This window comes from Lonchura striata, chromosome Z, assembly GCF_050655825.1.
Source record: "Lonchura striata isolate lonStrDom1 chromosome Z, ASM5065582v1, whole genome shotgun sequence".
In the NCBI taxonomy this organism is placed as follows: Eukaryota; Metazoa; Chordata; class Aves; order Passeriformes; family Estrildidae; genus Lonchura; species Lonchura striata.
The window spans coordinates 9579983-9652071 of record NC_140740.1 but is presented as its reverse complement, the minus strand read 5'-3'; the positions used below and the strand labels follow the sequence as shown (position 1 = coordinate 9652071).

The 72089-nt window shown below is 36.4% G+C and overlaps 1 long non-coding RNA gene across 1 annotated transcript; it reads right to left on the bottom strand.

Annotated features, from left to right (window-relative positions):
- Window positions 1–44665: 44665 nt before the first annotated feature.
- On the bottom strand, window positions 44666–49114 carry LOC146763614 (uncharacterized). The gene is made up of 4 exons (XR_014951662.1): window positions 48808–49114; window positions 48552–48722; window positions 46719–46830; window positions 44666–46464 (listed from the first exon to the last, which is right to left on the bottom strand). It is a non-coding gene; the product is annotated as an uncharacterized LOC146763614 (long non-coding RNA).
- Window positions 49115–72089: the final 22975 nt, after the last annotated feature.

Sequence of the window (72089 nt, the reverse complement as noted above, 5' to 3'; positions counted from 1 at the left end):
TTATTTGTTCCCTCTTTCTTTGCTGAACTAGGTGACCCTATTATTATAATGAAATAGGAAATAAAAACAAAATGCAATGTTTTCATTCTTCCCCAGTAAAAAACATACTATGAGAAAAAATTACTACATCAGACATTTTGTTCCCCTTTTACTTTCTTCACCTTCAGTGGTAGTTCAATCCCAACTGATATTCTCACTGACTTTTTAAGAAGTGGGGGAAAAAAATCTAGAATGTAACACTTCTATTAAGATATTTGCATAACATAATTCCACCTCCTAAAAAGTAAAGAATTCAAAAACAAAGACACAGCAGAATTCTATTTCAAAAGAGAAAAAAGGTCAATTGTTTTTACAAAGGTATATTAGTAGATTATTATCTACATGGATCAGTAGGTTGTTATATGATGACCATTTTGTTAATCATTTAAAAGAAAAAAAAGAGTGGTGGTCTGGTTTTCAGCAGGCATTTGCCCAATTAGCATTTAGTTCTCATTAAGAAGCAAATCAGAGGAACATATATGGCAGGGAAGCACTGGTCAGCTGTTTTCCTTTGTGACAGAATGGCTCTGTATAAAAATAATGACATCTCTCTCACAGTCCAGAATTTCAAATATATATGGTGTCCTCTGGGACAAAAGCATAAAAATACTGTCCAGAAGCAAAAGAGCGATTTGAAGAGATTGCAAGAGATCTCTTGATCTCTCCATCTCTTGCAAGACATCTCTTGCAATCTCTTGAAACAATTTGTTTGGGTTGTGTACCTGCTGCTATGGAGCACAATAATCGAGGACACACTGTGAGCACCAAAGTTTAGAGACCAGAATTTGTTAACCTCTTCTGAATATTAGTTTTTTCAGAAAAGCCAGGGAAACCTGGCTTTCCTGGAACAGGAGGAATAGGAGGTCTGGGACAAAGTATAGGCAGAGATTCAAGGTAATTTATGATTTTTTTTTATCACCTTGCTTCCCATAAAAAATTTGCAGGAGAGTTGGTACAGGTCTCCATGTGCTTAAAAGGTAATTCAAAATTTTAATTAAAAATTTTAATTTTCTGGTGCAAATTCAAGTAACTATTAAATAAACAAAATATTTAATAAATATCTTCAGCTGACTTCTTCCTAGACTCCTAGATTCCATGAAAAGTATGTATTCTTACATAAATATAATATCTTATTCCTCTCTTTTCTTAAAAGATGCTTTATATGACATTTTATGTACTTACCAGAAGAAGTTCAGGTAGATATTTAGACTTGTTTTCTTACATTGCCTGGAAAATATAGACTGTGCCTTATGGACTTGCCTGTGGAATACTTCTTGCTCTGATATGCTGGTAAGACATGGCTGTAAAATTGAAATAATTATCCCAAAACCTACAGTAGAAAACAAAATTTTTTATAGCATTTTGAGATGATAATATTCAAGTTTATTAATTAGTGTGAACAGCGGTCATATAGTTAAGATTTTTCACCTACTGTTATTTATAAGACATTTAACTTACAATCTTACCCTTGCTGAGTCAATGGGAGTTTCTTTATTTGTTTCATTAAAGGCAAATTTCTACTGGAATTACTACTGTAATCTCTATTACTTTGTATTTGCTGGTGGTGCTCACAGGGGTCCCTGAAAGGGGAAAAGTATAGCCTGAGCACACTGTAACACACCATTACTTCTGTATTTGCAACTTTTGCATTTGTAGTGATAACTCCTACTTATTACATGATTCCTTTTTTGAACTAAAGCCACAATTCTCTAAGCATAATTGTGCCCCACTCACTCAGCTGAAATCTAGTAGTTGTAAATGGGATATACAAGAAGAGAAACAAAGATACCAGATTTCTAAGACAGCTTAACTCACTCACTATTACAGTGATCAAATTCTAAAGAAACTTATTCTATAAGAATCCATGTCCTATTCTTTATGATTCAATAATGTGGCTGTTGCACTATATGGACAGACAAAAGTGAGTCTCAGTTCCCACTGTAAAGGTTATTTTGTTTCAGAATAAACACTACAGCTTCTTGATATGGAGGAATTCATAGACTATTTTTCTCTTCTATTGGATTAATTTAAGATTTGAGATGTCAGAGTATATATTTAAGAGCAAAAAGCAATAATTTTTAACAACTGGTAGGAAAGCAATTTGTCAGTGAAGAAAAAAGTGTTGCAAGCATACATTAATCAAGCATAGTTTGGCCAATAAATCATCAGCAGATATAAATGGTTTTTGAAAAGTTTCATACTAAATTTAAACTAAGTTGTAAATTGATACCACAAGCAAGAACAGTTCTAATATAAACTCTAAATTAATCAGCAAAAGAATAACAACTTCAGGGACAGCAAACAGGAGCAGAAATTTCGTTTGATCATAATGTTTCGCTGAAAAGCTTTTCACTACAAAGTGAAACTGTGTCTGGAAATAAAAAAAGGATATGATTTGGCTCATTTATCACAGCAAAAGTAAAAGTAGCTGGATCTCAGCTCAATGTTCACTGCAAGATTCCAATTTTTGGAACAAAAATGTATTTAAATAGAAGAGTCAAACCTAATCAAGTTTTATGGTTTTAACCCAGGGAAAAAAATTGACCCTAAAATTCTACAGCAATTTTACAATCTATTTAATTTTATTTTAATGGTTAACTCTAAAGATTATTGAAACTCACGAAATACACTGAAGAAAACATTTCAGACAAGATCTATAAATGTTTGAACTGTATTTGTGCCTGCTATGGTTTCAGTTTCTGTTTATTGAACATTTACATTTTTAAAGTTTTCCTAAAAAGAGGTTACAATTTTGAGTTCAGTTCAAGGAAGTAAAGTTCTCCCATGATATTCCTATTTTGGTTTTTGACTGCAAGTCGATAGTTGCTTTTTGGCCAAGACTGAAAGAACACAGCCAAAACCCTTTCAGAGAGAGAAAAGATACACTAAGTATTAAAATGGAAGGAAAGCCAAAACCATTAGTTGGTCACAAAGAACAAGTTCCTCAGGAGACTGGTATGCAAGCAATGCCCTGTAGGGGTAAGAAAACAAACCACAAGCTCGTTTTAAATGGTTTCAGGTTTTAGCCATGCAACAAGAACAACAACAACAACAACAAAAAAAAAAAAAAAAAAAAAAAAGTTTTAAGACTTCCAAAAATATTGAGAAAGAAAAAGCGTGTGATTTTGACTCTGTTTAATGACCAAAACCCACAGAAATTCATTATTCAACTTTTTTTTTTTTCTTATGAAATTAAGCCTTTTTACTGGGAAAAAAAAGTTTATATTTTTGTAAAAATGATCCAGTTTGCAACATTTTAAATAAGCTTTTGCTTTGATATTTCCTAGAGAAGACTGACTGTAAATACCACTTTAATATTTTCCCTATTTTTTGTGTGTTCTTCATATTGCCTCACTCACATACAGCATTTTGCTTTTTAGCTAACTTCTTCCTGGTCAGCACATAGAAACCAAACTCCCAAGTGGAGTTCAAAATGTCAAGAAAATCAGCAAAAGCAGAATTTCTCCTCTTACTTGCAAGTTACATTTTCCTACAGGTTTGTTTCCTTGCTTATCCTTTCAAAAACAAAATAGCATCTTCATGCAAAGCATCTGGCCTTGAAATATTTTATTGCAATCAGAATTAAAACTGGTATTGCCATAAATTATTACATTTTTAAGTGATTAAGTAAAAAAAAAAAAAAACCTATTGGTTGTTGTTTTTCAGATCACAAAACAGTAGTAAGTAGGCAGTATTAAAAATATACAATTAAATTTTATTAACAAGTACGATTTACTTAATCTTTGACCAGAGTGATATTTTCAATTGTATAAAGCCTGAAGATTTAAATACACCAATTATAATCTCTATTTTGACACTGAAGTCAGAAAGGTAAAATGGCAAAGCAAAGATGAGAACAGAAGCCAAACATCCTTAGTCATTGTCACTTTGCTATCACTTAATGCCAACATTGTCACTTTTACAAGACCCTTTGAAACTACATCACAAGTTCTGAATTAACTTGAATTTTACTAGTTTTTAAAAAGTATTCAAGGCTAAATCCCTTCAGCTCTGAAGAGTCAAAATAATATGTGTTATTAGCTTTGCTTATTCTAGAAACAGTGAAGGATCCCAGCAATCCTATGGATGTTATTGTACACCCTGTTCTGAAAATCCTGTCATTGTGGAAGAAGTGTTTGACCTGGTTGGATTCAGTTTAAAGGGAGTCTCCTCCCATGCTCCAACACCTCACCATCATTTATACCAACACGGAGTGGCAGCAAACTGGTTCTACGTCCTCACACAACAAATGGATTTTTAGGTCATATTAAACAGCAGGTGTTTTCTGAAAAGAAACCCAGCTCTCTGAACAAAAACATCTGTGCTTTTCCAGACACCGTGAAGAAAGACAGAGAGGCAGCACCATTCAACCAGAGAAAAAACCCTCATTGCAGGGCATGCTCGTGCCTCAGATCTAGTGTTTTCTTCCTGAAGCTGTCACCAGATAAGGTCACCATGGAAAGGATTAGAAGACAGGAGAACAATTAATAGGACAAACAGTAAAAGAAGAAGTGGGAAGAAAATGTGTTTTATTCCGCATGCTAATGACTGAAAAAAACCTCTTAATGACTTCATGCCCTTAACAGAGACAATCAAAATTCCAGTGTCCATAAATTAACTCATTCACAAAATTATCTTTATCTAACATAAATATTTTAATTCACTTAAGACTCTAATTCCCTTCCTGACTTAAAACTTGCAAGTGAATCTGTACCAATGTCTTGTGATCCTCTTAACAAATATGTTTGGGCTGCTTCTATTCAGTTATTTTTTATTTATTTATTTCTCTTCTCTTCTATTCTTTTTTAGTTATTTGGTGATATACTCTTGGATTTCATTCTTACAAATGTAGAAGTATACACTTTTTTCCTCCTATGAAAAATTTCAGATTTAATCCAAGAAATTTTATCAAAAATTTGATTTATATTGCTTATAAATTCACCCTAGTATTTTTGTTTTCTCACATCTCCGAAGTAAACTTGTTTCAGCATGCATAGCATGGGGAAGACTTCTGTAGCCTGAGACAATTAAAACACAGGATTTTGGTGCATATAGCTCCTTTGATGCAGAGCCATTTTGATTTATGTATTGATTTTTTAATATTAGTCTCTGATATAGTAGCAACAGTGACAGTGGAATTAAACTTTGTGACTGGAAAATGGTTCCCTGCTTTGAAAATTAATGTCTAATCTTCACCTAAGCATTTTTTTATATTACTTCACTTACAGTGCCTCAAAATTTAAGTTGCTGTTGGAGACTATTATCTGTTCACTGATCAATTCCACTTGCATCACTCCTCATTTGTGTCAAATAGAATTGACATCAGCCAAACAGTTAGCTGGAGTTAACTGTTAACAGTTAACTGTCTTTTATTGTTATTTACTGCTCATTGTTTCTTTAAATAGCTATAAATAGGTAACTATGTTAGTTACAAAAGTGCTGCCAATGTTTCTTGACTGGATCATGCAATAAGATTTCATCCTCCTTTATGATCTAGTTTGGGAGGAACAAAACTAAATTAAAAAAAATAAAAGGGAAATTACTAATGAAGAAATATCTATCAAAAAGGTGACAAGCAACCTTTGTGAAAAGCAAGATGAAAACATTTCAAATAAAATTATCACAGAAAAAATAATCTGCTCTAATATCTGTTCTAATATTTCTTGTGAAAATTATTTCTTTGGTTGGGATTATTTCTTTTTACCATGTTGCATTCCACTGTGAGGAGCTGCAAGGAGTTCTTTTAAAAATAGATGGTCTGGAATGAAATTAAGTCAACAGAGACAAACATTGCATCTGAGAACCATTTACTGGTAAATAAAAAAAAAAAAAAAAAAAAAGGAAATAAAAAACCAAAAAGCAGTTACCCTGTGAAAGACGGCTAGAAAACACAGAGCAGGAGGAGGGGAAATAGAAAAGGAATGAGGAGCGCCTGAGAGAGACAGAGGGAGCGGGGATAGAGAGAGAGGGGAGGCAGAGAAAAAGCAGGCGTTACCTGCGGCGGGGAGCATCGGCAGCAGCGGCTGCACCGGAGCGGCGGGGCTGGACAGAGGCAGCTCAGGCAGCGACACGGATACAGGGATACAGGGATACAGGGATACAGGGATACAGAGATACAGGGATACAGGGATACAGGGATATAGGGATACAGGGATACAGGGATACAGGGATACAGAGATACAGGGATACAGGGATACCGGAATACAGGGATACACAGATACAGGGATACAGGGATACAGGGATACAGGGATACAGGGATACAGGGATACAGGGATACAGAGATACAGGGATACAGGGATACAGGGATACAGGGGCAGGACAGGTGCAAGTGTGAGCAGCAGCCAGTGAGGGCAGGAGAGCCAAAAAACAGGTTGGTGCCAGGGAAAAAGGGACAAAAAATGGACCAGGGCTAGACCAAAGGAGTGACTGAGCCACAGCACCCACAGTAGTGAGGAGTTTCAGCAGCCTGGACCCAAAAAGCACAAGATTCAAAAGGTGTGGAGCTTGTCCTGCAGTTCTTTTTATGACCCCCGGCTCCTCCCAGAGTTCACCTGCTGACAGGAGACCATTGGGCCAGTCCAACCTTCCACTGCAGTCCATTCGTGGAGACTTTTTGCCATCTGATTGGAGAATGTCTCTGCAGGGTACAGTTCCTCCTGCTGACTGCCTGTCCCATGGGAGGTGTTACCAGGCAAAGTCCCCCAAGAGACAAGGCTTCTTCTAGTTCCCTCCTGAAAGCAGCACATCTGCACCCCTCCTGCACATGCCTCTGACAAACAGCGTGGAGACAAATCAAAACTAAATTGGCTTCTCACAAACCCATTAACTATTTTTCACAGAATTAATAACTTTGTGTATGTTGTGAGTCAGTGTGCATTAAAAATTGTGAGTTTTTAAGCCAGTATAAGTTCGTGTCAGCAGTGTTTCTAATAAGCTCAAGAGGAGCTCAGCCCAGGTGCTGTTCATCAAGACTGAGGTCAAAACAAGCATTTCTCAGATTGGAGTGCAACCCAAGGAGGGCAGATACACAGGATGTGCACCACCACAATATAACTCCAAACAAAAAAGAACATAGCTTCAAGAATAGCTACAGAAACTCAGGACTTAATTTGTCTGTTATGTGCTTTACGGTGCCAGAAACTATTAATGTCAACTTAATATCTGAAATTATGATGACATTCCCTCAATCCAAGCCCAGAAATACACTATCCAACATAATTTTGTGTTATAGGCGGGTTCCATAACTGTACAAATTGAACATTTTTTTCTCTGTGTATAGTTAGAGGAATTACTGGATATTATTTGATTATTTCTGTGTATGACTTCAATTTTCTCATGCATTCAGTGTCTGTACATTGTTGAGTTCTGAGGATATGAATTGGAGAGCCACCAGTTAATTTGTTCTTTGTCTATACATTATTACTTTATGTAAGGGTTAAAAAGCTTATGCTGTGAGGAGTAACTGAGAACTCTCTGTCCAATTCTGAGAAAAGAAAGTTGAGGGGTGTCCTCATTGCTTTCTGCATCTTAAGAAGTTGAGGGGGAGGTGCTGAACCCTTTTCCCTAAGATCTAGTGATATGTAGGAGGAATGGCTCAGAACTGCATCAGGAGAGGTGAAGTCTTACATTAGGAAGCATTTCTTCATATGAGAGGGTTTATGGATCTAAAACAGTACCTAAACTTTCAAAGAAGCATGCCTGCTCAGTTGTTGCCTGACTCTAGTGACAGATCAGTGTTACACAGTGGTGGTCCCTGTCTTTTAAGGAGTCCTTCCCTGAACAGAAGTATGAGTTTATTCAGTGCAGAGCAGTTGAGAGAATGTGCTCTGCACCCACATCTAGTCAACAGCCAGAGCAGTTAGACATTTATTCTCAGCAGGCTCCACAGAACAGTTCATTTTAACCCAAATCTTTGCCAGCAAACTGCAGAACATTCACTAGTTGCCACATCTGTGTTTAAAAATGGGGAAAAAACCAAACAAATGAACAAACAAACAAAACCACCAACAAACCAACTTATCTTGTACTTTTTATACCTTTTCCTCAGATGGAGAACTAGTTATTAAGCTAGTGAATCTGTGTTGCCATCTGGTTCAAAGAAGAAGTAAAGGTTTATTTTAAGCACCATAGCCCAAGCTATATATTCTCCAATCTGAGTGGTAAGACAGGAACACAGTCTATGAATAAAACTTCTTCTCTGTGGTCCTTGATTGGATGTGATCTATGAGTTGCATTATTCTTTGCAGTGTATCTTTTACAATCCCTTCCAGAGATGTTACAAGCCTAGAGAATTGTAAAACTACTGGGAGTTTGGATAATATTTGTAAAGAAGGAAGAGATATAAATTTTTATTTAACATGAACTTTTAACATTTAGAGCAGATCTGATCCAGCAAGGAAAAGATTTGTTAATCCCTATGGTAATCATAATACTTAATTTATAAGAACATAAAGGTCTCTAAACATGACACAGAAACACTTTAAATTCTCAATTATGTATTGTGGTAATACAACTCTCAGAATTTTTTGGCTGCTTGTTAAAAATCCCTGAGGATGCAAAATAATGATATCTGCTGTCCAGGTGCCCTCAGCCTCAGATGTATTGCAGATACATCTTTTCTGCTTGGATATTATTGCCTGACTACCCCCGATCTTCCTAGCAAGCACTTTCATGCTTGCTAGGAAGCACTTGTTGCATGAAACTTTCATGCAACAAGGCAGCTATTAGTTCTCCTTCACATGTATCCTAAACTTGTATTTTAAACCAAAGTCTGTCAACAGAAGCTATGCATGCTGGTTCCAAAAGCAGAGCAATGCTGGACTAAGAAAATAAGGATGACATAGAGATTTATTCCACTTGCAGCTTTTCCAACTATCTGAAACCAGTCAGAATAATTTTAAATCAATAATGATTTGTGAAAGAGTTTAACATTGCCCCCAAACAAGGCAACACTTACTACAGTAGTATATAAATCTTGTTTAATTTTATCAGACAAGAGGCAGTTCATTAGAAAGAATTAAAATTGCAAATTCTATTCAAATATACCTTGGAAAGATACCAAAGATATAATAATTTTTTTCTCTCTGGCTTTTCATGCAGCTTTTTCACAGTTTCAATATTTTCTTCTCATTAGAACAGAAAATGTTCATATAAGTTTTTGGGTAAAATTTTGTTGCAAGTATAGGCTAAATTCTCAGAATAAAACTTACAATTACATTCTTTTAAAGTAATACCGATGTGAATCATGACAAAGATACAGAATTAATGAATTTATGAATAAGTGTCAAAAAAACTAGTTCAACTCTGGTGGTGCTTTTGTAAGATTCAGTTGAGCAGTTTTCATATTACACATTATGTTCAAAGTTGACCTAAACAGTATTTTGCAAGTCTGTGCTACCTTCTTTCACCCTAAAACAAAAGTATTTGACATATTACTGGATTTCTTCCCACTTATTTTCCCTTTTGGCTTATTTTTAGAAAGGAATAATTTTTATTGGTTTACTAGATAGGTGAACTAGACAGTGCAGTAGTTTTTGTCAATCTTTACTGAAATTATTGGAGAATTACCACTAAATTGGAGAAAGGACTTAGCTCTCAATAAATTAGGCCAAGCTGCACCAAAATTTTAATTATTTATGCCACAAAATGGAATCCAAATAGAGGAGTTTATAATGCTTCAGAACAGTATTAAAAACACCTAAACTAATATTCCCTTGAAACCCCACCATATGGGCTGTAATCACAGCTGACTCCTGAGTCCAGAATTTAGGCCTAGAAGTCAGAAAATTCTTTGGAAGATATAATGATGACAGAGATCTTATTGATGCTGCCCATTTTTTGTTGAATGCTATGAAGAAAACAGGAAATTAAAACCTAGCTTTGAGTCATTCCTTTGGCAGGAAGGAATTAGACCTGTGTTTCTCAGTGTACTGTAATATCTGAAATATTGCTAGTAACTTTAGAGAAGAACATATCGTACTGCTGTTGTTAGGATTGTGCAAAAGCCAATACAAAATTCCTTCTTCGATGTTCACTAATTCTTGGGGTTACATCTATTTCAAAGATCAGAGTGATGCAGATAGAACTACATAGTCAGATCAGCACACACTGTGAGTTAAAATTGCTCATCCCTTTTTGTAGGTAAAAACCCCTTTCCTTTGTTGTATACTTTTGTTCTTAATATTACAATTGGCATGTGTGTCTTATTCCATTGTTTTCTACTTTTAAATAAATTGCTATTTCAACACACAGTCTCCCCTTTTTTGTCCCTTCTGTACCAGAAGGGGTAGGGGAAGAGGAGTATTTTATTTGGAATTTAATTTCCTGTTGTTGTTAAAACGAGGACACTGCATCATATTCTGGTTATGCATCCAGAACTGTCCTGCTTAAAGAGGAGTGGAGAGTCAGGCCTGATACTGTCTCTTAAAAGAGAGACCTGAATGCCTTATTGAGATTAAATACTTTATATTAAGTTTCTTCCATTTCAATTAGGCTACTGTACACTCTGCTGCTTTGAAAACAGGTGAAATAGAGATTTTTGGAGTTGACTTAACAAAATTAATTAAGCATTTAAACTTTAGCTTGCAAAATTATTTAAGAAAACTCTGCCGTGGTACAAAGGCATAGGAAAATGCAAATTTCTGAAGATTCTCTCATAAAGAACAATACCAAGGGATGCAAAAAAACCCAGATAAAGGGGCTCCTCTGTCTCCAAGCCTATCAAGACTGACAGACTGTAGTCAGATAAGCACCAAAGGATGGAAAGCACAGGCACAAAGGAGAAAAGTTCAGAAGTTCAATCACGAGGAAGACCACAATCATCAGCCTTAAGACACCTGAGAGACCTCCACAGGACCACCAGGGCAAACCACACATGCCCAGAAGGTCATGGACCTATTTAGCATGAGAGGCGAGGACCGGCGCGGCCAGGGGTTGAATATGCATGGAAAAATTGTGCAATGTATTACATATGGAACACCTTTGTGAATTAAAGGTGTGGGTCAGACCAAGGCTCGGAGCACAAGTTTTTGGAGAACTATCTCACTTGTGCTGAGCACTGGCAATACATACCCACTTCATAACTACATCAGGTTGTGGAATCTATTTATTCCTCATATCGCTTCACAGGATGTTGGTTATATTAATTTTTCTTTTTTTAAATAAAGATACATGGACCTTTCTTTTTTCTGGAGATAGGGCAAACATTTCTATAACACCCCAGAGATAAGTGCCCAATTTTCAGAGAGTAGAAAGGGTTTGGGCACAGCTGTAGTGTTCCCTAAGGTAATTTTGGGCAGTGCCCTGCTGATCATACAAGAAATTACACTTCCCCTTTCTTGGAATATTTTTTTTTTTTTTGAGGAGGTAGCCTAGAGAAAAACTATAGTTTTTAGTCTGAATTCTGGTGCTTTAAAACAAAGAATTGCATAGGTCAGCCTTGCAAAGGATGAATCTTCAAAAACTTGGCACTCACTTGCGGAACTGTCTAATCACATATCACATTAAGGTTATCTGAAGAACATGCTAGAAACACATTAAAGTATTAGAGAACTCACTGCTGCTTGACAGCTTACATAGGTTTAAGACTACATATGTAGTGCAAAGTATACATGAAGCACTGTCAACTCCTTCAGCTTACACTGAAACATTCTTCATCTCTTTTTTAACCACATGACACAAGGTGTTATGGAAATCTATGTCACAGTAACAAGATAGGTTGGATTCAAACCTGTGCAGGGGACCCTCAGCCAACTCTGTTCAAACCTAGATGCAGAAACACCACTGGCCAGAGATCTGGGTGGAGAGAGATCCCAAACAATTAGCTGGTTTTACCTGGGAGTTTCAAACCCCCCTATATAAGCAGACTTGCTTAATAAACCATCTTTTTTGTCACATGGATTTCTGAGAGTTTGTGTCATTCCTATCTCCAACCAGTGACCCCATGTAACAAGTCTGAACCCAGATTTTTTATATTTCTGTAAGAACTTATAAGATTATTATGGAAATTAAAGAGATGGTTTTAAGTTTTATAAATTTACTTTTGTGTCATCAGCCAATACTTCATTCAAACTTGCTGTTTCATCTTTTTCACACCATGCCATTCTATCACACACAAAGACATCTATGATCAGTGACTTGCATAAGGCTGGAATCAAAAAAGACAATCAAAGCAAAGCTTCCAAATGGCAAGTGACTTGCTTTTCAAAGAGATACTACAAGTATATTGTTCATTCTTGGCCATAGGTACATTTTATGTAGCAATGTGCAGTGAGGAGCAAGTGACTGCTGAGATCTGGATTTGCAGAGAGTCTGGGATATCTGATAAGTTAACCAAAGTATCTGAAAAACCCCCTTACAGATGTCAGGACAAACATCCTCTCTCTTTCATATCTTTGTCCTATAAGGCAAATTAATAAAATCCTTCTGTAGGGAATCTTGTTTGGACTTCAGCTGCAAAACAAATTAGTTCAGACCTAGCCATTGGGCTGGCACATCATGTAAAACCTAAGAAAGGATGAGTGTAATCATGTTGACAGGCAAAAACCATTTGCATCTATAGCCTCTTATTTCCACCACCACCCCTCCCAGTTTACTCAGTCTGTAGAATGAGGAAATGCTCACAGCTCTCTGTTTATGTGGCTGCTCACAGTCACTTGATGAAAAATATTCATGTTGATGTTTCTTAAGCTGTAATAGACCACACACCAAATATTTTGGCATTTGAGGGGATTTAGACCTTGCTCAAAATAGTAAAGCTTCGTGAGTGCTCTGCTGTCTGAGCACACTAAGACAGACCTAGGACATTGTTAAAGGCTTTGCTCAGTCAAGAGCTCTACACTACCAAGGTTTTCTCCCTTAGCTCTGCATCAAGGATACAACTAAACCTATAAGGACTGATTGTATTATTCAGGCATTATGCTTCATCTAGAGAAGTAATTGAGCAGTGTGTTTTTATTTTTCATGAGAATTTGTTTTTATTCTAGTCAGTGACTATTGCACAGTTCTTGTTTGGATTATTTCTGTTTTTCTGTACACCTCAAAAGAGTCAGTTCTCATTTTCAAGGCAACTGATCACTGTCATCCCATTAGAGCCATCCTCTTATCCACCCCACAAGCAGCAAAGAGGAAAAAACCCATGTGTCTTTTAGGTGCTTACAGAGAGAATATTCAAAATAAATGAGAGGTGAGTGCTTGTTTTAGCCAAAGATAATCTTGTAGAAAAGAAATATGTTTTGTCCATACCCTCCAAACTGATACAAGAAAAACAGAGCACAATTTTTCTGTCATAGGAATAAGCTTTCAGTGCCTGGAGGAGATATATGTAGGAGAAAATCTAGTGCTTTCTATGCAATACAGGAAAGAGCAATGCTCGACTAAGGTTTGAAAAACTACCTTAATGTGAACTGCACAAAGTGGACAGAAAAGCTTTCCACAATGATGTGGTCCTGCAGCACCAAAGTAAACTTTATTGAAAAATCACTCTTCCATTCACTTTTGTATTAGAGCTCTTGTCCATTTCAAAATACTTATTGTGTAAATGCTATAATAGCAATGAAAATATTGATGCAGAGCAGTTTGCCAATGTGATTTCATACCAGGATAAATGTCTGTGGTTTGTTGAACTCTCCCTGCTAAGGAAAAAAAAAAGTTTAAACTGGAAATGGACAAAAATTTTTATGTAGGTAAGTCCTGCAATGTTGAATGTTTTAAAATCTGCATCAGATTACAATTATGAATTCCAGTGTCTTTGCTATGAGGTTATGTTCCCTATAAAACTGCTTTTAGGTTGACTTTTTTACTGAAGTAGATGAGTAATAGATGTCTCCCCTCTAAATTTAATAACAAGACTTTGGTTTGCCCTGGTATTAGTGGGAGAGTGGGTCAAAAGAACTTTATTTATTAGATTTTCTTTATTCCCTTTTAAAAAATAATTGTCAGGAAACAGAAGCCAAAGACTTGGCAATCTTACTGTCCACAAGCATTTTATTCAGCAAAATTGATTAAACAAGAGGGCTACATCTTCAAATAGACTGACATTTGGCTGCAAACAACCTTTCTAAAGTTCAGGCACTGCATTAAAAAGAGGATTAAAAGGGTATCATTAGAATTGAGGAGGAAAACTGTTACTCAGAATTTAAATTACTGGGCTACATGAGTGGTAGTAAGAAAAAATAGGCCCAAATTAGTACTATTGAAAGTTTCTAAATATCTATTCAGCAGCCTTGAAAAGCGATTTGTATTTATATACTGTCATAAAATTAAAAACATGCAAATAAGTTCACCAAGCTTTCTCTACTTGCTCTAAATTTCACTTCCAAAGAATTTTCTCAATGCAAAATTGTGGACCTTGAGTGTTCTCCTTATTAGTTTGATTACAGCCTCATTATCATATTTTGGCACTTTTTTCCTTGATGTGTACATGAGTAATTTATCGAAAGCATTCTCACAATTTACAGTCTAAACTAATAAACAGCCAGGCACTTTCCACAAATTTTTAAATTTTTAATTATCCCATAGAGACTATGAGAACTGAATGCTGTATTTGCTCAAAAACTCGCTTGGTTTTACAGTATACATAAAATGATAGTCATGTGGTCATCACTACAAAAGGAAAGCCCATGTGTTACTCATATGAGTTACAAGTTACTAATATGCATTCTAGAGATGCTATTGAACATGAATAGGACTTCTATCTAAATATTAGAAGTTAATGTTTATCTTCTTTCTTATCTCTATGGAAAACAATGTTTTAAACAAAGTTATATTTTCATATCTCTCTTAAGTGCTGACTGAAAAAAACATAGGGATATTGTCAAAAAGAAATTATGGTTTTCATTGACTGTAGTCTCAAAGACTACAGAAGGCAGAGAACAAAACATTCTTTTAAACACGGTTTTTATTTCACCTTTGTCCTATAGTCTAAGTCATGCTTTAAACAAAGCAAAACAAAACCACCATCCAAAAGCTTCAACAAACCAGGCAGCTCATCTTTGAGCCCAAGTTGCATTTATCATGGTAACAGAGATTTTGCTGTATGGATTTCAGCAGTATTCAGCTGTCACATCTACTCACGTGAACTGATAAATCCATAATGGATGAAAGACAGCATGAGATTTATGACTTTGTCAGAGTGAATGGAACCACTGAAAATGCACTTATTAAAAATCTGCAATTTTTCCCAAGGACCTGCTTGCCTTAATATATAAGAGAGTGAGTTTGATTTCACTCAGAATTAATATAGTTTTAAAATAGAAATGAATTTTACCTCCTGCCTCCAGGAGGTCTGCTGACATTTTCAGTGTGCCATCTAAGACTACGGGGAGAAAATCAAAAGAATGTAAGATAAATTTTCCATATTTTGCACAATTAATGTATTTGATGAAGTCAAAATTAATTAAATTTAGAAAAATGCCACCTTAGTATAATGTGCACCAAACTCTTCATTTTCATACATCAATATCCACTATAATTACTGTAGCTGAAGAAATCTGAGTAACATATTGATTAAGAGGTAAATTTCTTAAATTCCTGTTCATTTCAACAAGCTACTTCATTCCATCTCTGTCACCTACCCACACTGCAACTGAAAAGACAATCTCTGTGTTGTATGAGGCTATTACACAAAACACATATACCCCAGATGACAATATAATAGACATATTCCTACCCCCAAGAGAGAAATACCTCTAGTTATAGAATTGCAGACTTCCACCTGAACAACACTACTGTTTGGTTTTGTAAAACTGCATGTAACATAAGATACATACAAGAATTTTAGACCAGGAGCAAAAAATGTTTTCTGTGGAAGAGAACAAATGCTTCATTTTTTATGCAGTCCACACTTTTGCTGAAAGAAATAAAGAGGTATGCTTTTTTTTATTATTTTAATATAATTCAATCTTAACTTTCCCAAAGTTGCTGTAGAAACTTTTTGAGATTAAGAAAAGAAAGCCCAACAAAAGAACTCCACAGATAAAATCAAGGGCGAATTTGAAGGGAAGGCTGATCTGATGTATGAGATTAAAGTCCTGTGCATACTTTGGTACTGAAAACCAGAGCAAAAATAAAATAATTTTTGGAAAAAAATATACAAAATCTCTTTTTAAATTATAATGTCCCATTCCCATAATATTGTAAGTTTATTTTCACATTGCACCAAAGATGATTACGTAAAGCAGAGGCATTAAGCAGAGTTCCTCTGCCATTTTTTTTGGTGCATACTTTAGTAGACCACAACCAGTTATAGAGTTAAATTTGACTTCCACAGCCAGGGTCCATCCTTAATTATTTTCTTTATCAGATGCTGTGCTGACATTTCAGCTGTTTGACTTGTCACCTCCAGAGAGTGTGTAATTCTTCCCAAAGGAGGTCCAGGAAGGAAAAAAGAAGACATAGAACCAGTAGAAGATAAACAGAATAATCACTCTTGATATTAAATAAAAATTTAATTTATACTGAAGAAATAAGACAACAAAAGAAATGGAGGACTCAAAAATAGTCTGTAACAAACCAGAGGAATATAATGTCAGTTCTTGCTGGCATGGGGGATAAGATGCCAAGTTCATATGCCTGAGGTACTAAAATAAGAACTGCAATGAAAAAAGGATAGCATAGAATTACAAATGAGGGAGATTGCATCCACTTAAAAATTAATATAGTGAAAAAAGATCTTAATTCATTAGAACAAAACACTTTCAAACAAAGAAATCAGGTAGTATTTGGGCTTCATGTTAACTGAGACTGCAAAATATATAGGTCTGGAGGCTAAAATGTCATTTAAAGACTTAATGCAGGTACTTTAAAAATGTGAGACTGAAATTTAGACTGCCTTCAATTTCAATGGCTTAAGCATTTTTCAAAGGTAATTGTTGTCTGAAAGGATTTTAGTTATTTCAATGTATCTTATTGTAGGCCTATGCTTGGTGTACAGAAAACCTTGATTTGCTGAATGACTGAGTGAGATAAATCTATGTTAAAAGTCAACTTCACTTGGTTGTCAACTGTCAGCCAGGGAGAAAAGCTCTTCCAGGCAGAGGAAGATTTTCTTGTATGCAATAAGCAATCCTCAAAGCTGGAAAAGCCTCCACTGACAGATGTATCTTCTGTCTCTATACCCTAAAGACATTCCAGGGATTTTCCCTGAGTAGAATAGGCTCTTCTGAGCTTGAGAGGTATACTCAGCACATATAAGCATACATGGGACATATATAAGACAAAGAGAGAATCAAAAGATCTCAAAACCATTATCTAGATTAGCATGAAGATGAGCAACAGGACAATAATCCAGACCCTTTTTTTATACTAGATATAGTATTCAAATAAAATTTAAGGCAATTTCTTTTAGGGTATAGCTATTGATTTTAATGTTCTTGTCTCTAAACTGCGTTGTGCTTGATTTAGTAACACATAGATTTTGAATATGCCATTGAAAATTGCCATGTGTCCCTTGACATTCATGTTAAAGTCTGAGAGGAGCGACCTATTTTCCCTAACATGATCGTTCAGTGCACAAACACTATCTGAAGGACACTTCCTAGGTCATAAGATGAAGTCATTTGACATCACAAGCAATCGCAATCTATATTGCAGTACAATTATTACTTTTTAAAGAAGTTTTATGTTTCATTCACACTGCTTTGACCAAAGGATCACTTCAGAATCTCATTCCCTTGAGGACTACTAGTCCCCATCTCAATTTATTCATAGCTTCTTTATCCCACCCATTGCTTTTATAAATATCTGTTACGTCCCTTCTTAGCCTTTGTTTGGCTAATTGAAACAAGCTGTGCTCCTTTACTTTCCAGTAGACTCCTTTTCCTCTCATCAAGTGAAATTGAATTCATTTTTCATGTATATAGTATTTAAAATTATGACTCCTCAGTACTTTGTAGAATGGTGAAATGGACCAATTTGATTTTTATTTATATTTCAACACGTGTTACACATGGGGTGAAAAATTACTCTAGGGGCTGTACATGTGGTGAGAGCCCTGTTCTCAGGAGACTTCACTGGACAGCTGTTGAGGGGAGAGAAACCTTCCCCAACTGGGCTGGAAGAGACCCCCTCTCCGGGTTAGGCAGATGTCCGGGTGCCCCGAGAAAAACGCCGGGGAAATGGGGCTATGGGAGAAGCCTTAGCACATAAAAGCTCTTAACTGCAATATAATCAGGACCATTTTTCTTTGGTTTTCGTGGAGGCTCTGCCAGAGGTTCAGCTTGGCTCCACTCACCTTTTTCTCCCTGTGTTCCTGCTTCCCTGTCCGCACCTGTCCTGTCCTGCTTCTCCACTTGCCCGGGGCAGGTCATCACCACGACAGCCTGGCGCTCTGTGTTTCCCTGATGGAGCAGCCGCAGATGCAGCTGGTCCACCAGCACACCTGTAGCCATGGCAGCCTATTCTCCAGCAATGGAAGACCCATGCAGGCTGCTGCTGTTTGGAAGTTGTGCCAAACCTGTCACAGGAGCCATGCAGGCTCATTGCAAGTTGCAGCACACACGCTCCGTCTGCCGGAGCACCCTGGGATCCTTGCGGTAATGTGTCCCTCTCTTCTGTTTCTCCCTCCATCTCTCTTTTCCTCTCTTTGCTCCCTTTCCTGTTCCCCTTCAGCAGGAATTCTTGATCTTCTTTTATCAATAAGCAGTTCTCAGATGTAATATTGCCACATTTACGCTTTATTTTTTGTCAGAGAAATCTATCAAAAAGAATCCTCCCCTACTCCCACTTTTACAGCAGGACAGGAAAAATGGCTTTAAAGCTTCTATAGTTTAAAAGAAATAGTTTATCTGAGACAGCTTAGGACTCCATTTGCCATTTTCTTATCAGCATTTCAATCATTCTGCATTTAATTAACGTAGCTGTGCTTTCTTCTCTGACATTTTTACTGATGAACTTCCAGCTTCTGGAATAATTTTTTCTTAGTCACAAAGAATGGAACTTTGCATTCTGTACTGCTTAATTTCATCTCCTTTCTATCTCAGTTATCCACAGGCAGTCCTCCAAAAAATTCAAGCTCTTTCCTCCTTCCTAAAGATTCATTATGATATTTACACTTGCTATTTGTGAAAATGTACATGAAAGTTTTATAAACACAAATAATTCTAGCCCAAACCTGCTTCTTACTTGCTTTTTACCTATTCTACAATTCTTCATTACTTGCACTGCTGTTATTAATAAATTTCCTAAGTGATGTCATAATAAACACTTTCCTGACAGAGTACATTAATTTCTTGGTTTTAATCAAAAATACAGGTTATCACTACATTTCACAATCTCCAAAAAATACAGAATGTATGCTTCCACAATTTTAATTGTCATGTACTTAATTAGAAATTGTTTCCTTATTTGTGTTCAGTTCAAAGTAATGATGTTTTTGTTACCAGCAGAGCAATAAAAGAATGCAAACTTTTATGCACTTTCAAAAAATTCAGAGACAATTTTTTCCTCATTTATTGGTGGAGGGTCAGGCCTGAGTCCCAAGTTCCTTTTCTTTTTTAATTCTGTCAAATTTCCTTTTTACATGTATCAATCTCATTCTTACTCAATACTAGCCTTATCAATAACATGCTAGTTTTAATACTAATTCTAGAATTAAAGTCTGGATATCAGGAAGATGAGTATTTCCTTGTTACATAATTATTATCATGGTGTTCTCTTGTGACAAACTGTATTTTCTAAGCATCTGCTTCTTGGCTCACAAGTTTCAGGAGACAGCATTAATATTGCAGTTATGCAAACACATAGCAAATTAAAATATAGCATTTTCACAGAAATTTCAAGAAAATTTGTCTTACTTTCCTTTGCTAATGACATATATATTGTTTGAGAACAAAAAACTATGACTATAAAATTAAAAAAAGAACTGCTTTTTTCCCAGACTGGAATGCAATAGTTGGAGCTTCTTTTCCTTTTTATGTTTGGTTTTTTCAGCTATTTAGATGTCATAGAGATATTATACTTATGTCTGAATTGAGAAGGACTTTAGATATTTGGAAGTAAGAGGAATGGCAGTATTTGGTTTACAATTTACAAAAATAGTAAATCAAGACATTATCAACAAATGTACTTGTCTATTTTCGCTTCATTAAAAAAATTTGGGTTAAAATTAAAATGGAAATTACTTAGCTACAGTAGTCAACATTATAAAAGAGTTTCATATTTGATACCTAATTTTTTTTTTCAGCTCCTTGTAGCACACAAAGCATATGTTTTCTTTTTTTTGTTTGCTCTGTTTTGGCAGGGTATGTGACAGATACGTTGTATGAATGTATGAATAAATTTGACTCAATCTAGTGATAAACAGTGCTGAGAATCAAAATAAGTGAGGTGTCCCAGGTTATGAAAGTTGTTTCATCACACATCCCTGAGCAAGATGGCCATTTTGCAGAGGGTCTGAGGCTTTAAGAATGAGATCAAATCTTCTCCCTTTTCTAGATTCCAAGCAACTTTTTTTTCCATTGTATATGCACTGCAATTCAAATTTAATTTTTTTTCCTTAATCTTTCAAATTTGAGTCAGGAGATATGATGAATTAATCTTTTAAAAAGTTAGAAATATATGTATCTTCAAAAAGCAAGATGTCTGAGTGCATCTAATTAAGTTGCTTCCATAATCCTATGCAAACCAGCTACACAGCAACGTGTGGATTTGGTTGAAGATTAAATTAATCCCTGTTTACATATTCCACATAATTCTATCTGCTTCCCCTGAGGGAGAGCAGGAAGAATTTCAGAAGCATAAGCAAGCATGCTAAATTTGACAACAACGATGGAGATTTAGTTAATAAATGCTCTGTGTAACAGTAATACTGAGAGAAAGGGCTTCAAGTACCATTCAGAAATCACCTCTTCCTCTCAGTCAGACAAGCAGTTAAGCAGTTCAGCTTCAGTATCTTCATTTCAGACACTCTTTTGGGGTCTGAATCAATCTACACAGCCATCTTTTTCTCTCCATAGGCACATAAAAGAACACAAGTCAAAGCCTTCTGTGAAATCTCTGCCAGTAATGCCACTGAATTATCTGAAATCCCCTTTTCTAGCAGCTGTGGTTGCTAGCAGGTGGAAAATCTGGGAGCAGAGTAAGCAATCATTCATGTACATTCCTTGCTCTTGTCATGCAAATATCACAGCATCAGAGAAAGGTCTGGGTTGGAAGAGACATTAAAGATCCTTGCATTCCGATACCACTGTGTTGGGCAGGAACATCTTCCACTAGATTAGGATGCTTGGAGTTCCACCCAACCTGGCCTTGAACAACCCTACAGATACCACAGCATCTCTGGGAAACCTGTTTATGGGCCTCATCACTCTCAGAGTAAAAAATTTCCTTCTGAATTCAAATCTAAATCAACTCTCTGTTGGTTGGAAGCCATTTCTCCTTGTCCTGTGACTGCATATTGTGGGACTCAGATTCAGTCAAAGGAAGAAACGGAGAGTTTCTAGCCAGGCAGAGGCCTGGGAAAGAGCTGGGAAAGAATGTAAATAATTCTTTATCTCTCTTGTTTTTCATGTTGTTTATAGATAAGTTCTATCACATCAAGCACTCTGCACCAATGGTAGTGGGTTGTTTTCACTTCAGAACCAATGGATTTGATCCTTGCGGAACTCTGTATAAAAGAGCAGTGCATTTTGAATAAACGGAGTTTTTACTCTCACAGCCTTCTGAATCAGAGCCTCTTCATTCCTGTCCTGCCTTGACAATAACAGCATATAAAAAGTCTCTCTCAATCTTTCTGGGATTCTGGAAAGCCACAATTACATCCCTTAGAAGCCTTCTGTGTTCTAGGCTAAATAGTCTCTGAGCCTTTCCTCACAGCAGAGGTGCTCCATCCCTCTGCTCACCTTGGTGCCTCCTCTGGACTCTCTCAGCAGCTCCATGTCCTTGCTGTGCTGGGACCCCAGAGCTGGAGGCAGCTCTGCAGGTGGGGTCTCACCAGAGCAGGGCAGAGGGGCAGAATCCCCTCCCTGCCCTGTGCCCACGGGGCTCTGGGTGCAGCCCAGGACACACTTGGCTCTCTGGGCCGGGAGTGCCCATGGCTGGCTCGTGCCCAGCTCTCACCCACAGCACCCCCAAGTCCTTCAGGGCAGGGCTGCTCTCGGTCTGCTCATCCCCAGCCTGGGCTGGCACCAGGGATTGCCCTGACCCGGGTGCAGCACCAGCACTTGGCCTTGTTAAACCTCATGGCATTCCCAAGGGCCACTGCTCGAGCTTGTCCAGATCCCTCTGGATGGCATCCTGTGCCTCAGGAGTGTCAGCTGCACCACTCAGCTCGGTGCCAGCTGAGAACTTGCTGAGGGTGCACTCAATTCCTTTGTCTACATCACTGATGAAGATATTAAATAACACTGAGCCCAGTATGGACCCCTGAGGCATACCACTTGTCACATCAAGACTCTGAGCCACTGATCACCATCCTCTGGATATAATGTAGACTTTAAGAGAAATTATGACAACTGATTTTGTTCCTACCTCATTGGTTTATTCACCTGGATGTCTGGTATTTAACATCTCAAGTCTGTGCCTCTGTAAAAACAATACTCAGAATTCTGGAGTGAAATGCTCAAACAATAGTCTAATTCTTTCTCAAAATTTTACAAGGCAGGGAATATAGATGTAGTCAGTAAAAGTAAAATTAACCCAAAGACATGAAGCTATCGAAATTGTTAAATAAACACAAGCCTTAATTCTGTTTAAAGAAAAGTCATAAAGTGATGACACAATTCTCATTAATGCATAATGCTATTTGTGTTCCCACAATAAATTAAACTGGACTTCAATATGAAATTAATTTTCTTTCTCTCTGAGGGTAACAATCAAAGGATTTAGCCTGTGTGTGACCTATGTCAAGCCTGTCCTTTAGAATCCATAGACTAAGCCAATGTTGGTGAGATGCCCTTTTGTGTGGTTTGTGGGGATGCAGAAGTTGGCAGGGAAGAGATGGATATTTCCTGGATATACAGCTTCAGTTGCAAGGGAACCTTGACAAAAGAGTTTTATTCTGTTCTCAGCCATGGTGAATGAGGTATCTCTTCTCCAGAGTAGAAAGAGAATAAGCAGCGTGTTAAAGATTAGACCCTCTTTGAAAGAGGAAAACGCCTATCAAAAAGAGTCATAATATAGCAGTGTTACATAATCTTCCTGCTAATTTAGAAGTCAAAATGGAGATACCCTCTTGATCATTTCACGATTAAGACTACAAGAAGTCTGCGCGGCTGTTTTGTGCAACCTGTGAAATGTTTGCTGGTAAATTCCTGTTTATAACATCCAGTGTAACATAGAACTTTACATAAATTACTAAATTAAAGTGATATGAATATATCTGCTACCTCCTTGAGGAGGAGACAATATGCTAACCTCATACAAAATACAAAATTTGAGCCTAACATTCTAAAAAACACACAATATGTTTTTTCAAAATGGTTGGTAATATTTCAGCATTCTCAGCAGAGAAAGACTGAAGGAAACTGAAGTACATGGGGGTCAGAGAGCTCAGGTACAGGGTATAGAAAAACACATATAGATTATGCAGATAATTATTACCTCTAGGGCAGGTGTGCAGTAACATCCAAGTATCCAGACAGTGAATTCTCTTTGTTGATGCTTCTCAGATTCCTTATGATGCTCTTTGCTATGTATGAATAAAACTACACATTGTTCCACATCCGGTAGCTCAACAGGACAGAACAAAGATTGACAAGGACTAAACAATAACCAAGAGAGAAATAATCTCTGTGGAAATACAAACTGTTGGAGAAATATACACAGTATCGGTATAATTTTATTAATGCAGTTAAGAGACACAGGGTAACTCAATGACTCACATGGAATTAGCAATGGCTCTGCCACACCTGGCACCTAAACTCTCCCACAAGGTGTACTAGTTATCTCAGCAGGCTTTGATCTTCTAAACTCTCATTCTGTCTCACATTTTCTGTCAGGTTTTCTATCAGTACTTGTTCCCTACTTCTGTTAGTTCTGGTACTGTGCAGTGCAGGTTGGCTATGTCAAAATCTCATTTAGGTTATCCCTTTTAAAAAGGGAGAATACAGGGAAGAAGAGAGACTTTGTGAGGTTGGGTTGTCAGTATTCATAGCACACGCTCAGTCCTTGTACTGGATGTCCAGGCTCAGGCTCTGGCAGCAGGGGCCTGCAGTGGTGGCTCCTGTGAGGAGATCGGGACTGCAGCTGTGCTGGACACAGCTGGCTTCTGCCCACGCCAATGGACCTATCACATGGCAAAGCTGAGCCACTCGGTCAGGATGGTGGCACTCTGGGAAAGCATATTTATGAAATAACAAGAACATTTCACGTCAGAGAGAGAAGAGAGAGGTGGAGGAAAGTGAAAGAAACTATCATGAGGACACTAAGTCAGAGCGGGAGGGGGAAGAGCTGCTGCAGGTACTATTGCAGAGATTTCCTAATGGTCTATGGAGACACAGAGAATCATACAAGAGCAGAGACCCATCATTACATTACAGACACTGAAGGACCCTCTTAGATGCATTATCCAGAGGAACCACAGCTCTTGGAGAGGAGCCAGACTGGAGCTGGGCAAAGCAAGAGGAGGAAGGACAAGCCGAGAAGACTTTTTCTGGACTAACACCAAACTCCCTTCCCCTGCACCAGGAATGAGATAGCAAAGTAGTGACTGGAGGAGCAACAATTAACTTGGGCAGAAGAAGAAGAAAAGGGAGGTGTATTAGATGTCTCTCTTCCATCCAGCTCTACTTCAGTTGCTAAGAAAATTAGTTTTCTTCAAGTCATGTCCAGTTTTCCCAAGACAGTAACTGCTAAGTGATCTCCTTGTCTTTATTTTGATACACAATTTTAATTTTTTTCTTTCCATTTCCTGTTGAGGAGGGGAAATGGGAAAGTGGCTGGGTGTGGGGGCTGGAAGTCAGCCAAGTCAGGTCGTCATGGTCCCTCAACTCTTAAACCTCTATTGTGTGAATAGAATCACAAGGAAGTAATATAGGAAACAAAATTTAAGTGAAAAAATTTCCTGGATCATACAAGTAGAAACAGGGGCTGTTTGTTCTTTCAGGAATCACTATTCCTGTGAGACTGAATTTTGTTGTGTTATCTTCATTACATTACCCCACCAGTTTTGCAAAAACTCAAAGTTAATAAAATCCACATGTTCCTGATTATACAATATTTAAACTTTAAACAGGTTCTAAGTACTCCAAGCTCAATCAGAAAGCAAATTGCTGCACATTTCATGTAGACTACCTAAGCTATTGAAACACATTGTTCAAATCCAAAACATTTAGAATAAATTTAAACTTTTATTTTCTCTTTATTAATCTAAATAAAACTATTGGTTTCTTTACAATCGGTAATTTTGTCACTTCTTGTATGATGCCAACACAAGAACATCCAGAAACAATCTCATACACACAATTTCACAGAAAGCTGTGCCACACAAATACATATTGGTGTAGTTCACTAGTCTTTTGGACTAAATATATTTGTCTCTGCAGACACAATAACTTTAATTTAAAGTAATGATCAAAGTAACAGAACAACTTCTCGAACGAGCCAATAATAAATTAAACCTGGTGTGGTGGTGCTTTTGATTATGCATAAGGTTTTTTCTGGTCCATGGAATACACACATGAGATAGACACAGATATAGACACAGGCATGGACTCAGACAAACAAAGATTTGTTTTGTATTAAGTATTGTAAACCATTCTTTAAACTAAACTGAGGTATCTTCTACCTGAGAAATCTGATGATGAATACACTTAAGTTTAATTTAATCTGTTAATTAGCATTGGCTGTTCATAAAAACTGCTAAGTTTATTCCTTACCAAACACTATGTTATCATGAAGGTTTCCTCTGGGAAAACAAAAACCAGGAAGATAGAATAAATAATAATTCATTAAAGAGGACTTAGTCTTTTAAACATTAAAGCCTAGGAAGATTGTCTTTCCTGATGGATTTATTTACATTTATCCAGTAGCCCTCTGGTTTACGTGTCCAGACCAGGAAAATTTGCAAAGCCTGGAGACCACAGTGGAGCACACCCTCCTCTGGCTACAGTGAGCACTTGGAGTATCAGATGAGTGGACCAGAGGGACCTGGGACTGGGAAGAATTTTTGGGTCCATACCTCAGGCCTGGGTATAAGAATCATTTCTGCCTTGCATTCTGCAGCAGCTGATCCCAAGCAGCTGCCATGATGAAAACAAGGCTGTTACGTGAAAACTTACAACTCATCAATATTTTGACTTTGCTATACTAAAAAGAGATTAGTTCAAGTTTTTCCTACTTGTTTCAAATATCTGTATGGTAAATATTTTGTAATGTTTTGTATTGTGACATGTGATTTGATGTCATTATTTGAATTTTTATATAGTAATTACTTGGGTTACCTTTCAATATAGAAATTTTCCATTTGTATATGCAGTACATGTGATTTTGTAAGCTTTCCAAGATTAAACACATTTGCCATTTATTCCTTATAGATAATCTTACTTTCCTCTCTTTTCACTAGCTTCTTTTTTCCTAAGAGGAAAGATGCTGGCATGGCAAATCAAAGCAACAGTCAGCATCTGGGAAGCTGTTTCATATTTCAGAAGAAATGAGAGACTGAGAACTTAGGTTGCTGTTTTTTCAGTGTCATTATATCTCAGATTCCTTAGTACAGTCTTGATTAAGTAACCTGTTATTTAACTGATTAAGAAAATCTATACTAAAAGCCACTATGTAGGTTGCAAGAAAATGCATGCTCAGAAATTGAAGTTCAATAAAGTTGCTCTTGAATTAACATTAATCTCTAAAAAAACAGATACTTACTGTATGTACTGAAGCGTGCTCTCTTGCTTATATGTTAATGAGAGTCCTAAGCCACTCTATTTTTCCAGACCAGAGCAGCTGTACCTAGGACTACAGTCATGGAAATAGGATAGTAGTACTGCAGTTTCCCCACAGTAAGTCATAGTATTTCCTACACTCCCATACTATCATTATTAAAAGAGTAATGATGGTAATGGGTTACAGCTGCAGCTTCATTTCTTCTTAGATCTTGAAAAAGCATCTGTTTTCTGGCTTGTATCAAGAAAGGCAGTCAAAGTTGTGTAATTCTCTTGTAGGTGTTTAGACCAGCCAATACATATTGCCTGTGAACAGAACTGTGGAAATTTCTTAAGAAGTCAAAAAGTAGCATTAGTACAGAATGAATCATTTCATCAGCCCACAAAGTCTAAAATTTTATAACTTATCTGTCTACTTCACTGCATTTCTCATCTGCCTTAAAATCAGTGCACAAAAGTATAGGTCAACCGAAATAAATGTTCATGATTTCCCAGTTTTAAGGTCAGCCTAGAAACTTGTTTATGAGGAAAATTTTCATTTTAATATTTAACCTCTTTCAATGATACTAACTCTCCTTAGAAGCCGCTTTAATAGAAACAGGTTGTTTTGGAGCTTTCTCCACACTAAGTCCATAAACACTTCAAGGTTTCTTTTGAGTTTGGAGCGCTACTGTCAAAATCAAAGTACCTTTACTGCAACATAGTGAAGAAAGAAAAGACCATGATTGAAAAACTACTCTTGTGTAGAAAAAATATTAAAGAAATGCAATGATATCTGTACTGAACACTTGTCAAGGTAAATCATTAAAAAATGGTACTTTTTGATTTGAAAATTTAAATTTTAATTCCTAGGTAAGGTAAGATATATGGTTCAGTCAATTAAGTCTTGTATCAACCATAGGTCTATATTTTCCCACATTAGGGAAACAATTTTAGTGGTTGATAGTTGTATAAGCACATTTAAAGGCATAAAAGAAATAGGTTCACTTAGAAATCTGAGTGCAGATTAGAACCTCCACCTCCACTATCAGTGAACAGAAATGTTATTGCTTGGTTTGCTTATTCATATTGATGAAGCATTATAGAACTGATATTGACATAGTAACTTGAATATAAATAATATTCCTTTCTAGAGTTCCTTATAGCATTTCAGGTGCAACCTTTTGACATTCACATGGAAGTACACATGCATTTCTGAAGGAATGTGCTGAAATTCAAGAGCTGAGAATACCACCCATGTGGAAGCAAGACTACAGGAGCCAGAAAATAAGGATAGAGTTTATTGTTAGCTTCCGAATAGTGGAAGAAAAAAAAAAATTGCTGGCAAATTTGCAACATGCCCATTCAGAGTTATGCTGTGAAAAGGATCTAATAACTAGGTGAAGTAATTATGACCAGGAAAAAAAAAAAAACAAAAAACAAAAAACTAGAATGTTCTTGGAGGTATATGGATTCTGATTGTGCTGATTTACACCCTGCATACCACCAAAGTATGAACATCTGGAGTCACTAGACATGAAACTTTCAAATAATTCATATGTTACACAATTGTTAGGTCTCTAGAACAGCCATTATCATAGTACAAAATGCTACATTTAGCCCACTTCAGAAACCTTCTGTTTACTTCAGAACACTTTTGATGAAAAAAATTGCAATTGTAATTATTTCACATAGTGCTAAAAAAAATTCATCTGAAGGGAGGAAAGAAATAAAAGCTTTAAAATACAATAATGGATTTTCCCCCCTTACTGAAGGAGCATTATCAGTTTAAGGCAACTTAAGGGAAAATTCTTCCTATGCTTGATAACATATGACAACTAATATTTTACTGTAGTTTTTTCAAATGTCTGAATGGAATTATTTATGATAGGATGTTTATGTGATTACATGGTGAACCAGGAAAGGTATCTTTTCTGATTTTAACAACTCTATGAACAGAAGAGAGCTTCTGTGTTCTCAGGCAACCATGTTGCTCATTGAAACAGAAAAAGTTAGAGCACACTGAATGAAAAATGAACAAACTTGTATTTATAAACCTCATTATTTACACAGCTGCAAATTACATTACAGAACCCAAAATGGTTGTATAAACAAAGGCACAGAATAACCAACTCTACTAAGTTTACTGTTGTGTAAAAGAAGCAACATGTACTGGGGTTAATGATTAACTTTTTTTTTTTTTTTGGTGAATGCTTTCAAATGCAATACTGATAATAAAACAGTTTTCTTCATACTGTGCTCTTTAAAATTCACTAACTGATCTGTGACATGTTAAAACACGATTTTAGGAGAAAATAAGTATTTAACTTACCTGCTTATGAGTTCTCTGTCAAAGACAGAAATTTACTTTTGATAATGATAATTTGAAAAATATATCTCTGGCTAATATCACCTGTAGAGCTAATATTCCCATATAAAGACAAGAGCTATAGAAAGATTCTAGACAGAATACATTGAAGAGCTAGAGATTATGTTAAACTTTACAACAGAGTGGACTGTAGGTAAATGTGTAGGGGGAAACAGAAGGGGAAGAAAGAAACAGAGAAGAAGTTCAGCAGATTCTAGAAAGGCCCATGTATTAAAAAGAAGATTACATGGAAAAGTTGAAACTTTGAAGTCAAAGTGCAAAGGTTACATTGCTGTGTTTATGCTAATAATTTTGAAGGCAGTCATAGGGAATAATCTATTTACCTTCTTCTGCACAGAAACGGCACATTTGTTGTCATGGAAGACTTATAGCTCTCTTAAGAACCAGGCACAACATGCAGACATTCACCTGAAATGCTAACAGAGTCAGTGGAGAGTGCCAAGTTTAAGGAAGAAACAAAAAGAAGGAATGTATTATGTGTTTTTTTTTTCCCTCCTACCTGCCTTGGTAGGTAGATACAGCTGTATGAAAAAGTTCCTCAAGACAGCTTTGCAATAGTTATGAGAATTTCAAAACTGAGGAAACTTTTCATTCACTCATTTTTCATTCCCTGGGTTGATGATATTAGAATACAGACATTTCCATACTGAATTACACACATAGCTCACCTAGAGTCATATCCTGTTCCAGATAATGACTCTTGGTCCTTTTGCTGGTGGTATGAAAACCCTATACAAAGTTAATTTGCTAGAATATCCATCTAATGAAAGTTCTACCCCCTAAATGAAGAAGACAAAATGTACTTGCTTTCCTAACTGTGAGACTTCATTCCACCTAAAACCCCCCTTTTAAGGTTAATTTCACTACATATAGAAGTGAATACCATTAATTAATAGCATTGCTAAAAAACAGTGTGTTCTTTAGTTTTGAAATTGCATCATTTCAGTTATATTAATGATAACTGTACTCTTACAAAATAAGACAGAGAGATGTAGTTTTCCATCTCCTTTATAGCCATTATTATTGGTTATTTTTCTGTCCTTTAGGGACATTAATTTGATTCTTAAGGGAAAAAGAATCCCCTTTTGCACTTTTTAAAATTTATATTTCTCCACTACCCCCATGATTTTATCTGACCTTTGTTTCACTCCATCTAGAATATCTGTTTTCAAATGAAGTGCTATAGACCAGACTCCAGATAATGCCAAGATATTTACTTACATAATTACATTATTTAAAATTTTCAGTATTACTTTTTGTTCTGTCCCTTGCAGGCATTGTCCTAACATAAAAGTTCCTGAGAATTCAGGAATCTTGCATGCTGAAAGTAACAATGAATGCATTATTAGAGACAACCAAGTAGTATTATTTGCCATAATCAGGATTGGTAAGTCCACATACAAAGGATTTTCTTCTTCAAGATACTAAGTGTAGAACCCGTGTGTGCATTGGTTTGGAGTTTCTTATAAAAAAATTGCACCATGTATAATAAAGAAGGATCATGTGCACCATGGTTTAAGATCCATCAGCACAGATAAACAAATCTGATGAGGGAAAAAACTCTGACCATTCTAATTACTAAAGTATCATAATATAAGTAACCAGAATAGTTTAGACTTGCCAATATGAAATACTTTCCAACAGAAGTTCTAGTTCATAAAAATATGGTTTTCCATTTGTATCATTAATCAAAGGATTGAGAGGAAAAAGGAGAAAACCCCTTTTTTTACCATAGTTAATCTATTAACGCTGTATTTTTCTCTCTTTTCTTCTATTACACCTCTCATTACAAATCTTATCTGTTAATGGCTCACTATTAGGTTAGTCAGAAGGGTAGAAAATTCTTACTACTTATTCCATCAGACTTTTATGGATCTGTTATGCTTCAGGTTTCTGTGATAGTTCTCAGCTTGTATTTTCATTAGGCTCATTATTTCAAAATTTGAAGTTTTTAAATTAATTTCCCCAGTTATCTTGAAGGCAAATTTTCATAGGATTTGCATGAAGGGTATCATACAATTTCTGACTGTATAATAATGAGGGAATTTAATTTGTGCCAACATGAACTCTAGCAATTATAGTTGGCACTTCCAGTAATTTTTTAATTGTACTGGGTTTATGTGACTAGAATTTGGTAGGGGGTGGTGGGTTACAGGGGTAGCTTTTGTGAGAAACTGGTAGAACCTTCCCCCATGTTCTGCAGAGACAGTGACAGGCACCTCCAAAGTGGACCTGCTACTGACCAAGTCTGAGCCTAGCCATCAGACAAGGTAGTAGAGCCTCTGTGATAAAGGAAAAAAGTCCTAGCAGAGATATGCTATTGCTCAGAGGAGTGAGAATACAGGAGAGGAACAACTGTACACGCACCAAGGTCAGTGAAAAGGAACAGCAGGGGTGCTCCAGGAGCTCAGCTGAGATTTCTCTGCAGCCCATGGTGAAGCAGCTGTGCCCCTGCAGCTCATGGAGGACAATGGGGAATGCAGAGATCCACCTGCAGCTGAATCCATTAAAAGCTCATGCTGGAACAGGCTCCTGGCAGCGACCCCCAGACCCATGGAGAGAGGAGCAGCACACTGGAGGAGCTGTGACCCTGCGGGGTCCTAAGCTGGAGCAGGCTGTTCCTGAAGGACTGCACGCTGTGGAAAGGGAGCCATGCTGAACAGTATGTGAAGAGCTGTAGCCCATGTGAAAGTCTCACATGGGAGAAGCTCATGGAGAACTGTCTCCTGTGGGAAGGACACCACATTGGAGCAGTGACAGGACTCCTCTCCCTGTGCAGAAGCAGAATCAATATTTGATGAACTGACCATAAGCCCCATTCCATCTCCATGGGCCTGTGTCAGGAGGGAGGTAGAGAAGGAGGAGGGGGAGAGGGCAAGGTGTTTTTAAGATTTTTTTTTTACTTATTATCCTGTTCTGATTCTGTTTGATAATAACTTCAGTTAATTTCCCCAGGCCAAGTATGTTTTGACCATGATGATAAGCATGTTCTTATCTTAAGTCATGAGCCTTTCAGAAGGGAGCAGCTTGGTGGGTACCTGGCATCCAGTAACCCACTACATTTATCAAATGCAGAGTTTTATGTAATAGGTTGAAACATTGTTATATTGGCAGCAGTATAGACAAAACAAGTCCAGGAAAGGGGATTTTGTTGTTTACATGAATTACAACAATACTTGTTCAAGTCAATATTATTTGAAAGTCATATGTGGTGAAAATGTCAACATCTGAACAATTTCTGAAAAATGCATTTACATATACTGTTCCTAAATTATTTTCTGACCATTACAGATAGGGAAGTATATGCTCTAAGCATAGAAACTGCTGTTTGGTCTACTCCATACTTTCATATTCCATGAAATCGCAAGGATCCCCAGGATTAATTTCTTCCAGCTTTCCAGGAAATTGGCATGGATTCATCTACCACAGGCAACTCATCCCTAGACATTTGGCCAAAAAGCAGAAAAACTACAATGAAGAAGATTTATTAAAGCCAGGAGACAAATGGTTACAGTGGGGTGTTTCACAGTGCACAAAGACAGAAGACTTCCAATGGGAGGAATTCTCTCTTGCTTTTCAGGTTTTGTGTTCACTGAATGTTGCTTAGATTAAAAAGAGAATAAACCGGGAAAAGAAAACAGACCATGGGGAAATTGCTAATCCCTTTGTGTTGCATCCCAGAAATATAGGGACAAATGGAGAAAGTTTGAACAACACTTAGGAAACACTGCAGTGTGATGAAGAAGGAAGCACTTCACAGAACACAGAACACTATGAATCATAGTTCATAGTGTTCAGAGAGGCTAAAGAATCAGTGTGACAATTTTGCAGAATCAAGTCCCAGATAAAAAACATGAATCCAATAGCCCAAATGTGGTTGTTAGGGGATACAGAATTAAATTTGGCAAACTGCCCAGAATAGGCCATTCAGAGACCTCACCTCTTCCAGGCTATCATTTAGTAAGCACCACTCTAGAGAATTCAAATAGTACAAGAAAATATATGAGAGGAAAAAAATACACAGTGCTCAGAAATAGAATTCATAAAAGGGCAGTACGTGGATCTGCACATGAATTGCCAGCAGTACAATACACTACAAAACACTACTGTAATACAGTATTTGGAGAAACACAAAAGGACTACAGTGAAATTATTTTGCAAACCCCAGCAGAGCATGTGGAAAGCATGGACACATCAGATACAGAAAATGCTATTAGTTTCAAAAAATTCTTCAAAAAAAGCTGCAAGCAGTGGTGAAGCAGAACAAGGATTCTAGCAAGTTTGGCACAGGTAAATACAGTATGTTTGTAGTGGTGAACTAGTGCTAAAAACAAAAACAAAACCAACAACCAAACCAAACCGAACCAAAGCAAAAAATGAGCTGTAGGAAAGAAACAGATGAAACTCAAGGCTCAAAGACTTGTCTTTCTGAAGGGATTCTATGTGAAGTCCTTGAGGAAGAACATGTATGCCATATATAACAGCACTGAAGAAAAACCACCAATTACTGGATTCAAAACCTATCATGTCCACATGTTTTTCAAGAGATTGTTCTCACTGGTAGAACAGATTCTACAGCTGTGAAGAAGTTTAAAGAATAATTGCTCTCGGAAGAAGCAAAGCTGTCAATAAAGTATAAAAAAGAGCTAAAGGGGCCCAATTTTCTGCCCCCATGAAAATTCTTTTGACCTGAGGAAGGGGGATACTTGGAGAGAGAGAGAACTTGGATAGGTTAGCTTCCCTAGGAATTACAGAGCAAGCAGAAAAAGAAGAAAAGTCTTTTAAGTTGGTTACTCTAGTGAAAGAAGAAAGCAACCAAGAAAGAAGAACTTCGGCTTCTACTGTGCTAAACTATTTCCAAATAAAGGGGTGAAAAGACAAAACTGTTTCTACCACTGTTGAATAGAAATTTTTGTGACACATCTTCCATGCCAAGTATTTTTTTAGCTTTCAGGTGTCACAATACAGTAGGTTGGATTCAAACCTGTACAGGGGACCCTCATCCAACCCCGTTCCAGTGCAGAAGCACCACTGGGTGAAGAAAGATCCCAAACAATCAGCTGTTTTAACCCGGGAATTTCAAATCCCCTGTATAAGAAGGTCTCCATAATAAACCATCACTGTTGTCACATGGATTTCTGAGTGTTAATGTCATACCTGTCTCCGACCACTGATCCCACATTACATTAATGAATCAGCTGAGTTCTGGACAATGAAACAGAAAAACAAAGTTTCCATTTTCAGATTTTCAAAATTTCTCTTGAATTTCTGCAGGTAATGTCCAAGGTAAGTCACAGGAAAATATAACCATTATTTAATTTTATAGAAGGCAGTAAAGTCCACTGAACTTTAAATGTGAAGGAAAAAAAAATACAGGTCTCTAAGCAGACATAAATAAACAAAGAAATGTAAATAAACATAGAAAAGTAGGGGGGAAAAAAATCTTAAGTTTTTGGGCTAAGCTAAATCACAGGTGTTTTTTCACATAACAAGGTGATAACACAACAAGCTAATAAAGCAAGAGTACAGGGGGATCCAGCAAAACTTTTCCAGCACAGGCAAGGGAGACTAAAAAGAGCTTGTTGGGAAGAAAAACTTAATGTCCTAAGCAGTCATCTAAGAATGGTATAATACAGACATGTCCAATGAACATGTTGTGCAACAGTCAGTCACAAAATTGAACTGGTAGATAAAAGAGATTTGCCTTTTTAGAGGAACCTGCAATAAGATAGGAAGAGTCAGTAAGGAGAAAATTAAATTTCTACAGTGTCACTGAAGACTCTCTAAAACCTACAGAGGTGCAAGAAATGTAGTGAATACATACATACAGGTTATGGAGCTTTTGAAGCAAAGCAACAGCAATGTGGATTCTTTATGTACAATCGGAAAATAACACTCTTTAACTCTCTTTAGGCCTTCCCTAAAGTTTTGCTCATAGTTTTGAAATTTATATCTGAGAAGCAGACACTAAAATGAAAGTATCTCTTTTTGTAACTGCCAGTAAGAGCAAACTTGACATGGCAACCTTACAATGGAGAACTAGCCAGTGTTTTCATTAGTTTTCACTACAGTAGAAATTGAAAAATCTCAGGGGAAATTTTCACTACAGTGACTCCTATGAATTGTCTTTTGAAAAAAAGGGTTTGGCACATGGACTCTTGTCAAGATTTTGCAGCAACAAATTACATGCTAGTATCAGGAAGCCACTGAATTCACCTGGCAAACAATTTTTCAGAGAACTGTAAGCAAAAGCAATAAGAATTAAACTGGATACCCAGGTTAAATGAAGATACATAATGAGGTGCAAAAGCAAATCAGAAATCACCATGGGATAATATCTCAAGAGCTACTATTGTCTTAAAAATTATCTGTCTACCCGACAGGGAAGTTTCACTGCAAACAGCAGTGATGTTACAAGCGTTTGCTTTACCAAGAATGGAGGCACTGTGGAAGAAGGAGACCACACTCTCTACATGACTTCACTTACCACTTTGTGGCACATTTGGTGCAGCCAGTGTAGGGCTCTTGATGCATCTGGCAACTTGATCTATCTTCATGCAAAGAGAGCTTTCTTCCTGCATTATGTAAGTGACCCTGCTGCACAGCAACTTCTCTTCACATTGGTAGCACGTTCATGGACATAAACTGTAGATACACATGTGGCACATTTCTTTGGTTTTCAGCCAGGCAGAAACTGTACAATACTACAACAACTTTACCCCCAAAGCAGCTACATAAACTGGGCAAAACATCATACAGAAGTATGATGTAAAGACAGAGAGAGAAAGGACAATGTGGGTGAAAGAGAAGCTGACAGCAGCAAAAGTAGAAGTTGGGTTAAAAGCAGTGTGAATGTAAACACATATAGAAAAACAGGGAGGGAAAACAGACAGGAAGTCCTGGAGGGAAGAAAAAAAAAAAAAAACAACCCACAACCAGGAACAAAAGTGATTAAAATCACAGTCAAGATCAAGGTAACTGACAGAAATCAACAGGAAACTGCATTTCTATTTCCTCTCAAAAACAAAAACAAAAAAAACCAAAAACCAGATCAAAAACAAAAGCGAAAAACAGAAGGAAAAGGAAAGGGGAAATGGCTGAAAGAGAAGGGTATGAATACTGTGAAAGGGTCCCTCTCTCTGAAAGCTGAAATGGAGCTGGTGGCTTATATGTTTCTGCACGGTCCTGTAGCACAAAGGACAACTCTCTCCTTATATTGACTGATTCCTAATGCCAGAAGCTTCCTATTAAAAAAGTAATTTCTAATTACAAACTTTGTCATAAAACATTTGCATGAAGGACATTTTTAAGGTTTATGGGGATTCTCTCCCAGGAAATTGCCCTGCTCTTGAGTACTTGACCTTAAAGTCTTAATATTTTTTAATGTAATCTGTTTTGGATGCTATGTATACACCACAGAAAAAGAAAGATGTCATTATTTGACTCCATCAAAATGCAACTACTTCTGTGGTGAACTTGACTTTAACCTTTGTATCACATTTGCAAGATGTATTCTATTGTTATTCATCTTTTCATGCATCAAGTACACCTTAGTTCCTTTGTATTAACACTCTGAAATGTGATGCAGACCAGCTGGCCAGATTGTTCATTTTGTTTACTCAGAGGTCAGAGGAAACACGAACATTTGTTAATTTGTTAATATGTGTAAAAAGTAGGACAAACTCATCTCCTCTTCAACTTACAGTCTGATTTTTAAATAAAACACTCTTCCTTTTGCTAGGAGAGGAGTGGAGCTTTGTTTTGGGTTTTTTAACTGTGATCAGTCAACCTGCATTCATGCCTGTCTTTCTGAAGGCAAAAAATGGTACCTTTTTTCTACCCATACTAGGAAGATTTGATCAATATCTCTAAATAATACATTGGCAATAATTTCTCTGCTCATGGCCAGAGGCAAAAAATGCATGGTGTCTGCTAATGAAAATAATTTGAGGAGACAGAGAACAAATTAAAGACACAGTAAGAAATAGTATCAAACTTAAAAAAAAAAATCTTTAAATCACAAATAACTGTTCATTATTTTCTCTTCACTTGTATAGGAGTATCCAGCTGGCTCAGAATTAAAACTTGATGAATTATTAAAAACAAAAAATTCAATCATCAAATGCCCCTTTTTCTATTTGCAATACAAAATAAAATGTCTCAATTATATTTGATATTCAAAACTCTTTATGTATTTCTTAATATTTTTCCTTTTGCACAGAAGCCATAAGAAACATGGTACAAATACCAAGATAGAAAAAGATGTCTTAAATTTGATTTGATATTGGGTTTGAACCAATGATTTCACTGGCTCCAGAATTCACACTTTAAGTTTCACAGGCCAATTTGCAAGTCCTCAACAGGGTGATGTCTGCCAACTAACACAAATTCACTGTAAAATCTGAATTTTTATTACCTCTTACAGACATAATTGACACTGATATTGTGTTAAGAGGACAAACATTTCCACTTTAAAAATTCTGCAATGTTGGTCACAATACTGAAAGAATACTGAAAAGTACAGTCATGACTGAATCAAACAGGGTTTTGCTTTTCTCCTTGGAAGTGTATACTTGTGGAAAGCCTACTTTTTTATAGCTTATCTTATAAATGTTTTTTGGAGATAAAATGTATGTATAACTCAGTATTCATTATGCCTGTCTGGCCTGTCTTATTTTCATATTTGTCCCTTTACAGATTTTCATCCTAACCAAATTGCTTTCACATGTTAATGAGCTTCTAACTAAATCACATTAAATTTCACTGGCCTGGAGCAACGCTGACAAAAACTGGGACTCTGGATTGTTTTTACTTCTTTCCTGTCTTATTTATTCCCCAAATGTGGGAGAGATAAAACCTGTGATTTCACACACTGTTGATTTCTCCTCCTGCTTTTTCTAGGGTCTTGACATTGCATCACAGGGAGTGAAGATGCAGAATAGTAAAGGGACAGTGAGCTTAAAAAAGATCTTTCTTTTCTCTAATACCTCCTCTTCATGTTTCTCTTTTTATTTACAAATGGCTCTAGAAGCTTGCAGCTGGAACAGACACCCAATTTCTGTTTCCATGTTGTGTAAAGAACCAGGAATAAGGAGGAGTGCCAAGGCATTAGCAAGGACAAGGAGACACTGTGAACACAAAAAATCTGCCCAAGGTCCACTGAGATCTCTCAGGCCCATTGCCATCTGACATGTTCTTTCTCACAAGAGGAAAATTAGTGAATAGGAGAAAATACCTACTGAAAAATAGTGACAGAGAAATTGCCCAAGTCTGAGAGCTGTGAGCCCGGAAATTAGTGTTTGGAATCAAAGGCATCCTTGAAAAGTACAACTGGCTTCTTTAAAATATGGCTGCCATACCTAGAAAGTGAAGAAAACCTGAGCCACCAAGACGAAGTGTAAAACCAAGAAACATTAACAGCAAGTTGAAAAAGTGTAACAACAAAAGTGATAAAGTCTGGAAAAATAAAATTAATTTGAAAGAACAGAAATCATCATCATCATTGGCTGATACAGAAGAAAAGCCAAAATTAAAAGGTACCTATTGGTGGTTTAAAGATGTGGTACTCTATGACTTGCTATGTCTAAGCTACAAAAGAGACCTAATTTTTGTCAAAATTGAGCCTGTCTCTCTGAGATCTCATGTTGCATGTACTCTTTTCAAGCAGACTGAATCCCACACAAACTTTCTAAGAGATCATGGACTCCACCCCAGGGATGCCTGGCTGGCACTAGGTTTCTTCTCCCTTTTTGAGATGGGACTCTGCCTGTTACGTAATTGGTTCCCCTCTTCTTTGTTTCCACCTGTGGCATAGTTAGATCTTCCCTCTAGGAACAGATAAAGTTTGGCCTCTTCTGAAATCTGTATAATTCACTTGGTACTTTTATATTATCTGTATGTGTGAGTATATGTCCATATAAGTAATTTATCATAAATATATCTGGTGTCCTACTCTTGATAATCTTATTCACCAATGATATGCTTGTATATCTGCAATTGTATATGTCTAGTATATATCTAGTTGTGTACTACTTACATCTAGTTGCACACTACCTGTGTGCTACTGCTTCTAGTAGTATATTCCTAGCTGGCTGCTGCTGTTCTATTAGATGTTTCTGTATTTACTGATGTTCTGCTACTGATTCGTGCTGTATTTGATTGTTGATAGTAACTTATATTAGCATTATATAAAAATATATACACTAAATAATCATAGATATACCTGCTACTGGTGATTTTTATGATTCTTTACATACTAGAGATATTTTATATATAGTGGTATTTGTGATAATCTGTAATAAAGTACAGAAATGTACAAAGTCTCTGTTTCTTTGTGTATTATGGAATTCTATGGAGCTACAGTCATGATCTCTACCCACCCACAGGCCCAATAAGCCTTTAGGTCATGACACTGTTATTTGACCAAGTTATTGCCAATTACTCTGAGATTCAACAACTCAGGAGTCCTCCTCTCTTTTGCTCTGCCTTCTCCTTCCCTGTCAATACCCCTCTCTCCTTCCTTTAGTTAATTTGCCAGCAATTAATCCTTTCTTTTCTGCCAGGTTTCCCAATCAATTTTCTGAAATGTGAACAAATGTTCTTCCTCAATCAGTCTTCTGCATCTCTGAACTGCAAATAAATTCTCTCCACAGGACTCCTAATCATTACTTTAGACTATCACCTATATAGTCTACGAAGCCTACAGTGTTATAATTTAACCAGCTCCACCGTAAAATATCTCCTCTCTTAATTAAATCTTCAAACCAGAATTCATATTATTTTTATTATACAATAAAAAAAGACTAAAATATTGGGAAAAATCTTCAAATCTTCAAAGTTTTACATCAACTCACTTTATTAGAGCTGGAAAAATATTCTCTGTAGTACCTTGAGACATTCTAAATTAATTTGACACCTATTACAGGAATGGATTACATGCCCCAGGACTAAATGTGTAAGGAAAGCATTCAATACATTTTCTCATGTTTTGGTATTTGGACATCACAACAACTGGCCTCACATATATGTAAGATGTAGACTCATTCATCCGGCAGCCACAGGAATAATTTGCTGAGAACCAAGAACTGCTAGGGAAAGTGACAAGAAGTCACTTTCTGTTATCAATTTTTGGCTAAGGAATTATCATCTATTTAGCATCCCTGTTTATCCTTATCTAATACTCTGTCAAGGACTGAAAGAAGTGGGGATAACAGCAATACAAGACTGTGCTTTTTCTGTATATTTTCTGAAAAAAAAAAAAGTGTGCCATGGAATTAATAGTGTAATCTTTTGTGCATGGTTTGGCAAAACCAGGTTTGTACAAATGACAGAGAAAAGCTACAGAGATCATTAAAAAAAGTTAAAGATTTTTTTTCCCCTAATACTAAGTTCCCACTGGAACAGTGTGTCTTATTACAGAACTGAGTTCAGAACTGAGGTGGCCATTCTCAAGCAATCAAACTAGTGGGAGACTGGCTGATGAAATATCACTGGGCATTCTCTTTGCTTCCACGTTTCAAAGACTTATAAAGTTGAATTGATGCTCTATTTTTTTATATGACCAATTGCTGAAAATTTTGCAGAGAGATTAATCAGAACGAGAATAGTCTACAAGACTGTGAATAGGATAAAAGGTGATCTAATATGCAACCTTTCTACTACCTTAGCCTGATTAAGAATTGCAGACATGAAAGGAACTTGGAAAGTACTGAATAATATTAGCTATCTAAAAAGGAAAATGAATTAAAGTTAAGATCAAGTGAAGCAATGGTATATATCCACTTCTTATTTTTACCATTTATTATGCTGTTCTTAGAACTATAAATTTAACAATACAAGTAAGGTTAAAAGGACTAACAACATAAATAAAATAAGCTGAACAACATACACTTGACTAATAGAGACTTAAGCTTTTTTCCACTTCTCTTATTCACGTTTAACAAATTTTTGTGTTGGGAATATAAGCTGAATACTTTTTCATCTTTCCACAAAGACCTTAATGTCACAGCCTTTTTGCCAGCAGTCTTGAGGTTATTCCCACTGTACCCTTCAGAGCTGGCTGACAGTACTCATCTTGAGCTTTATCTTATTCTGACACAACAGCATGAATATTGTAGAGTCTGATGTCTGGCAAAAACCACTAATTTGCTGGATATTCAGGATACTGCAAACTATCGCCAAGTGCAATGAGATCTGGGAGATGTCAATCCAAAGGAAAATTACCCCTGCAGTAAAGAAAATGTAAAAGGTTAGAAATATCTAATCTGGAAGAATTTCCCAATTTATGGTAAATTCAGACAACAGTATTCCAGTTTACTTCTCAGTTTCAAGTTTCAACTGCTGGTGAAAGTATGTCTACTCTTACTGAACAGATTGCATTACTTTTTTAGTGATAAGTATATTTTCTTGTGTAAAATCAGGGTAAATTTTCATGTAAACAGAGGCAAGAGATGATGTGTCCAATTTGAGTCACTGGGAGAAGTGACTGATGCACCAGAGGCTCGTGCCGCCATCCGGAGAGATCAGAACTGGCTGCAGAAAGGGCTGGCAGGAGCCTCATAAAGTTCAGTAACTCCAAGTACCAAGTGCTGAGGGTGGCTTTAGGTCGTGTTGGCAACTCCCCCAGGCCACCAGATGCCCGAGCCCGGATGGTGTAATGAAAACCTCACCAGAATGGCAAGGGGACTCTTGGTACAATCCAGCAGGGTTTATTAAGGAGAAATCCGATGGTCCAGGCAGGGTAGGAGTGGTAGAATCCAAAGAGGCAGGGTAGAAGCAGGAACACAACCTGTTCTTTATATTTATATAAATATAATAAAAATAAATATGCAAATAAAGGAATGCAACACATTAAAGGGGGCTGGGACATAGTTCTACAAGCAGCACACAGGGTCAGTGAGCAAGATGTGGCTGCAGGCTCTTGGTCCTGGCATTTGTCTGGGATCTGTTAAACTACAGACTGGGTACTTACTGAGACATCTTCCCCCCAACTAACAGCACTCTGAGGAAACAACTTCTAAAAGACTTTCTGGAATGAGTATTTTAAAAATAATTCCAAGAGGACTTTTGCCAGGACATGCTTAAGCAGTCCTGGTCCCATGGGGGTGAATGCTCTGACATGAGCCATTATAACAGCATTCTGCATCACCCCTTCACACAAGAGAAGAGTGATAGAATAGAGGGTGATACAAGAGAAGATTATACAAGAGAGCCTGTGCTGGAATTAACGAGGCTGCTCATTTACCATCCTCCACAGTTCAAGTTTCTGTGCCACTGATCTCCAGCACACCTGGACAGAGAAGAGAATACCTACAGCATTTACTAGGGAGCTGGTCTCCAGTCACTCTGGAGTACACTGTCGTACCAGTTCCTAGCATTCCTGCACAACCACGATCCCAGAACTGGGAGCTCTCAGCTTCTTGACCTTGTAGCTCTTGGTTCCTCTGTGCTGGCAGTGCTGGGAAGCGTGAAGCCAACAGCAACAGGTGTTCACAGTGCTGGCAGCTGTGCTCCAGAGACTATTTAATGAGGACATTAATAGAAGAAAGCAAACCCATGGCCAGGTTGAAATTTTGCTCCTAATTCTGTAGCAGAGTGAATCAGTAATGCTGGGAGTCTAGAGTCCCCCCAAAGATGCCCTGCCTTTCTTCTTTTCAAGGATCACCATTCTCCTCTTGCCTGTTTCTGGAATAGAGACAGGCCAGACTAGATTTTCTCCCCTTAAAGCTCTGTTGCTGACTTTTATTTGCACAGTCCTTTAAAGAGATGAATCTGATTAAACACATCCTGGACATTGCTGTCAGAGCTGTCTTTATTTGCATGATCTTGGTATCTCTGCCAGCTGGCACAGAGCTGGGCAGCTCAACAGGGTGCAGGGGAGAGGGGTAGCCTTTTGCTGGCTGGAGTCACTTTCCCCTCTTGGATACTGCAGTGGGAAGACTGCAGCTGTGCAGGTGGTCAGCCTGCAGAAGGTCACTGGTTATGTTGCTGCCTTCTCCAACCAGCTACCCAGACGAGTGGACCTCAGTCTCCTTCACTTGTTTGCTGAGCATCACACCCCAGGTGGAGAGATAGAGCAAAAGCAGAGCTGCATAGCTGCTGGGTTTGGGGCAGATACTTGGTGGTGGGTTCTGCTTTCTGCTGTGATTTGCAGGGGTCTTTATGACTTCACACTCACATGTTTAAGGCTCCAAATACCATCATATTTCTGTTCTCATACCTGCCTGCTTGCAGCTCCAGTTCCCAGTGACTTTCTTTGAGGACCCCCCTTTTCAGTAAGAGCCTCCAACAAGTGCTGAAGACCACCCTAGGTCACGAGGTGGCTTCGTGTGGTGAAAAAACTTCTCCTCCAACCCGTGGTTCCAAAGAAAGGCTCAGCAGTCTTTTGTTGTTTCGTCTCAAGGTAGTTTATTGTAGGTTATCTAAAAGATTATCTTCTTGGCCTGCTGCAGTTTGCTCAGCAGCTCAGGCAGAGGCACACACACACCCTGGCATCCTCTCTGACTGGTGTCTTCTTCTTCTCTCCCCCTGCTAAGGGCTGCTGCTATCTTTTATATGGTACATTACGTGTTAAATGTTTACAGTTTTCCCCCAGTACCTATTACCTATAGTAAATGGTGCCTTTCTACTCTAAACCAATCTGTGAGTGCCAACATCACCAAGAACATGGAGGTAAGGAAGAAGAAAGAGGGAGGACAGGACAGGCCCAAATCCCTCCATCTTAAAACTTCTGACCCCCATGTACAAAACTAAAACCCCCCTGTACAGAACTTAAAACCCCCCTGTACAGCACTCAAAAATTCTTCCCTTTACTTTGTGACTACTTCTACTATAATATCTAAATTTTGTTACTTCTTGTTATTCCTGCAAGGTTGGTAAATCATTCCATGGTTCAAATTCAAAATTACATCTGTTTCCAGCTGCCTGCCAGGGTCTCAAATGCTTCTGACCAGGGCTTGGAACCTCCAAAAATGTCTGAGGGACATTTTGAGTTCTGACAAACAAGTGACTAAGATTGTGCTGAAATGGCTCCAGCCACCAATGTTTGGGCATGTTTCTACTACCCTGGAGCTCCTTGAACTCGTCACCAGCCCTGAAGGTTTCTGGGGTCTGGTTTAAGTCAGCTGAGTGAGCTGGTGAGGGGACGACAGTGGCAGTGCAGGTGTCCTGCAGTTCCAGGCAGATGTACAGGAAATTTTATGCCACTCTGAGCTTGAATATTTGTTCCCCAGAGAGGGAAGGCTGCTACATTAAATGCACAATTTACATTCCTAATTTTCCTTTAAATGCTACTTTGTTTCAGTTTAAATAACTACTAATCAGTTCATTAGAGCACTCTATCAACTAACATACATATGCTTTGAATTTTTACTTTGAATTAGATAAAGCAGCAGGTCTTTTATTCTTTATATCCTCCATAAAGACAATTCTGATACAAGAAACAGTGGTTGCCAATGAGTTTTAATTTTTGTGAATACTTGCCTTTAGTACACATTTATGATCTCATATCATATTATATCTGTACAGATATCTTGCTGGCAATTAACAGGTTTAATTAACAGAATTTTAGAGTAAATCTTGGAATTTCATTAATTTTACCTTTGAATGAAGTTAGAAGGAGGAGGGGAGACTGTGGTATTGGCTGGATTTTTAAAGGGAAACATAAGAAATAAACAATGAAACAAAGGAAGTATTTTAAGAGCAACTTCAACTCCTTACATTTTTTGAAGTGCTGGTAAATTATTTCAACAGTGAGTACTTTTTGGTAACACCTCTTTTCTTCATCTTGCCTTCATAATTATATTCTTTGCTCTAGGTTTTGCAAGGGGTTTCTGGTCATAGAGGAAAGTTGAACTAAGGTAAAATCAAACAACACAAATCTTCCAAATTTTTTTTGCCCATGCATTCTGATAGAAACACAAGCACCTAACGAACCAAGATTACAGATCTACATGCACTTCAAATGTTGCCTCAGGGTAGTAATGCACTCCAGTAGTAATAGCTAGCTTACACTGATCAGCAAAAATGGACATTGGAACTGAAATAAGAAAGCAAGTGGCCTCTTGGGGATACAGTCTCAGGATGACTTGCCATTCCTTTTATCAGTCCTACAAGTCTGAAATCTGAAATTTCTGAAAGTCACATTCAGAATATTGTTTGTTTCACCTTCCTATGGAACTTATTAGAGTATGCAAAATATGAATTGAAAGGCTTGTAACCAACCAAACCCTTTGTTCAAGTTCTTTTTCCCCTTTAACAGCTGAAACTATTTTCTGAAACAGAAACTTCCAAACTTTGTAAGTTTGAAGAAAAATACTATATCAGTAATAAGACTTGTCTATAATCACTGTTTGCATTTCAAAGGAGCTCCTTGCTATTTTGGGGAATTTTTCTCTCCTTCTCCACTGCTGTTTCTTTCACATACAAAACTGTGCAGAGAGGGAAGGAGAGAGACAGAGACAATGGTATCTTTTAGATAGAATAATTACCTTTAGTCAGTCTTTTGCCTGCTAGAGTAAATGGACAGGTACAACATCCCTCAAAGAAACCAAGTTTCATTCTGCTGTGCTTTCTGTAATTGCATTGAAAATAACCTGTGGCCAGATCATAAAGACTCACATGCCTACAGTGGGAATTTAAATACCTGCAAATCACTGATCCTCTTGGCTAACTATAGAGGCCTTGTAAATGCCACAAGCAGCTGCATTTTTTAACTTATCTTTTTCAAACGCCTACAGTATCACCTCTTCACATGCTCAGAAGTGCCTCTGTCTGGGCAAGATAGTTCCCTCCTGTTGAGGCACTTTACTGGGCTGATTTGTCTGCTTTACATTTCAAGGAAGCAGAATTGGCACACCTTCAAGGGTGGATTACTTTGAATGGATGCAGATAGTGGCAATCATTAATGTTAAAAAACGGGAACACACTCCCGGTACTAAAAGTGATTTCAACACTTACTGTAATAAAAAAATAAAGGCCTAAAGCAAGGGCAAGCAGGAGCGTTCCCGTCGAGGATGCTGCAGCACTGGCGCTGGGTCTTCTCAGCAGTGATGTAGCGAGGTCCCCCCCGTCCCAGATGGAGTGGCACAGGTTCAGTGGGTCAGAAGCCCCCTTTTTATCCTGTTTTTTGTCCCTTTGGATTGGTTTCATTTTGGATCCTTCATGTGCATGAAGGTTTCAGGCGCTCGATTGGCCCATCATAGTCCTGTCCAGGCTGGCTCCTTTTGCTTGGAGGATGGTGCACTTCACACAGGTGTAACATGGTACATTGAGTACTGTATTTCTTACAACTACCCCCTTTAAACCCCTTTTACCATAACCAAACTAAGAGTGCATGCTTAACAACTATCAACTACTTTACAAGTTTCTAAACTATTTTTAACAGTGTGCTTACATATTATTTTAACATAAACATAACTCATATTTCAATAAATGTTAATTTTAATTAACAAATCTCTGCCACTATTGTGCTTGTAATTTGTTAAAATCTAACTTACCTTATGTCATCTCTTAAATAACAAAAGCTTCAAAATTTCTACATATCTCAAGATTTCCACTTTGTTTCCACAGGAGACAATTTACTGGAGAAAAGTAAGAATGCAATCTAAACTAGAAAACCAAAGAAAAGTAAAAATGCAATCTAAACTAGAAAACTTGAAGTACTTTGTCTAATTATATACAGATGTATTAAACATAACCTTAATCTAGCAAATTATGTGGTTCTCAGGTACAGTATGGCCTGGCTATTTCATATTTATGGGTGTTTTATTCCCATAAGTTCATAATAATTCATGTTGTGGAAGTCTAAACTGTGAAATAAAATTCCTAGACATATAATATATTTAGGAAAATTTAGCTTTGGAAAGCTAATTCTAATATCAGGTTTTTTGACATTTTCACAAAATACATTTCATGTTATTTAAAATATATTTCCAAAACTATCTTTTTTCTTCTTTCATGGAAGACATTTGCATGAGACCTCTCGCATCATTACAGCTTACAAAGTCCTTAAATCTAGTGTGTCTTTACTTTTCTTCTAAAGTTTCTCAGATTTTATCTTAACTTTCTCATCAAGGCATTTAAATTCAAATATAATACTCTTTTAGAATATGAGTAATAAAAGCAGAAAGAACTGAATCAGTAAGGTTGGTTTTTACTTTGTTGCTTGCTCATTTACAAATGACTTTGATTTCTATATATGTGCCATAATTAATAAATATATTGTTCATACCAGAGAAATTGAAAGAAAAAACTGTAAATAAATTATTTCTGCTGTATTTAGATAGCTGGTTTTGATGGTGCAGTCTCAGCTTCTGACAAGAAAAGCACAGAGATTTTAAGAAGAAAATCTACAAAATAAATAGTTGAAGCCAAATGTAAAATCTAAAAAGAATATAAGTTTTTACTACAAGCCATAAATATAAAGAAATAAGAAACTACCTTTTAAATATTCAGTAATTGTCCAAGGTCTTTAAAAAAACACAAAAAAAAGCAACAAAACAAAACATTATAAGCTGAGAAGCTAGAGTGAATTAAACTCATGGCTTTTCTACTGAATTTTGTTTTCCTTCCAGAAAAAACCCCAAAAACAAAAAGAAAATCCTGATTTAGTATAAGTAAATAGACATAGGCATTCTATACTAAATAAAAGATGAATTCATGATATCAGATTAACCATTTTCTAGATGCAAGGGTATTTTTTCGCATATCATATTTTAAAACACAATTAAGATGAAGCAATAAAAAATGTATGGGAACAGATAAATGGAATTTCCCTTAAAAAAATAACACAAATATTGAGCAACAAGTACAAAAAAATCATACTATTTTGCATCTGAACTGTTTAAAAAAAAAGCACTAAATGATATATCATGATACTAGTTCAATCACAGAATAAATAAATATTCACATAAAGTAATTATGACTGTGATCAGCAAGGCTATTATCCAGTTTTAACTAATTTCTTGACCGTTGATTCTGCCTTGATGCTGAACATCCTTCCTGAGAAATATGTTAGTCATTTTACACAAATGTATCACTTGTCTGAGATGGGCAGGAAATCTTTCTGACTATTTTGCAAAGCATTCTATAGTATTTATTGATTACCTGACATTCAAATATCTCTTATTTAGTTGTTTCTTCCTTGGCAATCTCACGGATTTAAATTTGTTTGTATGTTAGCTGGTATTAAGAAAGACAAGTATTGCTATACCTGGTAATACACTGGATGTATACAAGACACAGTGACTTACAAATGATTCAGTGAAATGATGGCAAAGGTAATCACGAATGAAAAAAAAAAAAAAGAAAAATTGTGAAGGAAAGATTACCTTGATCAATGGTCCAGGTAAGGGAGGCAAAAGCCCTCAAACATCACATACACTTCCATCACAGCTGGTCGTGGTTTGAGACAAAATTTGGGAGGAAATTTCCCAAAAGAACATCCCTTCTAAAAGGCAGATTCCAGCAGTCCTTCCCCATCTGGTTTGGGAGAAAATCTCCTAGGAGAAAAGTAGAAAAAACTGTTTATTTCACAAGCAAAGTACTCACCAACATGGAAAAATTACCAATATTAAACACTAAAACCTCTCACTGCACTGAAGAGATGGCAAACTCAGAAAGTCCTTCTGTGGGTGTGTCTCGGCCTTGCTCAGTGTTTCTCCAGGGCTCAGGTCACAGTGCAGCTTGGGGAGTCCCCGGGTGATTGTTTTGGTGTTCCTGACTGGAGGAAAACTGAACAGTTCAAGAAGAAGAAGCCACAATCTTGGGAAATTTTTTTTTTTTGCCTTAGCTAATGAGGAAAATCAGAGAAAAAAAAGCAAAGGAAAAACACTTCATCTCTTTCTCTCTCTGTAGAGCTGAGAATTCAGAGAGCACTGCACTCTATTTCTCTGTGTTTTGAATACAAACAGTGAGAAATTTCACTGCTTTCCCTCCTCCCTCTCTCTCTCTTTTTGGGCCAATCTTAAAGCTACAGCACCCATTTCTAGACAAAAAAAAAACAGATGATGGGGATACCAGACCATACAGTCACCCAGGAAACAGCTCTACCAGAGACAGAAGACTAACATTAAAATAATTTCATCATGTCTTGGAGAACAAATGGAAAGACAAGTTTTTTTATCTTAAACTGAGCACAATACTTATGCATAAAATAAGAAGTTGAAAATTTGGTCTGGGTAACTTAAAGCTATTGTCAGAAAAAGAAAAAGTAGGACTGGGAAGTAACGGCTGCCAGTTTATCTGGCTTAGACATCAAGACATCTTGACACAAAATATGTAAGGTGCAATTAAGGCAAGGATAACGAAATGGGAAACAGTGTTGTGTGCAATGAGTGGAAATGGATTTTAGATGTAATGATTGGAGTAGCCGTATAGTCCCTGCTTTCTTCCACTCTGCCATTCCAAGGAAATTTCTTTACAGTGTAAAAGGAATCAAAATCCCATTACCAATATTAGCTGATCATGAGGAGATAGTTTCAGCCTCCCTATTTATGAAGAACCTTTATAAACCATCATTAAACAAGACATGTTAACACTCCTGTATTTCTTCAGTTTTCAGAAAGCACCAGTTGCTGCTTATCCTAATTACTATATTAGAAAAAAGCCAATAATTTTCAGAAACTTCAAAAATGTATTAAATGTACTGTGAATTAATCAGTTTTGTATAGTGGAGACTACTGTAGTTTAACAACGGTATGTCTTTACATAATTTTCCTTATGTTAACTTATTATTTTCCCTTGGGTCTTCTGTCCTAGAAATATTAATTGTAAGGATAAGAGGTTGGTTGGAATACCAGAAGATATTGACTTTGCTGATGGTACCTGTATCTTGCAGTTAATGATAAATGAAATGTAATAAAAGACCTACAGCTTAGTCAGAATTGTTCATGAATTCTGAATGTATCACCAAAAGTAAAAGTTTAGCTACATAAAATAACATCAGACAACCCCATCTCTGGAAGATACAGCACTGTGGAACTGTTCCATTTACTTGCCTAGGCAATATAAATCTGGTGGCTACATCTGTAAGTGCAGAAGGCAAGCTCCATTTTTAGAAGTACAATAACAGGCAAATATTAATATTAAACAATGTTATCAGCATGGACATGTTATGAATAAACCTAAATCATAGAATACTAGCAAACCAATCCTACAGGTAAATTGCCTTCAGTACAGATGCAGTCAGCATACATTCAGAGTCAAGTGGTGAGATAAACAGAAGTGTTATTGGAAAAAATATTTATAATTGCACAAATGGCAGAAAGATTTGGACATATAGCAAAATAGGTTCTTTTTGGGAAAAGAAAACTAGGATGACTCACAGCGATTCTTTGAACCAACTAAATGTTCTAAGTCAACCTTATAGCCTTGTAATATAAAGAAATTGAAGGGATTGGTCCAAGATAACCTTGGTTAGCAAAGACAGAAATTTGCCTCCTATTGTTACTGATGTCTCTTATGAAAATTGATTATATTATATAGCTGTCTCACTCCTCTGAACCATTAAATTAGAATAGGTAAAACACTTGCATTTCCTTCTTATTCATATTAGCAAATAACACCTCTTTGAGGGCTAAGTCTTTTCTATGTAGAAATTTTAAAATATGCACAATAAATGTGGTTGTGTTCTGAGTTCTCTTATTTGGTGCATTATTTGCCTCTTCTATTTCTCATGAACAGAACAAACTATATAGTTGCAAGCAAATAACCAATACCTTTACCTAGTTCTAGTGAAGATGTGGCAAGCCATTCTGGTATAGAAAAATATATAAGTACATAATATTGGATTTTAGAGCTCTTATTTGAAGAAGAGTGCTGTGGTATGTGTCCCATCCTTACCCCCTGTGAAATGGATCAAGTTCCAATGTAACTGTCCATGACCCGGCAATGAATTTGCAACTTTAGTTCACTGATCAAGTAACAAGAATCACCAATGGCTAATTTAAGGTAAGCTGATTGACCTATCACTGAAAGCCATAATAGATATACCAAAGCCAAAACAAAGACTGATAAAAATGAATTGTAATTAGAGAACAATAATTTAGTTAAAAAGTAAAATAAGTCATGAACAAATGGTAGATTATCTGTCTTCTGTTGTTAAAGAGTCATTTTTCCCATCTTTGTTTTTACTCTAATATTTTGTATATTTCTATTCATATAAGCTACAATATACAATCTAACTGAAAAAGTATGATATGCAAAGCCTATGTTGCACAGTAATCAAGGTAAATTTCCAGTAATATTGTCTGAAATTCAAGTTTAAATCATATCTACAAATGTATATTTTCCTATATAGCTTCATTCATGCTTTTATATTTGTATTGATTATTTCCCAAGATATGTGTTATTTTCAATCAGCCAAGTTACTCTGTGCTGCTTAGTTTGTGCCTTTCCTGTATATCATACTCTCCTTTGTGCTGTGTAATTACTGGTGTCCTTGTGGTTTATGAAACATTGCCATGGAAAGCAAAAGTTTTACCATGTTGATAAAACTAAGGCACCCTGCACATGAAGACTGCTTGCAGAAATAAATACGTTTGGGTTATTTTTTAATATACGTATAAGGAAACTAACTGTGGTTCCAGTTTGCTTTGTATTTTAATTTGCTTACAGGGAAAGAAAAACTGTATTGCATAAATCCAGGCTGTAGATAAAATTCTGAAAGACTTAATCCTATTCCTTCTCTAACAGGTACAGTATTAGGAAAATTGTTCTCGTTTCATGGCTTTAGCAAACAAAATATATTATCTACATTTATTAAATAGATAGTTATTTAAAAATATTCAACGTTGCAGTATCAACAACACTCATCACAAATTAGAAAAATGCCTAATTCAGAAACAATCCAATCCAATCCAATATGCCTTGCAAATAGTCTTCTTTACTGTGTATTCACTTAACCCCATGAAACATGAAGCTAAATTAAATCAGTCTTCCAAATATGCCCATTAAACATTTACAAGCAACATCAAAAACAACTAACATCAAATTTTTTGCTGTAAAGTTATTTTGGATTTGTACCACTTGTGCATTTGACTCCTACAGCAGATAGCTTTTCACCTGTCATTCAGCCGACACAACAGCAATATCCTTCAAATTGGATTCAAAGGATTGCTTCATAGTTCTCTCTTCCTGTCTAGTACTTGAAAAAGAACATTACCCAACATAAAATATCTCTGTAATGTCGATGCAGCTGATCTGAATTCATTTGCTGTGCACTGCTCAATATATATGTATGTAATGCTTAGAGTTCTGTATTCTTACTATTTAGCTTTTTTATTTTCCTATTTTAGGATTAGGCACATTTATGCCTAAATACTTGGAAAAAATTTAGGTCTAAAACAATAACCGGAAACACAACACAAATGTACAAACAAATCATTAACAGGTTTTTTCACTGTTTAGTTCTGTTCTAGTTGTTTATGGGACACATATTAAACTCTGTTTGAAAATTAGCATAAAATAAGCTAAGAATATTTAGAGTAAGATCATAACACTGGTTTTTAAGATTTCTCCCTTTTCTCATGTCAGTTTATTTCAACCTCCATTTCACCAGTTCAAACAGATATTCTGTTGAATATGGAAATACCATTAGCTAATATTTCTCTGTCTTCCAGCATCTCCCTTTTGATTTTACACTGAGCAGAAGTGACGCTGGCCAAGAGAAAGTCATGGCCTGTAACTCCCTTGACTGAGGATCCAGAGGTCCTGTGTGTTAAGCTGTGTGCTAAAACCAGGTTTTCACACACAGGCACACTGGGAAAGCCCACATGAGCCACCAAATGAGCCAAATGAGCCCTGCTGGGCTATTCCCATACCCCTTTATGGGAGCCACCAACTCATGAAATTTCCATGTCCACAAATCTGAAGAATTGGACAAGTAGTCAACCAAGTCGAGGACTCAGAAAGAACCACTATCTTGTCCAGGCCCCTGTCAGGGCTGTGCCAACATGGACAGATATGAGTATGTGTCACCCTATAAACCTTCAAGTTTGTTCAGAAGAATAGAATAATACCAAGTGGTATGAATTGAAATATTTAGGTTTTTGTCTTTCATTTATTCAATTTTTCATGTATATATACTCTGCTTTTTCAGAAATCTAAAAGTTCTTAATCTCATGGATTTTCTCTTTTCTTTGACATTTCAATATCCTCACACTGTACTCTCTGAAATAGCAATATATATGAATTATATACAGTTTTAACATAGTTTTTAGTATCTATAGTTTATATATATAGTAATATATGTTCCATATGCATGAAGTAACTATCTATATAAATTCAAGAGTAAGTATATAAATTAAGAGTAATTTCTCTATGTAAATTTGGGATTTCTTTTTTTACTCAGTACTAACATTTCATTTTAGTCCTATTCATGGGGAAGGTAAAATACTCACCCTAATTCTTCATAAAGAAGAATGTTAGTAGTCATTAGTTTGGCTGAAGTCTAATGGGTCACTGGGAACTTGATATGTGAGCGGCTGAACAATATAAATGACTTATCACTATGGATCTGAAGAGGAGTCTGATTGAGTAAAAAGCTGATATGCCTTTCTATCTGTAAAAACAGACCTTAGATCTTAGAGGAACATTTAGTCATGCAGCTCCTGTGTTCTTTTTGACCAAAATATTTTCCCTAATATTTTCTGTTGCTGTGGCAATTTCATTTAGCATAACAAATCAAAGAATCATAGAACCAACCTTGGGTTGAAAGGAATCTGAAAGACCATCTGGCTCCAAATCCCTTGCCATGAACACAGATGCCATGCATTAGACCAGGTTGCTCAGAGCCCCATGCAATCTGGCCTTGAAGACTTCCAGGGATGAGAATTCACAATTTCTCTGGGTAATATTTTCCAGCTCCTCACTAACCTATGAGTAAAGAAACTTTCCCTTAAATCTAATCTACACATCTCCTGGTTTAGTTTAAAAGTTTTCCCCCTTATCCTATGGAAAAAGTAATTCTCCCTCTTTTTTAAAAGTTCCCTCACAATACAGGAAGACTACAATGAGGTCTTCCCAGAGCTTTCTCTTCTCCAGGCTGAACATCATCAATTCTCACGGCTTGTCAATAGGCAAGATGCATCAGTCTTTTATCATCTTTGTGGCTTCCTCTTGCTCAGGTATGTCTACGTCCTTCTTATGTCTGGAGCAAGATAGAGCACTCCAGGTGACATCTGACAAGGGCAGAGTAGAGTACTCAGTATCATGTATATATATATACATTCATTTATTGTCAATTAGGTCATGTGACAAATGACTGTGAAAATTCTTTAATATTTAGTTAACTAAGTCTTGTAATATTCTTCCAAGTATTCTGTGTCAGTGACACTATCTTCATTTTAAAAATGACACACTGAAGCCCAGACAAGTTAAACAACTGATCCAAGGTTTCCAAGGTACTTGTCTCAAATAATGTACTGAGAACACCTCTAAAACTCCAGCTACTGTCCTATGTCAAACATCCTTTTTTAGGAAGCATAAATGCCCTTCTTTAAGTTAATTTCTGTGTGCCAAGTAAGGAGCAAGGACAACACAAACATAGAGGTCATTTTTCAGTAATCAGAAATTGCAGCTACAGAAAGCTCTATTTAACATTTCTTCAGCTTCTAGAAATCAGCTGAGGTTTGGGGAAATCTGGGAATTAAGTAAATGATAAGAAAGAATGTCTCCCTTGTAAGAATAAAAACATGGAAATATCAGCCTTCATGCTTTAGGCACAGCTTTCTTTAATAGATATAAATCTGTTGAGACATTTGGCATTAATTGCTCTGATTTATAGAAACTACACTAATTTAGGAATCCACCTGATTTGCATTAGCAATTCCTTTATATCTCTACATTCCTAGAAATGTAACCTCTGCCTTTCAAAGATGCTCTCTATCTGTTCCTCACTGACTTGATATCTAGCCTAAGAGAAATGTTTTGGATTATGAAAGAGTTTCCTAATTTCCAGGTCTGCGCACAGAAATGAGTCTCATCCCTTCTACAATGACTTAAAGTGTGTTTGTTCATGCATACACACATAGATGTTCTACTGTGTTCACTGCAACCTGCCTCATAATTCCAAGAATGAAACTTTTGTCTGTTTGTTTTTAATATCCTAGTAAGTTCACACTTTCAAGCATCTATCCCTAAGACCTAGCTTTTCTCATGTTTCACAGTTCATGTTCCTGGACATTAAACAAAAACTTCTGCATTCTTCTAGGGTATGAAGTGCTACTTTGAGCAAGGCATAAAAAGACTTCAATTTAAAGGTTTTTTTTTTGTTTTTGTTTTTTTTTTATTTTTTTGTGTTTTTTTTTTTGTGGTTTTTTTTGGTTTTTTTTTTTTTTTTTATTTTATTTTTTGTTTGTTTGCTTTTGTTTGTTTGGTTTTTTTTGTGGTTTTTTTTTTTTTTTTAATTAAAATCCCCTTAAAAGGCCACAGGACTTTAAAATTAGTTTCAAAAATTATTTTATCTCATTTCCTTAAGATCTCTTTTGCTGAAATCAGGCTAAAGATGAGCCCTTTCTATAGACATGGAGTATAATGGGTTGAAAAGTGAAGGGGAACAAATATGGGGTCAAAGCAAATACACATACAGCATAGGAGGCACTCTGAGTGAGAGACCAGAAACTTGCTTTTAAGTGCTGGGCAGCAGATGTTTCTGCACTTTCAGCTTCTTAATTGTAGGATAAAAAGCTAGCTAACTGAAAAACCCAAAGGGACCAAAAACAACCTAGATGCAGTGTTTTGGAATCATGTTCAAATTTCCAGCTACCCAGGGTACTTGGAGATTTGACTGTGGCTTAGGAGTGAGACAGATTTGAATTCTGATCTGAAATGTACAAGTTTGGAGAAATATATATTTTCCCCTGCAGTTAACTGTTCTACAGAACAGACAATTGAAATTGTAAGATTCAGTACTTGCTACTCTACTTCCTAGGTGATATTTATTCCTTTAAATATGTTTTACAGACAGTTTGCCAAACAGTAGACTGACATAACTGTCTTTAATTGCCTAAATGCAGTGTAATGATGTATCACATGGGGTTTCTCATGTAACAGGCAGCTTATAAACTCCTACAAAGCTCCATTCTCTTTGGAAAAAGAATATTCAATACGTGCTTTTTTTACTTTTCACTTTCTGTTTTTGATTTTTTTTTCCCAAGTAAGCTTTTGACAACTTAGAAAGCTTTGTGTTTGGAAAGGGTTTCGGGAGGTGGATTTTTTTCCCCAGAAGGTGAAGCCAAGGAATGCATCAGTCACTCTTTTTGTTTTCTGACAGTTCAAGTCACCAGAGGCATTTGATAAACTTTAATCACTGTCACGACTGTAGAGGTCACACATAGGACCAAAAGCATGAATTAGGTACAATACTGAGATATAGGTCAGTGAGGGGGAGAGTGTGCATACACACCTATGTGCATGTGAGATAATTAATTTTGCAAAAGCACTCTCAAAAAATGTATTTTCAGTGTGAGATGCCTGGAAGGTATGAAGCGCTTAAATGCTTTTTTTTAAATATAGCATCTTTTAAAAAAAAAAATTCCTTTGAACATACAACAATATCTGGAATAGCAGTACTTTTTTGCACACCTCTAAATTTAAGAATAACAGATACCACGTAACTGTTATTTTTTTCTACCACATGGAAGATTACTGATTTGAACAGAAACCCCAGAATTTGAATCTAATTCTGTTTCTTAATAGTAGTAGGCATTTGATTAAAAAGACTGTAAATCTTCCCTCAGAAAATTTACAGATATTCAAGGCATTTTGGTCTATTAATATGGCAACCTATTTTGGGATTTGAAGTTTCTGAAAATTCCCCAAATTCAGAAGCTACAAGATATTTATCTGTAAAAACTGTGGTATATTGAAAAATCAGGCCCACAACTCTGGCTCACAAGTCTGTTTAGACGAGGAGGCTCGAACAGATAAGATCCTCAGGCCCCTTCTAACTTGATTTCTAGGATCCTGTGACTCTGTTATTCACAAATATGATTTTTTTTTCATTGTGATTTTACTGTTTTTTTCATTATGGCTTTACTACTGGAGTACTTGTAATACTACATCACACCAACACCCTGATCCCGAGGTGGAACCCTCATGTACTAAATAATCTACAAGAAGTGCATGGTCAAGAGATGGCAACAGAGAGGTCTAGAAAATATAATTTAGTAAGATAGTAATAATCATTATGATAGGCAATAGTATCAAGACAATCTGGAGCAAACTCTTGCCAAATATATGTAGATGAACACAATTAACTTGTGAAGAATGGAAAATAACTGGACATTCACAATGACTTGCCATGCAAAATCATACATTTATCTGCTTAAATGAATTGGTGTCTACAAAACAGGTTATACTTTTGTAAAACTGCTTCAATCAGTCCCTAGAGGAATTTTTTAAAGTATAGGTACTTTAAAGTTAAAAAATATTTTCATATGTATGAAATCTCAAATGTAGTTTTCACCAATGTCTCCATAAAATCTTGGGTGGTAAGTAAATATCTAGATGTGAACTATAGTGATCTGTAGGAAGTGCTTTCCTTCTATCCAATGCAGTCTCTTAATAAGAAAACACAATCCATAGCTCATTGTATACAGACAGACTTAGTGTTATGGTTACACACCCCATCTACAATACACAAAACTACGGTCTCCAGGTCTCCTGTACAAGACTGTTTTTTAAATAAGGTTCTTAAATTCAATATAATTTTCAAATGGCATTGCTATATTCACTAATGCTTAGAGTGTATCTCACTTATTTATCACATGAATAGTACACTCTTTAGGTGTGTATGTCACATGTTATTGGTAATGACCCATATGTGATTTAAAATAATTAAAAATTAGTCATACTATTTCTCTATTTGTTGCTCAGTAAGTTTTGAAAAGTAAATTCAAATTCTTCACCACTGGTACAGTTTTTACAACCCTTGTGGTGTCCTGATTTCACGTGACTCTCAAAAAAAATGTTAGGAAAATTATTCATGATAGTTTATAATGTTTGAAGAAATCCTACACAGTTAACAGTGCTGTTCACACACTACAAGCATAGGATCTGCAGTAAAATCTTCATGGTTCAAGTGGTACCAAAGGGCTGACACAGGATATAAGTTATCAGCCTTTTCCTTGCCTAGACGTAATACAGAACTTTCCTAATATTGATGCAGGTATGGGTAATTTTTCCCCAAACACAAAAGAGTCTCTAAGTCTATGTGAAGTATATGAGAACTATCATCTCAGCGTATTATGAAGACTTCACAAATTTAGTGTTTTCCAAGGTAGTTAATATTTTTCCAAGTAAAATAAAACTTTCAGAGTTATTCAGCTCACTCCTTCTTCCTCCTCTCTCTTAACCTCACCCTCAAATATCTGAAATGCCTTTGAATTTCATTTCTCAATATGAAATGTCTTTGGTTTAGCTTAAAAATAAATGTGTTTGTACTTCATCTAAAGAGATGCAACCGTCCATTCTAACATGAGGGTCAAAGAGAAGATACTAGAATAAGCTGCCACATATTTTTATTGTTTGAGAGAGATCATAAATGACTGAGAACTTACCTGCCTTTTAGATAGTACCTCTCCAAGATTTTGATAGCATAAAGCCAAGCCCAGCAAAGAAAATAATTGAAATCTTTCAAATCTTGCAAAGATTACACTGGAAGTTCTCCAAGATAATTTTATCACTCTGGCTTTCAAAAAAAGAAAGGATATATATAACAGCCCAGACATATTTAAATTTTGCAAATTAGATGTAACGCATCTCAAGGGCCATAAAATGATGTAGAAAGATCTTTAAAATTTGAGATCACCAGGGAATATGAACTCCACATTGAGCTGACTAGAAAACAATTTTACAGAGTTCTTAAATCTTTGGAGTGATCTTCATTGACCAATGAATACATGACACATAAAATGGTGCCTTGAACTTTTGACAAAATTACAGGGATTTCCAATACTATATTAAAAAAAGAGGCAGAAAACCCAAGTGATCTCATAGCATTAGTCAGTGGAAATTTAACAGCTCTTCCACTCTACTACCAAGAGCCTGTTAAGAACTGCAGGGTCTTTCCTTCAGCAGCTCATCTGGCATTTTAACTCTGCGCTTCCTAAAGAAAATATTTATACATCTATAACTTTTTACTGAGGTTTTGAAGAAAATAATGTAAATAAATTTAATAGTAACCTTTAATGTTTAAGCAGAATTATATTTTAAAGGTTAAACACATTGAACAGCTTTGCAGAAATCTATTATTAGCAAACAGATGATGATTATGATGATAACTTAATACCTGACAGGACATTTCACAGTATTTTGTATGTGCAACCCTGTAAATGCATAAGCCCATCAGATTAATGCATTTCATAAAGAAAAAAGCCAACAAGATCAAGGTTAAATGTTTTAAAATAGGCTCAATTAATATCCATATACATCTGAATACTGAGTCTGCTCAGCTAGAAAAGATGAACCAGCAATTTATCTCTGCTAAAGTTCAAGGCATAAGGTCCTAAAGCTAAAGATGACTTGTTCTATGCCTACCTCAGACAGAGGGTACAAAATTATGTTAGGTTTAAAGTACATATCATTTGCATTAGCATTTATTTCATAGTTGAATTTACCTCAAAACACTTGGGTCCCTTCTGATGGCAATTCTTATTTTCTAAATAAAGTTTATTTCATTGCTGATAAACACTGTGGAGCAGCCTTATTTTTATTTTCCAAGCTTCAAAATATATGGAAAATGATCCCTATCATTCCTGCCCTGTCCAGTCAGAGTATTCAGAGACACAGCACAGCCACATCATCACACAAATTTTTTTTCAATTTTAATGAAAGTAAATACAAGCAGATTTAATTATTTAAGTAAATTTAAGTAAAAGCACCAAGTTAATTTGGGCAAATTTAAGTCAAGTAGGGAATCTATTTTTCAGAACTTCAAAAACTGTTCTCATCACCTTCACTTCCAATCCTCACAACTTATGGAGAAGAGCGGATGCAAATAGGAATCACCAGAATGCGAGAGCTGAGAACCCATATTGCAAATTTTTTGTAACCAGATCATAAAAAATATCAGAATTATCATATAACTTATCATTATATCTAATATATAGATAGATATAACTTATCATTAGATATGATTAGGCAAGTCACTAGACCTAATATTTAGGAGATTTAAAAAACTCTCTCTCTTTTCCTGTACTGCTGGAGTATCAGGTTACTGAAAACGTAATTAAAAGTTCATCATCAAATATATGTTTGACCTGGATACAGATGAAGAAATACCTTGCTCTTCCTGTAATAAAACAAGTGTGCATCCTATATGTCTTGACGTAGCCATCTAATTTAATTTAATTGCCCAGAGGACCTCCATGCTTACCTGAATGATTCTCCAGATAAACCTATTCTGGATACTTCAAACAATTTAGCATTGTTCAAAATTTTCTCTAAATTTACTCACTAAATTCACACTTTAATTGATCTTTTGCTGGTATAGTGCTTCCCTAATTGTGTGAGGTCTTTTTACTTGCTCAGGTTTTAACTCCCTTGTCTTCTAAATGAAACCAACAGAAGCAGAATGGATGTGCATTGTCCCAGAGCTTTGGAATCTAAAATAATTTTATTCTCATCTATGGAGCTCTTTCTCTGATAATACACTATCATGCTTTATTAATAGCATTATTTAGATACCAACTCAGGCAATTGCTTATATATTGCCAAATGGATTATTAAATGGCTCATCATGCTTCCTGAAGTTATCAAAACCATAAAGCTGGTGAATGGCTGTCTAGAATCTGAACTAGTGTTTCAAAAATTCCTGAAATATTTTTAAATAATATGTTTTTCATATATTTAGAGAATATGTACAATCTTTGCTAATAATTTGCTTAAGAAACACAGATATGGTTTTTATATATGATTTTTATATGCTTTTAATATTTTTATATATGTATTTTTTCTTTTAACATATTAATCCATGAAATCCATCATTACTACCAAGGTCAAGACATGACATTTGTGATTTTTTTTTTCATTAACATAAATCCTAAGACCATATAGATTTTTGCTGGTCTGAATACCTTCTGAACTGAAATATCCTTGAAGTTGTTTTTTGTTTCTATTATGTACAGCTGCTTATGTCATTCATTAGAGAGAAAGGTCTTCTAACTCTGCTTCATGTTCTAAATATTTATTATTTTGTTTTCATTTCATCTTTCAATATACAAACTCATTAGTAAATAGTCTCCAAATTTGTCACGCTCACTATGGCAAATTCTATAAAGAGTTTAAATTAACACAGCATATTTAATTACAGGTAAATAATTGTCAACTTTGGAGTTCAGTGCAAATTACTTTAACTGCAGGTAATAGGTTAGATTAGTCCCTGCTGTGCACCAGACTGCAGTAGCAAAACTGCTATTGCTTTCTGAGTCAATTGACTTACTTTTGGTCTACTTGTTTTTACATGTCACTGCAGCATAAATCTAATGTAGATATACATGTCAAATGGAAGCAGTGCAGAAAAGTGACTTCATTTCCTTTCAACTGTAATAGAACTGTTTTAATAACAGAAAGCAAGAGGTTCCCTATCAAAATAAATTGACTTGGTTTTAAACTGGGAATAAAGTAACAACCCTCTCCTGAAAACACAGTCATTGAAGGAAAGCAGAGTTGGGGGATCTAACAGTTGTTATTACCTGAAATTAGGAATAAACCTGCAAAGACTTGTTGATTGGCTAGATTGGCAGACCAGAATCTGTAAACAGGCATATAGGAAGTTGCAGGAACTCTTCTGTATGCAGACATGGAGAAGTCCTCAAAAGTCCTCAATACCATATTCCCATTTGCCTGAAGTAGGTAAAGAATTGCATCAGAATTCAATTATCATAAACATAGCACAGGTCTCAATTTTCTTATTTAGGAAATTTGTCCTACCTTTTTATCAGGTTATTAGGTTTTGAATGTCAATTCCTGAATTCTAGAGATTAACATAAGCACTAAGTTCAATGTAACTGAAAGTGAAAAATTAAAAAACATTCTAAATTTTGTGCTTTATATATTTAATTTTAAATGTTCCTCTTTTTAACTGCACTTGCTGTTCTACTAAATCTGTAACTACAAGATCAGAGATGGTGAATGTTCTATAGAAAGAGAAATCTAGCAATACCCAGAGAAGAGGTAGACATAACTCTCCTAGGACTGAATATTCCAGCTGGACTTACTGTTTCACTCATTTTACTGTTTTGAAGTTACTTCCTTTTTTATTTTTGAGGTCAGACATTTTGTACTGTAATATCAAAGATCTGTGAATTGGAATAGTTGGACTCCTGTTCCTCTGGTGGAACTTTTTAAAAATAGAACTGGCCAACAAATTCAACATTCATCTCCCAGTTTATGCTTGACACTTTCCAAAATATTTCTTAGACCAGACCATGCCTAGGGAAAAATCCTGGCCATTTTAATTCCATGGTATCAGATCTGACACTTACTTACCTCCAACCCTGCCAGTAACTTGGTAAAAACAGACTTATGAACCTGCATATTTAGCACAGCAATATTTTTGGAGTTAAAGGCAAGTCATTTTGGAGATGTATGTTTTTTTTCCTCTGTTCCCTTTTAAGCACTTAAAAAATCACCCTCAACCCTGGAAATGTAACCATTCCTCACAGATTGTCATCACCTGAAAGAAATGTGCAGGCCAAGAGGCTCACATCTGTTATTCCTTTGTAAATTCATCCTATATCTTCCTACAAGTATGCGAGCCAGGAAAGGAAAGTTAAAGAAATCGTATCTTCACTGATAAACAAGTCTGGCAAGGTGGTGGTGACAGATGAGAAAACTGGGCTACTCAACAACTTTTTCCCTCAGTCCTCTCTGGTAACCTTACTTCCCTTATCACTCAAGAAGGCAGATTGCAAGATATGGACAGGGGGTCCCTCCCATAAGAGAGAGATCAGATTCCTGACCACCTGAAGTACATGCATATAAGACATGGATCACATGTGTAGAGCTTTCTAAGCTTTGGAAGAACACAGAAACAATATATTTAACATCTATTTCTGGTAAAAAAATTATCAAAAATTTGCTAAAGTATCCAGGTATATTAACAAAGTCTATAGATCTTTGTGTAAGGGGGGCTTTATTATTAGTTTATTCTGAAATATTAATCAAAATAAAAAGTAGATTAATATCAGTGCTGGGATCTCCAACTCGGGAAGAATGATGTGCAGGACTCCAACGATTTTAGAAGGCTAATTAAACTATATTATACTATAACTATATTACACTATAATACACTAAAAATAACTATCACTGACTAACTAACTAGAAAACCTGTAACTCTCTCATGAGAGTCCTGACGCACACGTGGATCCAATTGGTCAATGAATCCAAAACACCATCACCAGAATCCAATCAAGCAATCACCTTGGGTAAACAATCTCCATACCACATGGGCACAAACACAGGGGCAGCAAATAGGATAAGAACTGTTTTTATTCTCTTTTCTCTGCTTCTCTCACAGCTTCTTTCAGAAGAAATCCTGAGAAAGCTGAGTCTCTCTTTGTTCAGAGGATATGAGAATACCACAGATTAATGATTCCAATATTTTGATTCTCGAATAAAATTATGCACTAATGAAAGTCAGTGTTATGGACTTCCTTAAGGTTAGGAAAACAAGGAATATCATGTACTAGTGGGTGTTAAGTTTTGTACAGGAAAGCAAATCAGGCAGAAAATTAGCTAATTGCCAGACCTCAGATGGAAAACATAGTTATTCCCAACTCTGTGTAGTACATAAAGTCAGACAGGCTATTTAACCTTAAATAGGCTTCTTAGACTCTTCTTTTCCAAGATATCACTGTCTCCTTTGTATCTCTACCAGAGCCCAAAAAAATTTGAAAGTACAACTGAGAAATTTCTACGCTGTCCTTGACTCATGTATTCAAAACAATTCTTTTGCAGTAGGATTACTGCAACATCTGAAAAAACCTGCAATTTATGCCCATAATTTGATCCACTTTTTTTTGTTTCTTATATAAATATGACTAAAATGGGTAGGTAGTCTCTTCTAAGTTAAACTTCAGACATTATCACTGCACCTCACTGTCAAAAGGAAAGATAAAGCACTCAGAAAAACAAGATCCTAAATTTAAAAATATTCCTGAATACTTAAGGCCTTTAAATGGGAGACCACACTAGACTTCAGTTATGTGTAGTTTTCCTCTGTTTGAAATGTTGCCTTTTACAGCCAGTGTAGGGAATTTCTATTTACGTGACTAGATCAGTAGTTTTTTCTAATACCATTTTAAAAATATGTTTACACTTTATATAAAAGAGCCCTCTGTACACACCTTCAAATTCTTAATTATAAGTTTTCCCTATTGTAAACCAGGTCTTAGACTCTTGAGTAGTCAACACAAAAATTATTTACCTTACCTAATTACAAAATTAGGAATTCCGCTCCCAAAGCCTCTCTAAGTGAGCTAATGTTAGCAGGAAAATCAGGAAGGAGTTAGTTTGGGATGTTTTCTTTTCTTTCTTTTTTTTTTTTTAATGATCAAATAATCAGAATAAATTGTTAAGTTATAGATAATCCTGTTTATTTACTATAGAGCTGGGCAGTAAGTCACTGAAGAGAGATAACAAACATTATACTCTAGAGAAAATAAAAGTGATGTACTAGCATGGCAACTTTCCAGACATTCTGGATAACATTTTATCCTATTGTATCTTCCACATATATATCAAAATACTTTTCTGACAGGAAATTTTTCTTCCAGATGCAACTATGTAATGTTCTCTCTGAAAATCTGGGAACATCTGATACCTACAGCTGATATTATACTTTAAAAAGTTATCTTGCAACAACTAAAGAGAGCACATTGGAATCCGAGGAAAGTTTTAGGGCAGAGATTTCAAAAATTTTAGCCAATAAAGTAGCCCAATGTATAATGAAGAGTGAGAAATTAGTAGGAGAAAATCTTTAAAATTTCCATTCTTCAATTAATTTTTAATAAGAACTTTTAATCCTCCATTTGCCACTTTTTGAGATTGCTGCTTTTCCTTTCTACTTTTCATGGAGATTCACTTGGCAGACTTTTTATATTCTGAGGACAGAGATACAGGGAAAGCCACTTTTTAGAAGGACTTCTGTTTTACAGAATGGAACTCACATTCTGAATCCCAGTGAGAAAAACACTGAGAAGAAAGTTTTTATAACTTTCCAAGAGCAATTCATAGCACATTATAAAATTTGACATCTGCTCTGATGTTGGTAAACCTGAGGTGACAGAGTATTGGATGGACCTCTGGTAAGGACACAACACACTGAACAGCTTTGCTATTCACACTGAGGCCTGAGGGCACCATGGTTGAGTTTTATAGACTTAGCAAGAAACAACTTTACTCAAATTTTATATTTTGAGCAAAATTATATTTATACGGAAACACTTTATTTCACTTTATGACAAGAACATGCTACTGGCATCACCATTAATGCTATATTTATTCTAAACTAAATACCCTCAGAACAAGGCCTTGAATTCAAGAAAAGCATTCCAATAAACAAATGAGAAGTCAGCATTCTCCATGCCAATATCATGGTCTGGTTTTGAATGTAATGAGAAATGCCTCTGCATTCCTATGCATTTCTACCTTAATTTAAATTAAGGTATGAATGAGACAATATACCAAAGTCAATAGTATGGATTTTATTTGATAGTAAATATGAGAGAGAAAGGAGGTAAGAGAAAGAAATAGAAAAGAGGTGGGGGGGACAGAAAGAGAGTGACAGAGATAATAACACTATTCCGTGGATCCTACGGTGTCCCAATGCTCCTCACCTCTTGGTGGTGAGGGTTCCCCCAAAAGCATAGAACCCAATGGATAAATGCACATTCAGGCCAGATGGGAATGCCCAGGTACCTCTCCTGGGGTGGGCTGATGCAATTCAACACAGTCTCTTGCAGCAGACTCTGGATCTGTGCATCATTTTGCAACACATGCAGTCCTGTGGTGCAAGGCCTCAGAAATGAGTATGGGGAGCATTTTGGGTGTCTTTGATGGATTATGAAACCTCCTCAGCTGCCACCCACATGAATGTCCCAGGATGTGGCATTCCCAAGGTTGGGGTTTCAGAACTGGGCTGGTTTGTGTAAGGGAGGATGGGTCTTCAGTGCATCAGACCAGAGGTTACGGACACACCTGAAACCTCCTCCTCCTCCCCACCTCGTTTTGGGGTGGTGTCTGTATAAACCTGGCCTCTGAGGGCTGTGGTGTTTCCCACTCCAAACCCAGCCAGGGATGATTCCCAGCACAGATACTGGGTTTGGTTGTCTTGTGAATGCATCCCTTTCCCCAAACCTGAGATGACTGAACATTACTGTCCCCTTTAATCTAGGTGGCTTAACTCACAGTCCAAAGTTCCAGCTGGGTATCTACAAGGAGAGGTGGGCTTCCCTGCCATGGCTTCTTTATACAGGTTTTGCTATAATGGGCAAAACTCCTCCATAACAATATTTAAAGTGTGAACAATTTCTGTCCCTGATAGTCAAACCTGGCTCTGTTTCTTAGTAGTGGCTATTATGAGCCTTTTTGCTTGTTCAGTAAAAATAGCTTTATCTCATATTTCACTTAAGCAGTGGTGCCATTTAATTTTAATTATAGTTTGATGGAGAATTCAAAGGAACATGTGGAAAATATGTATATATATTGCCTAGTTTTAGGTGAACAGTAATGAAGGACTATAGATGGGAATAAAATATCAATAAATCAAAAACCATTTCATTTTTTATCATCATGTAAAAGGTAGCACTGTTCAAATCCATAAATGAGATGGCATAGTCTCTCAGAGATATCACAGAACTTCCCTGCAAACTTCTTTCATATAGAAAACAGTTCTGAAGGGGTCGCATTAAATCATACTGCAATGGTGACAGCCAATTACTTGTAGATAGTTTAGCCCATTTAACAAGTACTTAACCATTAATTGTACTTTTCCATATTCTTATTCTTCACATATTAATGTAGCATAGTGGACATCTCTGTGCATTATATGTGTATAAAAATCTATACAAAATTGCATACCTCCACTATGTTTCACATTTTTTACTGAGTGTAATCTCCCAAGAGAACTATTAGGATTCTCTCACAGAGATTTAGATCCACATTTTCAATCACTAGTGAACAGAATGGACTAATCTTTCTATAGAGTAATTTAGATCAATATTTTTAACTGGCATACCTTTGACAAATTCGGGAATAAAAAGTTCCTTTTAAAATAATAAATTGTCAATAAATAATGTAAGAATCACTTAGGCCTAGCACTCTACAATTATTTATTCTTATGAAGTGGTGAATTTTAACATTGGAATGAGAATAAAGAGTGGCATATGATCTAAATAGTAAGTATTGAGAGATCTAAGAAAATAATGTTAAAAAATTTTCCACTAAAAATCTGGTTATCCCATTTTGGATATTTAGAATAGAGTAAATACCATAAAAAGGATTCCTGCCTATCTAAACATTGTCTAATTGATCATCTCTAACAAAGGATGGAGGAAAACAAGATAAACACAGCACAGGAAATCAGAATGTCTACTTCCACCTTTCCTCACTCAGAAAACATCATCTATGTGGAGCTGTGCCTGCACATAGACAATAGTCCCTGTGTAGACAGTTGCCTCTAGCTCCTGAAATTTTATTTTATAGCAGCAACCAGAATCACAGATTTCAGAAGTTTTCATGGTAGGGGATGGAGCACTTTGTAGTTTTTCATAGTTATACAGATGCAAGAATGTGATTTGCAGAATCACAGATTGCGGAATTTTGGAAGAGACCAGAGTGGATTATCTGGTACAACTTCCCTGCTCTGGCAGGATCATTCCAGAGCCCTTAGCACAGAATTGTATCCAGACAGTTCTAGAATGTCTCCAGTGAGGGGGACTCCAAAGCCTCTCTGGACAATCTGTTCCAGTGCTCAGTCACAGCAGTAAAATGTGGAGCTTTCAGTGTATCAGGTTTTGCCCATTGCCTCTTGTTCTATTGCTGGGTACCACCATGCAGAGCCTTGTCCATCTCTGACACCATCGCACTCTGGGATCGCCCCTTCAGATAATCACATACATTGATGAGGTCTCCTCTCACTCTTCTGTTCTCCCTCAGCCTTTGCTCACAAGAGAGATACTTCAGTCCCTTAATCATCTTCTTTGCCTTTCTCTGCTCTGGACCTGCTCCAGAGTTTCATTTCTCTGTTGTGCTGAGGAGCCCAGAACTGTGCAGAGTACTCAGCTACTACTCTAGTTTGCAGAATTACTTTTTATTGCTCTTTATTAAACCTTCATTGGTTTCCTCTTTCAGTTGAGAAAATTTCATTTAATTTTGTAAATTAAATGTGGAAGAAATTAAAATTAGAGGTGGAAGAAAAAGGGAGTTAAACAAGGCATTTTTATTTGTCTCTGTTTTATCCTCTTTTACACATACACAGTCTTCCATACTGTCATATTCAGCAACTAAGAACAAAAGAAAAAATATTTAGGGGTTTTCTGGGAAAAGCACCTTTTAATCTCCTTTTAATCTATTTTGATTCCTAAGAAAAATAAACACACCATTCTTTTTAGAATCATTTCGATTCTATGACTCATTCTGGACTATAATAGGCAGAAATTCCTATGGAATTAGGCCACTTCACCTTCACATTTTTTTAAACAAAATATCAATTTGTAATTATGGTATAAATAAAATGTCTCCTTATTTATCTGTCAATGCAGGACACAGTGAAGAAACACAAGTATCGAAATATTGCACTTATGCATGACAATAATTTTATTTTGAAAATTTTATATGGTTGTGATGTGACTGGTTTGCTGGGCTTGAGGACATGACTTTTTAGGTTTCCTTAGCATATTTTTGAGGAAAGCTGGGCTGCCAATATTAGCATTTCTCAAGTAATCATTTGCTGGCTGAAGTTGGGTTCAACCAATGATGCAAGGTTCAAGGAAATCTCAAGAATAACTATGCTTTATCCAAATCATTAAATAGCTTTACAGAGAAGTGAGGACCATAGAACAAATATGATTACTAAAGCTATAGGGGGAGACCATGAAGAATAAGCTATGGAAAGCATGGAATGAAAGTAGTAAATGGCATGAGAAAATGGCCCATTGCAGTAAAAAGAGAATTTATTTTGAACCAAGGATTTTTTGGCAGTGAAAAGAGAATTTCTTTTAAAGCAAGGTTTTTAAATTGATTTTTAAAATAATTTTAAGGGTTTCTCTGTTGTCTCTAATTAATTTTTGCAGATTTTAAGCAAAAGGTGAATAAAACATTGTTTTTGGTGTCATTCATCGTAGTTAAATAAGCATCATTCACCACAATAAGCTTTGTAGTGCACTTGATGCTTCAAGAATACATAAAAACAGAGGAATAAAGAACTTTCAAAATAAGTTCTTTGTCATTTGAAGGATGCTACCAAGGTAACTCCTACAAGAGAAAACTGAAAGTGATATGGGAAAAAATTGTTTGTAAAATAAATTTTTCTTGTAATTTTTTTTTACTTGTACCTAACACTTTCCATATATACAGTCTGTTGTGTGCATGAGTTCTATCCACAGCAACCTCAAACAGATATTATCTAAAAATTGTGACGGTAACCTCTTTAGTCTACTTTATCTTGAAAATGGGCTGTAGCAAAGAGGTGGGGAAAAATACTAAGATTATAAAAAAATGAAGTTTTATTAATAACTTTAAGCCAATTTATACTGGCTAGCTGACTGACTACATTGAAATTTTCAGACTAAAGAATTTGCAAAACCAAGATCTTCTGAACATCTCAGCATCTACCCCTATGCCCAGGTTTTTATTATAGTCCAACTCATATCCAGAGCCTAATAAAAATTTATCAAGAAAAGCATACAGCCCCAGCACAATTCCAATTTAAGTACCTAGATCTTCATACAATAGCTGGAGAGGTCCTGGCATCTCTAGAAAAGATTTACAAGTATCAGAAAACTGAGACATTTTAACTTAACAGGCCCAACTTTCTCAGTGTTTTTTTCCAAAAGAGATGTTCCAGTCCCTTAATGTAAATTCATAGATTTTTGCTGGACCATCTCTGAGAGTTCCAAGGTTTTTGTACTGAGCAGCACTCCAGATGTGCCTCACCAGGACTGAGCAGAGGCGCAGGATCCCTTGACCTGCTGTCAAAGCTCTTCCTAAAGCACCCTAGGATGCTATTGTCCTTCTCGACCCCAAGGGCACTGCTGACTCATGGACAGCTTGTTGTCCACCAGGACTCCCAAGTCCTTCTCTGTAGAGCTGCTTTCCAGTAGGTCAGTCCCCAGCCCGTCCTGATGCCTGGGATTATCCTTCTCCAGGTGCAGGACCCTGCACTTGCCTTTGTTAAAATGTAGCTTGTTCTTTGCCCATCTCTCCAACCTGTTGAGATCCTCCTGAAGGGCTGCACAGCTCTCTGGAATATCAGCCACCCCTCCCAGCTTTGTGTCATCAGTGAATGGGCTGAGGAGGCACATGCCCCTTCAGCCAAGTTATTGATGAATAAGTTAAACAATACTGGGGCCAGTGTTGACCCTTGGGGAGCACCACTATTGACAGGCCTCCAACTAGACCCTGTGCCACATACTGGAATCTTCTGGAACCTGCCATTCAGACAGTTATCAATCCGCTTCACTGTTCACTCATCCAGTCTGTACTTCCTGAGTTTGCCTATGAGGAAGTTGTGAGAGACAGTGTCAAAAGCCTTGCTAAAGAGGTAGACAATATCCACTACTCTTCCTTCATCCATCCAGGTGGTTGTCTCATTGTAGAAGGCAATCAGGTTGGCTGAGCATGATTTACCTTCAGTGAATTCATGCTGACCACTCCTGATCACCTTCTAGTCATCCCCATGGATGAGATGCCCTCCAGAATAAGCTACTCCATCACCTTTCCAGGGATTGAGGTGAGGTTGACTGGCTGGTGGTTCCCTGGGTCTTACTTCTTGCCCTTGCTAAAGACAAGGGTGATGTTTGCTTCTGTCCAATCCTCAGGCACCTTTTCTGATGGCCACAATCTTTCAAAGATATTATAGGTTGTCTAGTTATTGTTTCAGCCACCAGTACTTATTCCCGACATAAGTACTTTCTCAGTACTTATGTTGGGAATCAGAGCCCATTGACTTATGGACGTCAAGTTTTCTCAGGCATTCTGTAACTCAATCCTCTTTGACCAAGGGAGAGTCTTTTTTTCTTCACCCTTTACAAAAATGATAATGGTCCAGCTATGATTTGATAATGATGATGTACATAGTATAAAGATTCTACAGGATGGTATGTCTCAAAAAAATATTTGCAAATTATATATATCTATACATATATATATATATATATATATATATATATATATATATAATAGATACTCACTTTCCTCTCACCACCATTCTAAAACATCTGTTCTCAAAACTATCTAAAAGTTACATATCAGACAGTAAAAAAAAAACCACATAAAAGATTATTTTTCTGTGATTTAAAGTTATGAATTAAACGCATCCAGCACTGACTTTAATGTCAGTGCTTCCCGTTTAACTTTGTTTCTGTTCTCTAAAATGCAACCTATGTCTCCTTCTGCTTTAAGCTATTTTATCTTACTTTACTGAAAGGCAAGAGATGGGGAATAGTGACAGACTTGACAACCTTTCTGTTTCTTCAGAAAGTAGCTCTGTACTTGTTTTATAGGGTCACCTATGTCAGCTATTTTCATGGTGGACATTACTTCTATGTGCTCTGCAGCTTCTCCATATTGCTACAGAAATCCTCCAAAAGAAATACTCACAACTTATTATGATATATGGGAATTGCTGAAGATGATTAATTTAT